The sequence below is a fragment of the Globicephala melas genome, chromosome 1 (genome assembly GCF_963455315.2).
Source record: "Globicephala melas chromosome 1, mGloMel1.2, whole genome shotgun sequence".
NCBI classification, from domain to species: domain Eukaryota; kingdom Metazoa; phylum Chordata; class Mammalia; order Artiodactyla; family Delphinidae; genus Globicephala; species Globicephala melas.
In genome coordinates this window covers 160066118-160137730 of record NC_083314.1, presented here as the reverse complement: position 1 = coordinate 160137730, position 71613 = coordinate 160066118, and the positions used below count along the sequence as shown (strand labels likewise).

The window sequence follows — 71613 nt, the reverse complement described above, 5'->3', positions numbered from 1 at the left end:
CAGCCAAAAAAGAAAAAAAAAAAAAAAACTTACCAAAAAAACAATATAAATAAATTTTAAGAACAAATATAATAAAATATTTGGAGCTAAATAATAATGAAAATGCAGTATCATTCAACTTAAATATTTTATAATTTACATTATGGTTTCCTCTATGACTCATAGGTTATTTAAGACTGAATTGTTTAAAATCCAAATATTTGGAGGATTTTCTATTTATCTGTTGTTCCAGTTTCCAGTATAATTTCACTGTGGTCAGAGAATCAGGTTAGGTCAATTTTTGAAAGTTGCTGAGACTTGTTTTCTGCTATATCATATTTTAAATGTTCTATTTCACCTAAAAAGAATGTTGTTGAATATTATGTTTTATTAATGTCAATTAGATGCAGTTGATTAATTGTGCCATTTAAACACTTTATATTCTTACTGAATTTTTGTCTATGTGTTGTATCAGTTTCTGAGAGAAATATGCTAAATCCCCAATCTGTAGATTTGTCTATTCTCCCTTTTAGTCCCATCAGCCCTTCCATTACATATTTTTGAGGATGTATTATTATTGGGTGCATATAAATTTAGATTTGCTATATATGTGTTTTGGATGGACTCTTTCATCACTAAGAAATGTCCCTTTTCTTCTCTATTAATACTTCTTGACTAAAAGTACACTTTGTCTGGTATTAATATAGCTGCACCAGCATTCTTTTAATTAATATTTATATAGTATATCTTTTCCATGTTTTCACTTTCAACCTGTCTGCATCTTTTTATATAAAGTGTATCTCATAAAATGCAAATTGTTGGGTTTTGCTTCTTATCTGATCAGACAAACATTGTCTCTTAATGTTATTGTTTGGTCATTTACACTTAATGTAATCACTGATATAGTTTGGCTTAAATCTACCATCTTGCTATTTGTTTTCTCTGTCTCATTATTTCTTTGTTCTTTTACATTGCTTACTTGCCTTTTTTAAATTAATCAGATATTTTTTATTTTATTTTTTTCACCTCTATCACCTTTTTATGTTATACATTCTTTTATAATTCTTTCAGTGTTTACCCTAGAGATTGCAGTATGCATCCTGAACTTATGATAGTCTACCCTAAATTAGTTTTTCTTATATTGTAGGCATATTAGTGATGAATGTCCTCAGCTTTTGTCTTTTTTGGGGGGATTTTTAAAAATTTTTATTTTAATTATTTATTTTTTATACAGTAGGTTCTTATTAGTTACCTATTTTATACATATTAGTGTATATATGTCAATCTCAATCTCCCAATTCATCCCACCACCCCCACAACCCCCACTTTCCCCCCTTGGTATCCATATATTTGTTCTTTACACCTGTATCTCTATTTCTGCCTTGCAAACTGGTTCACCTGTACCATTTTTCTAGATCCCACATATATGCATTAATATATGATATTTGTTTTTCACTTTCTGACTTACTTCACTCTGTATCACAGTCTCTAGGTCCATCCACATCTTTACAAATGACCCAATTTCGTTCCCTTTTATGGCTGAGTAATATTCCATTGTATATATGCACCACGTCTTCATCATCCATTTGTCTGTTGATGGGAATTTAGGTAGCTTCCATGACCTGGCTATTGTAAATAGTGCTGCAATGAACATTGGGGTGCATGTCATGCATAATTCTTTTTGAATTATGGTTTTCTCTGGGTATATGCCCAGTAGTGGGATTGCTGGGTCATATGGTAATTCTATTCTTAGTTTTTTAAGGAATCTCCATACTGTTCTCCATAGTGGCTCTATCAATTTACATTCCCACCAACAATGAAAGAGGATTCTCTTTTCTCCACACCCTCTCCAGCATTTGTTGTTTGTAGATATTCTGATGATGCCCACTCTAACCAGTGTGAGGTGATACCTCATTGTAGATTTGATTTGCATTTCTCTAATAATTAGTGACGTTGAGCAGCTTTTCATGTGCTTCTTGGCCATCTGTATGTCTTCTTTGGAGAGCTGTCCAGTTAGGTCTTCTGCCCATTTTTTGATTGGGTTGTTTGTTTTTTATAATATTGAGCTGCATGAGTTGTTTTTATATTTTGGAGATTAATCCTTTGTCCGTTGATTCATTTACAAATATATTCTCCCATTCTGAGGGCTGCCTTTTCATTTTGTTTATAGTTTCCTTTGCTCGGCAAAAGGTTTTAAGTTTCATTAGGTCCCATTTGTTTATTTTTGCTTTTATTTCCATTACTCTAGGAGATGGGTCAAAAAAAGTTCTTGCTGTGATTTATGTCAAAGAGTGTTCTTCCTGTTTTCCTCTAAGAGTTTTATAGTGTCTGGTCTTACATTTAGGTCATTAATCCATTTTGAGTTTATTTTTGTGTATGGTGTTAGGGAGTGTTCTAATTTCATTCTTTTATACGTAGCTGTCCAGCTTTCCCAGCACCACTTATTGAACAGACTGTCTTTTCTCCATTGTATATCCATGGCTCCTTTGTCATAGATTAGTTGACCATAGATGCGTGAGTTTATCTCTGGACTTTCTAACCTGTTCCATTGATCTATATTTCTGTTTCTGTGCCAGGACCATATTGTCTTGATTACTGTAGCTTTGTAGTATAGTCTGAAGTCAGGGAGTATGATTCCTCCAGCTCCGTATTTTTCCCTCAAGATTACTTTAGCTATTCGGGATCTTTTGTGTCTCCATACAAATTTTAAGACTTTTTGTTCTAGTTTTGTAAAAAATGCCATTGGTAATTTGATAGGGACTGCATTGAATCTGTAGATTGCTTTGGGTAGTATAGTCATTTTCACAATATTGAATCTTCCAGTTCAAGAACATGGTATATCTCTCCATCTGTTTTTGTCATCTTTGATTTCTTTCATCAGTGTCTTATAGTTTTCTGAGTACAGGTCTTTTACCTCTTTAGGTAGGCTTATTCCTAGGTATTTTATTCTTTTTGTTGCAGTGGTGAATGGGATTGTTTCCTTAATTTCTCTTTCTGATCTTTCATTGTTATTGTATAGGAATGCAAGAGATTTCTGTGCATTAATTTTGTATCCTGCAACTTTACCAAATTCATGGATGAGCTCTAGTAGTTTTCTGGTGGCCTCTTTAGGATTCTCTATGTATAGTATCATGTCATCTCCAAACAGTGACAATTTTACTTCTTCTATCCAATTTGGATTCCTTTTATTTCTTTTTCTTCTCTGATTGCCATGGCTAGGACTTCCAAAACTATGATGAATAATACTGGTGAGAGTGGACATCCTTGTCTTGTTCCTGATCTTAGTGGAAATGTTTTCAGTTTTTCACCATTGAGAATGATGTTTGCTGTGATTTTGTTGTATATGGCCTTTATCGTGTTGAGGTAGGTTCCCTCTATGCCCACTTTCTGGAGCGCTTTTATCATAAATGGGTGTTGAATTTTGTCAAAAGCTTTTTCTGCATCTATTGAGATGATCATATGGTTTTTATTCCTTAATTTGTTAATATGGTGTATCACATTGATTTGCATATATTGAAGAATCCTTGCATCCCTGGGATAAATCTCACTTGACCATGGTGTATGATCCTTTTAATGTGTTGCTGGATTGTGTTTGCTAGTATTTTGTTGAGGATTTTTGCATTTATATTCATCAGTGATATTGGTCTGCAATTTTCTTTTTTTGTAATATCTCTGTCTGGTTTTGGTATCAGGGTGATGGTGGCCTCATAGAATGAGTTTGGGAGTGTTTCTTCCTCTGCAATTTTTTGGAAGAGTTTGAGGAGGATGGGTGTTAGCTCTTCTCTAAATGTTTGATAGAATTCACTTGTGAAGCCATCTAGTCCTTGACTTTTGTTTGTTGGAAGATTTTTAATCACAGTTTCAATTTCATTATTTGCGAAAGATCTGTTCATATTTTCTATTTCTTCCTGGTTCAGTCTTGGAAGGTTATACGTTTCTAAGAATTTGTTCATTTCTTCCAGGTTGTCCATTTTATTGGCATAGAGTTGCTTGTAGTACTCTCTTATGATGCTTTGTATTTCTGTGGTGTCCATTGTAACTTCTCCTTTTTCATTTCTAATTTTATTGATTTGAGTCCTCTCCCTCTTTTTCTTGATGAGTCTGGCTAGAAGTTTATCAATTTTGTTTATCTTCTCAAAGAACCAGCTTTTAGTTTTATTGATCTTTGCTATTGTTTTCTTTGTTTCTATTTCATTTACTTCTGCTCTGATCTTTATGATTTCTTTCCTTCTACTAACTTTGGGTTTTGTTTGTTCTTCTTTCTCTAGTTCTTTTAGGTGTAAGGTTAGATTTTTTATTTCAGATTTTTCTTGTTTCTTGAGGTAGGATTGTATTGCTATAAACTTCTCTTAGAACTGCTTTTGCTGCATCCCATAGGATTTGGATTGTCATATTTTCATTGTCATTTGTCTCTAGGTATTTTATGATTTCCTCTTTGATTTCTTCAGTGATTTCTTGGTTATTTAGTAATGTATTATTTAACCTCAATGTGTTTGTGATTTTTATGTTTTTCCCCCTGTAATTGTTTTCTAATCTCATAGCATTGTGGTCAGAAAATATTCTTGATATGATTTCAATTTTCTTAAATTTACCGAGCTTTGATTTGTGACCCAAGATGTGATCTATCCTGGAGAATGTTCCATGTGCACTTGAGAAGAAAGTGTAATCTGCTGTTTTCGGATGGAATGTCCTATAAATATCAATTAAATCTCTCTGGACTATTGTGTCATTTAAAGCTTGTGTTTCCTTATTAATTTTCTGTCTGGATGATCTGTCCATTGGTGTAAGTGAGGTGTTGATGTTCCCCACTATTTACTGTCGATTTCCTCCTTTATAGCTGTTAGCAGTTGCCTTATGTATTGAGGTGCTCCTATGTTGGGTGCATATATATTTATAACTGTTATATCTTATTTTTGGATTGATCGCTTGATCATTATGTAGTGTCCTTTCTTGTCTCTTGTAACATTCTTTATTTTAAAGTCTATTTTATCTGATATGAATATTGCTACTCCAGCTTTCTTTTGATTTTGCTTTGCATGGGATATCTTTTTCCATCCTCTCACTTTCTGTCTGTGTGTGTCCCTAGGTCTGAAGTGGGTCTCTTGTAGACAGCATATGTATGGGTCTTGTTTTTGTATACATTCTGCGAGCCTGTGTCATTTGGTTGGAGAATTTATTCCATTCACATTTAAGGTAATTATTGATATGCATGTTCCTATTACTATTTTCTTAATTGTTTTGGGTTTGTTTTTGTAGGTCCTTTTCTTCTCTTGTATTTCCCACTTAGAGAAGTTCCTTTAGCATTTATTGTAGAGCTGGTTTGGTGGTGTCAAATTCTCCTAGCTTTTGCTTGTCTGTAAAACTTTTAATTTCTCCATCGAATCTGAATGAGATCCTTGCCAGATAGAGTAATCTTGGTTGTAGGTTCTTCCTTTTCATCACTTTAAATATATCGTGCCACTGCATGTTGGCTTGTAGACTTTCTGCTGAGATATCAGCTGTTAACCTTATGGGAGTTCCCTTGTATGTTATTTGTCGTTTTTTCCTGGTTGCTTTCAATAATTTTTCTTGGTCTTTAATTTCTGTCAACTTGATTACCATGTGTCTCAGTATGTTTCCCCTTGGGTTTATCCTGTCTGGGACTCTCTGTGTTTTCTGGACTTGGGTGGCTATTTCCTCTCCTGTGTTCAGGAAGTTTTTGACTATAATCTCTTCAAATATTGTCTCAGGTCCTTTCTCTCTCACTTCTCCTTCTGGGACCCCTATAATGTGAATGTTGGTTTGTTTAATGTTGTCCCAGAGGTCTCCTGGGCTGTCTTCATTTCTTTTCATTCTTTTTTTTTTTTATTCTGTTCCATGGCAGTGAATTCCACCATTCTGTCTTCCAGGTCACTTATCTGTTCTTCTGCCTCAGTTATTCTGTTGTTGATTCCTTCTAGTGTATTTTTCATTTCAGTTATTGTATTGTTCATCTCTCTTTGTTTGCTCTTTAATTCTTCTAGGTCTTTGTTAAACATTTCTTGCATCTTCTTGACCTTTGCCTCCATTCTTTTTCCGAGGTCCTGGATCATCTTCACTATCATTATTCTGAATTCTTTTTCTGGAAGGTTGCCTATCTCCACTTCATTTAGTTGTTTTTCTGGGGTTTTAACTCGTTCCTTCATCTGGTGCACAGTCCTCTGCCTTTTCATTTTGTCTCTCTTTTTGTGAATATGGTTTTCATTCCCCAGGCTGAAGAATTGTAGTTCTTCTTGCTTCTGCTGTCTGCCCTCTGGTGGATGAGGCTATCTAAGAGGCTTGTGCAAGCTTCCTGATGGGAGGGACTGGTGGTGGGTAGAGCTGGGTGTTGCTCTGGTGGGCAGAGCTCAGTAAAACTTTAATCTGCTTGTCTGCTGATGGGTGGGACTCGGTTCCCTCCCTGATGGTTGTTTGGCCTGAGGCTACCCAGCACTGGAGACTACCCGGCTCTTTGGTGGGGCTTATGGTGGACTCTGGGAGGGCTCATGCCAAGGAGTACTTCCCAGAACTTCTGCTGCCAGTGACCTTGTCCCCGCAGTGAGCCACAGCCACCCCCCGCCTCTGCAGGAGACCCTCCAACACTAGCAGGTAGGTCTGGTTCAGTCTCCTATGGGGGTCATTGCTCCTTCCCCTGGGTCCTGATGCACACTCTACTTTGTGTGTGCCCTCCAAGAGTGGAGTCTCTGTTTCCCCCAGTCCTGTCAAAGTCCTGCAATCAAATCCCACTAGGCTTCAAAGTCTGATTCTCTAGGAATTCCTCTTCCTGTTGCTGGACCCCCAGGTTGGGAAACCTGATGTGGGGCTCAGAACCTTCACTCCAGTGGGTGGACTTTTGTGGTATAAGTGTTCTCTAGTTTGTGAGACACCCACCCAGTGGTTATGGGATTTGATTTTATTGTGATTGCACCCCTCCTACCATCTCATTGTGGCTTCTCCTTTGTCTTTGGATGTGAGGTATCTTTTTTGGGGAGTTCCAGTGTCTTCTTGTCAATGATTGTTCAGCAGTTAGTTGTGATTCTGGTGCTCTCGCAAGAGGGAGTGAGCACACGTCCTTCTACTCCGCCATCTTGAACCAATCTTAGGAAAACTCCAAACTCCAGAACTCCACACTCAAGAAGCCCTCCTTTGGATGTGTTCAGTTTTTGTCTTTATTTCACTTTTATTTTTGAAGGATTGTTTTTTTTAGGTTGTCAGTTTTTTTTCCCCCAGCACTTTGAAGATATCATTCCATTGTCTTCTACCTTCCATATTTTCTTTGGAAAACTACATATTAATCTTATTATTGCTTCTTTAATTGTAATGTATCTTCTGTATGATTTTAAGATTTTCTACTGTCTTTGGATTCAAGTTCTTTGACTAGAATATGCCTATGACATTTTTGCTTGGTTGGTTTGGTTTGTTTGTTCTTATTTATCCTACTTGGGGTTCACTGAAGTTCTCAAATCTGTGCGTCAATGTATTTCATCAATTTTGAAAAATTTTTGGCTCTAATTTCTTCAGATATGCCCTCTACCCCCATCTTCTCTCTTCTCTCTGGCTCTCCATTACAAGCATATTGGAGTTTTGATTGATCTCATCATTTGTGTTCTTTTCTTAAATTTTTTTGTTCTTTATTCTCTTTGTATTTCTATTTAGATATTTTCTATTGACATTTCTTGAATTTTATAATCTATGTCCAATCTGCTGTTAAATCTATCCAATGATAAATCTATCTTAATTTCAGGCACTGTAATTTTCAGTCCTAGAATGTTTATTTGATTCCTTTTCTTTCTTTTTTTTCAAGTAAAGAAAGGAAACTCAAGTTTATTTTTCATTTTCTTGGTAAATAGTGATGCATGGGGGTTTTACACAAAAATGAGCTACAGGCTCAACTTGGAAGCCCCAGCTCCAACCAGTCATCTTCCATCAGTCCTCAACAGGAGGTAGTTCCAGAAGGAACTCTCCCTTCAAACAACATTCTCTGTACCATTTGCAATGGAAATCTGTGAGCACTTCTTTTAACAGAGGATATAAGCTATTGTCCCTGTTTGTTTAAGCCTGTCCCATCTCTTAATAACAGCAGCATTTTCAGAATTGTCAATCCACTCGGTTGGCCAGAGGAACCTGTTTTTTCAGCACATCCTCTTGTTTTAGTTAAAATTCATAATGCAGAAGATTAGTTATAACACAAAATCTCAAACATCTCCACTTCTGACATTGTACTACTAGTTTATTTCTGTTGTTACATTCCAGCTTCTCTGTTTTATTTTGAAAAATATATAGATGTAAATTCATTTTTACATGTCTAAATTTCCTATTCAATATTCAGAAGTAGATGTATAGTTTTGTGTCTGTCCTGAGTGTGTGACCAGTGCTTAGATGCCACATTTTATATTCCATTATATTGCACTTTATTCCTACAGCATTGTAAAAGCAAATCTACTCAAAGAAGTCCAAATTAAAAACAAAGTCTTCAAAATGAGCATTTAATCTTCAAATATTAGTTCCACCACAATAGTAAGAATTAGCACCACCACCCATTGACACCTTTTTATATCCAAGTATTATATGAGACACCTTACGGATACTGTCTCATCCTTTACATCTGGGTAAAACTGAGCATGTGAGGGGGCAGTACTTTGCCAAGGTCCTATATCTGGAACATGGTGGGGCTGGGATTTCATCCTAGGTCTCTCAAACTCCAGATCCCATGCTTTCCCCCTCTGTATCCCATGCTTCTGTCATGCCTTAATTTCCAAGAAAAATTTAACAATTCAAGCAAAATAACTTGAACTAACTGGAATATTAGATTTTTCATTTTCTTTCAAATCACAGTAATATATCATTTTTTTTCTCAGTTGACATTTTTACAAAGACAGTTTGCTCATACAAGTGACCCCTTCCCCATGAAAACTGCTGCTGTTTTTGAAGTTTCAAAGGTAACCTACCCCATCTCTGATTCTCTCTAATGCCCCAGGACAGAAGCCCTGGCAGGCTGCAACTAAAAAGGTTATTTGACCCCTCATTGTCTTAAGTGCCTGAGACCAATAAAGTATTTGATGACAGACTTTTCTTACGTTGTTGCCATCAGTGTTGAAATGCTAATGATTCTTTCTTCCCAGAAAAATTACTTTGGTAAAAATTTACCTTGTAACATTAATTACTCATGTTTATTGGTAGATTTGCTTCTAGCAAGAGCTCGATTAATTTGTTTTACTTTTTTTTTTTTTTTTTTGCGGTACGCGGGCCTGTCACTGTTGTGGCCTCTCCCGTTGCGGAGCACAGGCTCTGAACATGCAGGCTCAGCGGCCATGGCTCACAGGCCCAGCCACTCCGCGGCATGTGGGATCTTCCCGGACCAGGGCACGAACCCGTGTCCCCTGCATCGGCAGGCGGACTCTCAACCACTGCGCCACTAGGGAAGCCCTGTTTCACTTTTATATATAGTTTTTTGACTGGGTGAAATTATATGTGTGAATTCTGCTTATTAACTGTTATTCTGTTAATAAAAGAATCCCAAGTTTTGCCAATATTACCTTCTCTCTATTGTTCTCAAATCAATCACTTGATTCCTTTTTGGGAATTTCAATTCTCCATTGAAAATGTCTATTTTTAATTCATTTTGTCCATATTTTCCTCTATTTTCTTTAATCATTTTAATTAATTATAATTATTTAAAGTCCTTGTCTTGGGGACTTCCCTGGTGGCACAGTGGTTAAGAATCTACCTGCCAGTGCAGGGGACACAGGTTCAATCCCTGGTCCGGGAAGATCCCACATGCCACGGAGCAATTAAGCCCAGGCACCACAACTACTGAGTCTGCACTCTAGAGCCCACGAGCCACAACTACTGAGCCCATGTGCCACAACTACTGAAGCCCACGCACCTAGAGCCCATGTTATTCTACAAGAGAAGCCACCGCAATGAGAAGCCCGTGCACTGCAATGAAGAGTAGCCCCCACTCACTGCAACTACATAAAGCCTGCATGCAGCAACAAAGACCCAATGCAGCCAAAAATAAATTAATTAATTAAAAATAAATAAAGTCTTTGTCTTATACTCCAACATCTGGATCACTTATTGATCAGTTTTTATTGTCTGTCTGATGATCAGTCTCATTTTCCTACCTCTTTGCATGTCTAGTGACTTTTTATTGTGTGTCAGACATTGTTAAAGTCATGTAGAAGATCTGTATGATATCTCCTATGACAGAGCTGGGTGACAATTTCAGTATGATTCAGTCCACCTCCGACTCATTCTTGCTTTCAGGTTGGGCTTTCCTGGGCTTTTGACTAAGAGTCTAATTGCTCTCTGTCTCCCCAATCCTGAAAGACTCACTGGAGATTCGGTTCTGCCCTTTAGAGGCTCTGCACCTGGCACTTTAGCTTTTTTTCTTACCTCCTCTTTACTCCCACAGCTTCAAAGTCTAGAAATTTTCTTGAGGGGAATATCAGCTATGTTTTTGCATCAGGCCTCATTCCCCTAATTGGACTTTGTGTCCTAAGCATCTCAAGATTATGAGAGATTTCACTTGGCCTTTTGGAAGCCCTCAGCTTAGCTTCCCAGCCTTTCACACTCAGACTCACAACTACTGAGCCTGCCCTCTAGAACCCGTGAGAAAATGTCCTATGGTTACAAACAGCTGTGTTTTAGAGTCCCCAGTTTCTCACAACAGCCCCACTTAACTGCCAAAAGACATGTGGTTCCTTTTTCTACCAATATAAGGTCTCTGCATGGGTCAAGCTCAATACTCAACTCATGCACAGAATGAGCAAATGTTCCCAGGGAAGGAAACATCCAGTGACTATCAACTCAACTTAGAAGGGATACTCCCTGTCTGAATTCCAATTCTTCTAGTCATTGTTGCTTCCACAGCTCTTCAGTATCTTTAACATATGGTATTTATAATTTATTTGGCTTTTTCCAGTTATTGCAACCAGAGTACAGTATGTATTAGGGTGCTATACCCTATGCAAATCAGAATTCCAAAATACAAGTATGATTTGAATGAAGAACGAAAAAACAGCTTTCAGTTTTGAACATTGATTTAAAAGATTGCCAAGGGGCTTCCCTGGTGGTGCAGTGGTTGAGAGTCCGCCTGCCGATGCAGGGGACGTGGGTTCGTGCCCCGGTCCGGGAAGATCCCACATGCCGCGGAGCGGCTGGGCCCGTGAGCCATGGCCGCTGAGCCTGCACGTCCGGAGCCTGTGCTCCACAACGGGAGAGGCCACAACAGTGAGAGGCCCATGTACCGCAAAAAAAAAAGATTGCCAAGGATAAATCTATGGTCATGGTGCTAATGTGATTAACAAAGAAAGGTATACAAGGCAAAAGTTGGGCCAAAAATCCAGAAATATTCTTTGGCCATGTATTGTACATAGTTTGGATTTACTAAAAGACATAGTTTCAATTGTACTGATAGCAATGACATTTTTTGGAGTAATTCAAAGATTATATGCAATATTTTCTGGACATGCCCAAAGATAGAATATATTGATGAAACACATCAAATATGACCTCAGAACCACTCTCAGACACATGGTAGAAATCTCAACTAAATGCCATTAAATCAATTACATTTAATTTACTTAAGATATGATATGTACCAGAAAAGTTAAATGAAACAAATAAAATTCTCCACTAAAGAACAAACTATGTTCATTGGTGGAAAAATATATTAATTTTAAAGAGATATTAGTTAAAAAAAATGTTAGTAGAAGTTTATAGAAACATAAGAGTTAACTATTTCACTTTTATTTATTTATTTATTGGCTGCGTCGGGTCTTTGTTGCTGCGCGCAGGCTTTTTCTAGTTGGGGTGAGCAGGGACTACTCTTTGTTGCAGTGCCCAGGCTTCTCATTGCCATGGCTTCCCTTGTTGCAGAGCACGTGCTCTAAGCGCGCGGGCTTCAGTAGCTGTGGCGAGCGGGCTTCAGCCCGAGGCCTCCGTAGCTGTGGCTCACAGGCTCTAGAGCACAGACTCAGTAGCTGTGGCACACGGACTTAGTTGCTCTGCGGCATGTGGGATCTTCGTGGACCAGGGCTCGAACCCGTGTCCCCTGCATAAGCAGGCGGATTCTTAACCACTGTGCCACCAGGGAAGTCCCTGGACTGTTATTTTAAAATAACAGAAAATGACGACTCGTTGCTAAATTTGTTCAGATCTCTCTTCAATCAAGATTATACCTCAATCTATAGTACCCAAAAAGTCTGTATAAAAATTAGTTTTGAGATTTTATGTCTGTGAATCTTATTCATTGTCAGACATTTTCCTTTCATTGTTCTAATTGCCTCATATTTTATTGAAATCTCACTTCGGTTGTATATTTCACATGCAGTGTTTCTCAATTTCAAAAAAACATTTTCTGATATGTATAGATATATGTTTTAGTTTTAAAAGTGAAATAGGGGCTTCCCTGGTGGCGCAGTGGTTGGGAGTCCGCCTGCCAATGCAGGGGACACGGGTTCGAGCCCTGGTCCGCGAAGATCCCACATGCCACGGAGCAACTAAGCCCGAGCACCACAACTACTGAGCCTGCCCTCTAGAACCCGTGAGCCACAACTACTGAGCCCGAGTGCCACAACTACTGAAGCCCGCCTGCCTAGAGCCCGTGGTCTGCAACAAGAGAAGCCACCTCAATGAGAAGCCCGTGCACCGCAGCGAAGAGTAGCCCCCGCTCGCCGCAACTAAAGAAAGCCCGGGTGAAGCAACAAAGACCCAACCCAGCCATAAATAAATAAATAAATAAGTAAAATTAAATAAATAAAATAAAATAACAGTAAATTATTGAAATTTTTGAAAAAAAGAACTTAAGAATTTCTGTATGAGTATAGAAATGGCTTGAAGAAATGGTAAAAAATATTTATATTATGAATAATGGTGATTTATATGATGAAATTAAAATAATTAATATTTTCTGTAATAATAATTTATCATACACCACCCAAATACAATGTTTGAACATAATATGTAAAATTAGATTCTCTCACCTTTGATAATTTGCTAATTTTCAGTCTTGAAAACCACAACTTTAAATGTATTTTTCTATTCTGTCATTATGAAGGTATATTTTTCAAGGAAGATGAATGGAATGCATTTCATTTAAAAATGTGTTTGCTTAATTTATAACTTGTAAATATTTAGACATATAGTATCTGGGCCTCCTTCTGCACGCTCACCCAGAACCCCACCAATGCTAGGGGCCAGCGTGAGCCCAGCACCCCAACCACTAGTACATTTCAGAGCTAGCCTGGTGCTCACGGAAAATTAGGGGCAAAGAAGCATGACTTAACGACAGCACTAGGGCCAGATGGTGGGCATGTTCCATACCAGCAGAGGGAAAGGGCAGGCCTGGGAGAGCCCTGGAGTGACTGGTCTGGGGAGGAGGTCCCAGTCCCTGAAGCTGGAATGTAGTCCATGGAGCTGGTTTCAGGACCAGTGAAAGACAGCTGCAGCCACAGGGGTATCTGCAAAACCCAGAGGGAAAACACTATCCTCCTTCCAAGGCTAGAGGAGAAGGAAATAGATGTCAAGGCAAAGAATCAGCTGCAGAGAGAGCGCCTGGGGCCAGGGCCTGAATACAATAGAGAAATCAAGCTGAGGTGTGACAGGCTTCCTGCAGGGGCTGAGGGAACAGGCGAGGCTGGTCTGGAGAGGCGGACTCAGGAAAAGCAAGCAGGGTCACTGAGGAAGCACGGCTGGCTGAGGGGCCCTAGGCTGGCATGTGCAGAGCCGAGGACCTGGACCAGCCCTAGCCAAAGGCAGGAACGGGCTTGGGCTGGGTTCAGAGACCTGGACAGTAATTGAGCTGAAGGAGAGAGCGGGTTCCGGCAGGAAAGGAAGCGTTCTTCCTTCTGTGTCAGGAGCATCTTCTCTGCACCACGTTTGGACCCCACAGCTACAGGGTGTGGCCTGGGTGGGTAGGGGTGGGAATTGGGCGTTCCTGGCCCTACAAGAGGTAGCGGGGTCCAGGGCATACTGAAAACATACCCTAGACTCCCCCAGCTGCTGGGAACAGTTGGCAGATGAGTTTTCCCTGGATCCTGGAGAAAGAGGGTGTCCAGCATCTAATCAAGGACCAACCTGGGCTCGCTCTTCTCCATCCTGGACTGAGGGAGGGTCTTGGGTCAAATTCTTGAAAGTTTAGAATAAATAAGGCAAAAAGAATCCAAAAGGATTGACAGTACAAAGCCATCTGTTCTCTCTCATCCCTCAAGCTCTTTGCCTCTGGGTTCTCACCCCAGGTTCCTACTCTCCTGAATCACCAGGGAGAGGGGAGGGTGATTCCCAAATGCACTAACTCCAAACAGAGGCCTTCCTTCCACTGTGTCTGAGCTCCCAGAGGCAATCGACTCTCAAGTTCTTTTTCCTCAGGTCAGACACAGAAGACTAAGTTAGACATTTCCCAAAGGAAACTGACTACTAAGGGAAAAGTCACATCAAAAGCAAGATAGTACAAGACCACGGGGATGGATGATGCCACAGGGAATCATTTTTTTATTTGAACAGAATCAAATTTGGCCTCAGGAGATTCAGCTGGCTCTAGCGTGGACACGAGATCATTTCTCAGAGACCCAGCAACAAGCAATTCATTCCACCAGAGCAAGTGAATTCATGACGTGGGCCCAGGCTGCCTCCTGGCCTTGGCCTGGGATGATGGTCAGTGTTGCATGGAATGAGCCAACCTAATTCCCAAGGAAGGAGAGATGACAATTACCAATGTGTATTTGGGCTTTTGTTTAATTCCTCTAGCAAGCAAGACAGGCGTTTGGCTGGTATGAGGTCTCAGGTGATACCCTTTCCCTTCCCACTTCTGCCCCCACTGGCAGGTTTCAGATATGGAGGAGACCGAGAAAACTTCTAGGAAAAAGAAGTAAATTAACCATGCCCACAGTTGAAATGCAGACAGGAGTCCAGATTCAAGGAGGAGGCAGGTGACAATATCCAGTCCTAGTGAGGGTGTGATAAAACAGGGACTGTTACGAGCTGTTGATGGGTGTGTAATTGGTGCTGCATTTTTGGAGGCAATTTGGTGATTTAATTAAACCATTTCAGTGCACACACATGCTCCTTGACGCAGCGATTTCACTGCCAGGAATTTATTCTACAGATTTACAAGTATGCAAAGATTTGTGGACAGGGACACTCATTGCATTATTAGTTATCACAGTAAAGCAAATGCCCAAGGGGTGGGATAGGGAGGGTGGGAAGGAGACGAAAAGAGGGAGGAGAAATGGGAATATATGTATAGCTGATTCACTTTGTTATACTGCAGAAACTAATACACCATTGTAAAGCAATTATACTCCAATAAAGATGTTAAAAAAAATGCCCATCAACAGGGGGATCAATTGAGTGAAATCAATACTCTGCATCTATTAAAAAGAATGAGGTAGATCTATACGTGCTGATATAAAAAGAAGTACAGATACATTAAATGAGGAAAAGTGCAGAAGAGCCTTGTAACACTATCCCATTTGTGGATTTTTGAAGGAAATTGACTATACCTATATCTGTACTGTAATAGAAAATCTCTGGAAAGATACACAAGAAACTGTGAATGGTGGTTACCACCGGGAGAAGCTTTATTTTTGATTTTGCATTTTTCTCTACTGCTTTGAATTTCTTTTCATGAGCATTATTTTTAAAATGTAAAAGAAAACAGTTAAAGAAGGAATAAGGGAACAATGAAAGGTAATGTATCAAAAATTAAAGAAATTTCTCAAACTTACCATTAGAAGGCAAATTCAGCAATAGGACCTGAGGTCAGTAAGACATGGTAGCTGACTGGTGAACCCTTCCTGACCCATCTGACTTGGCAACATGAACATGCTGCCCTCACTCATTAAGCTTGAGATCCAAGCAGCCTTGTTATGGGGCCCCCTATAACATGGCCGAGGAGAGGGAGTGGTTCCATTCCCCCACTTGAAGCCAACTGCTAAGTCATCAAGGCACGAGGAGGGAAAGCACTGGTGGCCAGAACCATTGCCAGGGATTTGCACCCAGTGACAGAGTCCCGGCTAAGCTGAAGCAGAAGGCAGCAAGTCTGACGGATCCCTGTCCCAGCTAATGGCAGGATGGATCTCCAGCTTGGTTATCACCAAGTCTTGGCACAGGACTCTTGGGACAGTGGAGGTGATGGCAGAGTCGTGGGTAACCAGCAACTGCAGACGGACGCAATCATCAGGACTGCTTCAAGAATGCATCTGGGGGCTTCCCTGGTGGCGCAGTGGTTGGGAGTCTGCCTGCCGATGCAGGGGACACGGGTTCGTGCCCCGGTCCGGGAGGATCCCACGAGTCGCGGGGCGGCTGGGCCTGTGAGCCATGGCCGCTGAGCCTGCGCGTCCGGAGCCTGTGCTCCGCAACGGGAGAGGCCACAACAGTGAGAGGCCCGCATACCGCAAAAAAACCAAAAACAAACAAACAAAAAGAATGCATCTGGTAATACAAGCTTGGAGAATCCCAGAAACACTTGAGGAAAATCTACCGGAGACTAGAATGTCTGAGTGAGTCCTTGAGCATTTTAAGCTAATGATATTCAGGTTTCATGCATTCATCTGACATACTGAGGTCTTACTACATGCAAGGCACAGTAGCAAACAGTAAATATGACAAACATGGAATTTATTAAGTTGAATTGGATGAAAATAAAACTGCCACTATTCAACCCTTTTGGGTCTACAAAAATGGCACTCTCTTATGGATCGACATAAATACAGAGAAAAAGAACAACAGAAAAAAAAAAAAAAAGAACCAGTTAATTGCTTGATTGCAAGTGTGGAAAGAGCTATAAAGGAGCAACCATCTAACTCAGTCTAGGGAATGGTGTATGTGGTGCTGGTCAACAAAGGCTTCCCTACAGCTACGTTTGAGGAAGTGAGAATGGAAAGGAATTAACTTAGCAAAGGAGACGGAGGGACATCATTCCTGGCAGTCAGCTGCAAAGGCTTTGAAGAGGAGGAAACTGGTCTGTTCCAGGGACTGATAAGGTGACTCAACCCACGGAGACGGGCAGATGTGGTAGAGGAGAAGAGGGAAAATGAGGATGAGAGGATGCTGAGAGAGAAGCAGGAGGCAGTTAGCCCTTGTAGGCCCTGTTTAGGACTTTGGGGTTTATCCCCAGAGATTTTGAAAGCAATGGCATATTATCTGTATCCAAACACTGGCAAAGTCTAGGAAACATTCGGGTCAATAAAGAATGTTCTTTCCCCTTTTGACAGAGCCCGGAGGTCTACAACTACAGGCGGCTAGTATGTGGCTGCGTCAGGACTGGAGTCTAGGTCCTTGCAAAGAGCTTTCACCACCCAGGACGCCACTGGGAGGGTGGCAGGGGTGAAGCAGGCAGCAGGCCAGGGGACTCTCTAGGAGGAGGCTGTGGAGGCCGAGGAGACCGAGTGTGACCCGGACCTCCCTACCCCCGGGAGGCAGCTCAGAGCCCAGCAGTCCTGGCAGAAGCTGCGCACAGAGAAGCAGTAGATGAGCGGGTCCAGGCAGCTGTTGAGACTCAGCAGCGCCAGGCTGAGGGTGTGCAGGACGTCAAGCGTGGAGGTGGCCTGGCACCCTCTGTCGTCGCGGCCCACGGTGTCCTCCTGCCCGGCCACCCAGGGCGCCAGCAGCAGGTGGTAGGGCGCCAGGCAGAGGGCAAAGACCAACAGGTGCCCGAGCACCATTGTCCTGGCCGCGCGCCGGTTTGGACCGTCTGGGGCAAGGGCCGGGCTCGGGCCCGAGGGCGCCGCGAGCACGCGCGCCAAGCTCACATAGGCCGCAAGCACCAGCAGGAAGGCGGCGGGGAAGGCGGCCACGGTGTCGTAGGCCAGGTCCACACTGGCGCTGCCCGGCCTGGGGCGCAGCGCATGCGGGGCGGCCAGCGAGGGTGCGGCACAGGCCTGGCCGGCCAGCCGGGCAGCAGCACACGTGGCGCGGGCGGGGCCCCAGCGGCGCAGGGCTGGGCGGCCGCACCGAGTCGCAGCGGCACACGCTGGTGAGCGCCGCGAAGGCCAAGGCCGCGTAGGTGGACACGCAGTAGGTGGTCCCGGCCGCGCGGCAGGCAGCCTCCAGGAAGGGCCAGTGGGTCGGGCCCAGGTAGTAGGTGAGCCGCAGCGGCAGTGTAAGCATGAAGAGCACGTCGGCCATGGCCAGGTTGAGCAGGTGGAGACGCAGGGCCTGGTCCAGGCGCCTGCCGCGGCGGACGAACACTGCCAGGGCCGCCACGTTGGCCGGCAGCCCCAGGCCCGGCGCCAAGGCGTAGGCTGTGGGCACCACAATGAAGCCAGCAGGGTCGCCCCAGGGGCTGCGGCCGCCAGCACCAACACCCAGGTCCCCAGCGCTGCTGTTCATCTCGGACCTTGGGCTAGCAAGAGGAAGAGAGGTCACCATGGAGGTTAGCCATACAAGAGCCCTCCATCCCGCCTTCCCCCACCCGACCCCCGTCCTCTTTTCCTCAGTCGGTGGTGGTGGGAAGCCCGGCGAGGGGCTGAGTCCTGAGCACAGCCAGCACCAGCTGGGGATGGAGAGGAGGGGATGGGCTCCAGAGTTATCTGAAGTAGAATGAGCTTGGTGACAAGATGTAGAAAATGAGGAAGAGACAGGAATCCCAGGTAGTTTGGAAATTTCCAACCTTGGCGACTGGGAGGGTGAAGGTGTCCCTCACAGATGGTGTACGGTTCTGACTTGTGGTGCCCAGGTATGTGCATTAATAAGCCTAAGCAAGGCTGAGCCAACAGGGAGTTATGGAGAAACCAGGCTGGAATATAGGGTCCTTCCTAGAAAAAGCCCACGCCTCCCTGCTCCAGTGCCATCCAGATCAGTAGGGGGGAGAGTGAGGCGTGGATGGAGTTATGGACTTAGGATGCAGTGACCCAGAGGCAGGCCCATGCACAGTGACCTTGGACTTACCTTGGTGAAGGTCCTCTCCTGGGGCTTGCCTGGAGCACCCTGGGCAGAGCTGAAAAGGTTTCACGTCTCACAGGCCTTCCAGTCTTGTTTCCTTCCCCCTTGCCTTTTGACCACAAAGAAGTCCTGGGTCTGATTTAAAACTTTGGACAGCAAAGCAAAAAGAGCACAGGCCCGGGAATCAGGCAGATCCTAGATACACACATTTATCTGCCATTATGACCTCGGGCACATTACTCAGCTTCACTGAGCCTGTCTTCTCTGCTGTAAAATGGAGATTAAAATACCTGCCTCACAGTGGTGTTGGGGGGATTATGAGAAAACATAAGTAAAACTCTGAGCACTGGCTGACACTGGGGAGATACGCTCCCTTCCCCTCTAGTAAGCACAGAGATAAATGTGTACACTCACACAGGCACACACACAGCGTTAGAGACACGGGCACCCCAGTCAAACACAACAGCACAAACACATCTGGGCATATTCCCCCTCTCCCCAAGGGGGATAAGTGCACAAGCCAATGTCCTGTTCCTATTTGTGGCACATAGTCACACTCCTAGGGTGTTCCAAAACATGGTTCCTCCAATACCAAAATTTGTACTTCTTACCTTTGAATCTCTCAGGCTCCAGTCCTTTCTGGGACCCTGAGTGAGTGTATTCCCTTCTGCCCCTCGCACTCAGCTCGACCCACCATGGCTCTGGCCCTAACCATCCCACCCTGAACCTCTCCCCGCCTTCCCACCAGATCACTCCTCTCTTACCTCTTGCTGCTCTGGCTGCTGCAGATCTCTTTGGGTTCCTGGGGGCCTGGGTTTAAGGAGCTGAGACAGATGAGAATCCACTGCCACCCACATATCCTAGGCCCTCCCATCAACTGACTAATCCCAAGACACGACATGAAGAATGGGCTCAACAGCTGGAAGGGCTGGAGTCCACCTGTGGCAGCTGTGAGCAGGGTTTGTGGGGTGCAGCCAGGGCCCCAAGGGAAGGGAATGTCATTGCAAGGCAAGGGGGCACAGGGAGGGAGATAGCAAAGTATAAGGAAGGCCTCGCAGCTGAATGTCATTGTGCCGACCTGACCAAGGCTTAGGCTGTGGTTTGGGGGGCCCGTTTCCTAAGGCCTGGCTTCTCCTTGGGGTGAGGCAGCACAGCTAAAGCTAAAGATACTCCTGCTGCTGTCAATCCCAACTGCTCCTCCATACCAGCTGGCCAGCCTACTCTTCCAGCACCCTGCCTTTCCTGAAGCTGCTAGGTGGGCCCTACAGCCAAGCTTGAAGGGCCCTGTAGCTGCTAAATCAGCTTACAGGCCAAGCCTCGGTAAATAGGAGCCTTCAATCTAATACCAGCTGTGTGAGGTTTTACTCAAAGTCCTGGTTGGAGACAAGCTGGCTATGGAATCCTGGAAGGGGTGGAGATGGTAAGAGGCCAAGATCCCAGGGTTTCCAGGCTCTACTTTCAAGGGCTTCAAAATTTTCATGCAGAAGGGCAATTCTGGGAAGCAATGGAGATTTAATTACATTGAACCGATCATCCCATCTACCTTCAAGTTGAAGAGCAGGGGTGCCACACCTGCCCACTTCCAACTTTGGCAACTGGTGCAGTGGAAAGTGTGGGTTCTGGAGTCGACCAGGTCTTAATTCTAGTCTCAGGTCTGACACATAGGCACTTAAGCTTTCTGAATCCATTTTCTCATCTGTAGAACTGCTATTTAATAACAAACGCTATATAATAATAGCATTTACTGAGCACTTATTAGGTACCAGGCACTACTGTAAACACTTTAACTCACTAAATCTTCACAGCAACTCTATGAAAATATTTGCCATTATTATCCATATTTGCAAATACGTTAATAAGTGGCACTATCTACTCTCTCCCTTCTTCTTTGCTGACCACTTGACCAGTGTGGGTAAATCTTAACTTGTCTAAGTCCAACTTGGAAATTCCATTCTCCTTGCCAGTGACTGGTCTAAGAATGGAAATGTGACATAATTCTGTACAGTGGGATGCAAGGGGAAACCTAGGGTCTTCTAAGAGAGCTTTCCTCTTTCTTTTCACCTTTGGATATTATGTGCAAATGTGTTGTCTGGAGCTGCTTCAGCTATTTTGTAACCCTGAGGGCAGAAGTCAATAAATTGAAAGCAGCACAACTACTGAGCCTGCGCTCTAGATCCCACGAGCCACAACTACGGAGCCTGTGAGCCACAACTACTGAAGCCCAGGCGCCCAGAGCCCGTGCTCCACAACAAGAGAAGCCACCACGATAAGAAGTCCGCACACCGCAACAAAGAGTAGCCCCCACTCGCTGCAACTAGAGAAAGCCCATGCACAGCAACGAAGACCCAATGCAGAGAAAAATAAATAAATTTATTTTTTTTTTAAAAAGAAACTGAAGCTATGTTATCTCTGGACCTCTTATGTGACAGAAAGTTTCCTTATTGTTTTGACACACTGTACATGTAGTATACATATACTACTACATATATATGTATTAATATACATATATATGTATACACACACACATATGTACACACACACACACCCCTAACTATAGAGAGATTGCATCACTGTGCTTTCAGACACAAGAAGACCTAACTAAGAGTGCCAGCTTACCTGAGGTTCCCAGCTCATCAGTGTCAGAGCAGAAATTACCCTTCTATAGTAAAGATGAAATGGAGTAATATACATAGACTTCTCTCACTCCTGTGGGCTCCCCAAAGCCATTCCCTAACCCCCAAAGCAATTTGTAGGCTGGTGGCTAGAGTATTTGCATAAATAAATGATTTCTTTTTCTTCACTATTTTCCCTTATGGAGGTACATCACTTCCCAAAAGAACCCCACTGAGGTGAAGATGGTTGGTGATGTGATAGTAGGTACCCTAACATGGTCACTTGCCCTCGAGAATTGTCTCTCACACACACCCTTCTGACTCCCTAGGACCTCTGGGATTCATCACAGGTTCTGGCACTGCTTTAACGTGCAGCATGCCTTAGAGTTGGCTGTCCCCTGCCTCCATCTAGGTGCCAAGGAGCACTTCCCTGGCAGTTTCAGGTCCTGTAAAATGACTTAATGCCCATCTCTGTTAGCTTTACAACTCTCAAGTGCACAAGATAAAAAGGAATGGGAGGGGGCTTCCCTGGTGGCGCAGTGGTTGAGAGTCCGCCTGCCAATGCAGGGGACACAGGTCCTAGCCCTGGTCTGGGAGGATCCCACATGCCACAGAGCTACTGGGCCCATAAGCCACAACTGCTGAGCCTGCGCATCTGGAGCCTGTGCGCCGCAACAAGAGAGGCCGCGACAGTGAGAGGCCCGCGCACCGTGATGAAGGGTGGCCCCCGCTTGCCGCAACTGGAGAAAGCCCTTGCGCAGAAACGAGGACCCAACACAGCCAAAAATAAATTAATTAATTAAAAAAAGGAATGGGAGGGACATCCCTGGTGGTACAGTGGTTAAGAATCTGCCTGCCAATGCAGCGGACACTGGTTCAATTCCTGGTCCAGAAGATCCCACATGCTGCGGAGCAACTAAGCCCGTGAGACACAACTACGGAGCCCCCATGCCACAACTACTGAAGCCCACGCGCCCTAGAGCCCGCGCACTCTAGGGCCCACATGCCGCAACTACTAAGCCTGTGTGCTCCAACTACTGAAGCCCGTGCGCCTAGAGCCCGTGCTCCGCAACGAGAAGCCACCGCAATGAGAAGCCCATGCACCACAACAAAGAGTAGCTTCCGCTCACCACAACTAGAGAAAGACCACGTGCAGCAACAAAGACCCAACGCAGCCAAAAACAAATAAAATTTAAAAGAAAAAAAAAGAATGGGGAGTACCTCACGTGGCTCAGCAGGCAGAAGCAGGTATACTCAGTACTCTGCCGTACTCGATGTGTAAATTCTGAGCATATAATAAAAACCTTAAAAACGTGCATGCCTTTTGAATCAGCACCCTCACTTCTAGGGAAAGAAAATAAATATGCAGAGATGATTAACTGTGAGGTTTACAATAGTTAAAAAATTGGGAATAATCCAAATGTTTCTCATTGGGGGCTTGTATAGATACATTACAGTACATCCTTACAATGGAATACTATGCACCCATTAACATCAATGAGGTAAAACAGACAGAGAATGGTATTACAGTGTATTAGGTTTAAAAAGCAGATAATAAAGTAGTATATATGGTCTCATTTTCATTTAAAAACATCTGTATAAAGGCACAGAAAAAACTGGGAGGTACAGTTATACAAAGGAATTGAAAGTAGTTATTTGGGGGCATTAAAAGTTTGGGTGATTTAAATTTATTTTCTATTTTCATATGACATGAGGAATGCTAGAATATGTAACATGTACCCCTCAAAAAAGAGCAGTAAATGTCCAAGAGACAAAGCAGGGCCAGGTAGACCAGATGTCTACTTCAACGCTGGCCAACCTTGGGTGTACTGGTAACAAGGTGACATTCTGTGTTCCACCATGTTCCTGCTTTGGCAGTGACATGGCATGAGGAGGCAAGACAGACTCTACTCCCAGGATTCCTTGAATGCACTTGGAGACTTCCTCCTAGGGTGTCTGAACATCTTTTTAGTTTGGACTAAGAGCTAGCAGATATCCAGCAGCAGCAGGAGCCCCAGGCAGACGATGGCTGGGATGCAGGTGTTCAGTGATTCTTTCAGAGACACCAAAGTGAAGATAGCCCCTGGAATGGAAAATGAGGTCCCTGAGGCTCCCTGGGAATGCTCAGGAGATCCAGGAGCTCAGGGCCCTCCAGCCAAGCTGACCCACTCTACCTTAAGCCCTCTCTTGAACACTGCCCCCCACCAACACAAACACCCTAAACTAGCTGCACTCATCTCTCTGACCTCCCAGAGAAAGCAGAACCAGAAATCAAAAGTTTCTTGAACTAACGTAGACCCTCTCAGATGGCAAGAAATAGCAACAATCCAACCAAACAGGGCAAGGTGAGTAGGTGGGCATTTTGGAACAGATTCTCCCTGATCCTTCTCCTTTCTCAATCCTAGTGGAGGGAAGAAGGCCCAGGGATTGGTGGTGGAGGTAGTGGGAAAGATCTGAAAATGAAGGAAGCTGTGGAAATGGAAAGAAAGCCTGGAAGAAGGGTGGTAGTGGCAGCAGCAATGGTGACACAAGGCCAGGGGACATAGAAGAGCCTGAAGATGTCTGGCCTTTGAAGCAGCAGCTGTCTTTGTACATCAGCAGTTCCTGTGGGCAGAGCCACTAAGAGGAGGCCCTCTAGGAATGCCTGCCACAGGGAAATCCTCTGCCTTTCTGGCCAGGGGGCCCAGCTTCCTTGCTCTCTGTTTCCACCTGCCAGACACATGAGTCCAGTGGCGGCTGCTACTCCAACCCCTCATCTCAGGGTAGGGGTAATGAGAAAGGGGTAGGGGCTTTTAGGTTACAATATATCCTTATAATGGAAATACCATGCAGCCAATAGAATTGATGACATAGAAGGTATATCTGACATAGAAGAGGGTTATAGTATATTAAGTTTAAAAAGCACCTAGCCTAGTCTGAAGACCATGGAAACTGCAATAGAGCAGGAAATGCTTCTGGTTCCAGAGGAAAAGAGTGGCAAAAGTAACGAGAACAGCCAGACTTTTTGCTATCACCCTCGCCTAGAAGTCCCCATTTCACCAGCCCAGTTGCACCCCCCTTACCCATCATGAGCAGTGTCAAAAGCAAGTTGCTGATCTCTTGCAGCATCGGTGGGCCCAGGACCAGCAGCAACCCAGCTAGCAGTTCCAGCCAGCCCACAGCCACTTGGTAGCTCATGGGATCTGGCTGGTAGCCGAACACCTTCAGTGGAAACACCTCAGCGAACTGCACGAACAGGGCTTTCTAGGGGCGGCAGGGAATGCCTGTCAGCCAGAGTCACCAAGGATCCACTGCCCAGATGCTCCACAGAGGCATTCTGTGCCAGTGCCCTCAACGCCCCCAGCAAAGGAGATACTACTCTAGGCCAGGTCCAGGGCTAAGGTCAGCCAGCCTGGAAAGGAGACGGCCTCCCTGGGGGGCTGAGCTTTGGAATCAGAAAACAGGCTTTACGCTCCAAGAAGGGTGGGATGGTGGTACAGAGATGGACTGATTTTCTCACCAGATTACAACCCAGCCCCAAATTCCGGGAAGAGGAAGCTAGGCTTGGGCTTTCTCATCTAGTGCCAAGGCCTTGGGAACTCCGGCGCTTCTCTTTCTGTTTGGCCTGGTTTCTCTTCAGGCTACTATGCAGGGAATATTTGGTGAGGAGGAAGGGAATGGAAGGGGAGATTCTTGTTCATTAAACAGATTCTACTCAATATCATATGCTGGGACCTGGCTCTCATTGCAGTAGACAGAAAGGGAGTTGAGGGGGTCAAAGTGAGTGACTCAGCTCGCTCGCTAAGTCAAGCTCTGTCCTGGGCCACATGACAACTTCACCTGGACCCTTAGGTTGGCTACCTTTGCTGGCTCTCCCACCTCAGCTCTACCTCCCCTACTCAGTGCTCTAAGGAAGAAACTCTAAGCTGTCCGGTTCTGAGGATGTACTTCCCCAAACAACCCCCCACCCTAAGCCAGGCCTGGAAGAAGGAAACTGGCAGAGATCTAGAAGTCTGGCTTATCTGAGGGACTGGGCAGATTGGTGGGCAGAAGGACATGACAGCTTTTCGGAGAGTCTGGAACTAGACAGGAAGTCGAAGGGCGACTTCTAGGCCTCCCTCTCAGGCTCTGGGAAGGGCTCTCTGGATTCTAAGTTAGGAGAGTATCTAAAGTTTGGGTCCTGCTTCTTGACTAGTTGTGTAACCTTTAGCAGATACACTTCACCTTCAGGGCAGGTTTCCTACTCTGATAAGCAGGGATTAATAACTCCCCGCCTCATGAACACCCCCAAGAACTCAAGCAAAGGAAGGAGGGCGCAAAGGGAGCTCGGTCCCTCTCTCCCCCCAAGGGTCCCAGAGTATTCCTCATCGGCTCCAGATTTGCCTGGGGCCAAAAATGCCCGAATGGAAGGGAATGTGACCGTCCCCTTCCAGGGAAAATCCAGAGAACTCGGAGGAACTCCCCAGGCAGGGGCCCACGCCTAAGTAGCTGTCCAGGTGCTCCCCCCAGCTCTAGCGCCGTCTGGCCCGAAGACAGGCGGGTCCGCGGGGCGCGGGCGGGCACGGAGAGGCGGGGGCCGGCCGGGCACCTGGGTAACGGCCGGGGTCGCAGCCCCCGCCGCCCTGCGGCCAGTCCCCCGCCCAACCGTCCGCCGCCCACCCCGCGCCGCTCACCATCTGCTCTGACACCGGAGCCGAGATCTGCTCCGAGAGCTTGGCCGCCCCCGTGAGCGCGAAGAAGCCGCCCAACAGGACGCGCAGAGCTGCGAGCGGGAGCGCCATGGCCGCGCAGGCCTCCGCGACGCGCCCGCCTCAGGGTAGGCCCCGCCGAAAACCCGCCCCCTGCCGCCCGTCCGTTTCCTCCCTCCCGGGGCGGCCGGAAGACCTGCGCCAGAGCCGCCGCTCCTCGCCCCTAAGGGGGTTGCCGCCCTCTTTTGGGCCAGCACCAAAAGGCTGAGGCAGGAGACGGCGCTTGGGCAGGGCAGCCCCATCTCACAGATGGGGATACTGAGGCCCACTTGCTCTTAACTAAACGGGCCCCTCCGAATTCAGGGAAAGTCTCCCAGCTAGTATGGACAGAGTAGAATCAAACATCGGTATATGGACGTGACGTGCAGAAGAGCTCTGTTACGGTCAAAAGACGTTGCGCGGCGGGGGGTAGGGAGGTAGGGGAGGAGGGAGTCGCTCCTGCCCTTGCCACACTAGCTTGGCGATCCGAGCTGTCACCTAACCTCTTTGGGCCTCAGTGGCGTCTGCATCTGTAAATGGGGATAATGCCGTTATCAGTTCCGAGCCTAGAGCAGGCCTAGCAGAACGCCTGGCACATGTAAGAACTCAGAATTATTTGTACATTAGTAAATTTATGAAATTATTAAGAATAAATCAATAACTAGTAATTTTAAAATAAGTTGTTCTTTTCTATCATTGCCTGAAATGTATTTTCCCTCTAATATCTCTCAGCTGAAGTTAAAATGGGAAAGGTGTTTGAAAATTCAGGTTCTTACAGCCATGGGTAGAGAGGCTTTCACTGAACAAAACCCTACAGGCCACTCCTGGCCCATCTGCTTTTACCTGGAAATCTATCTAGACCTGGATGAGAAAACTGACAAATTCAGAAAGCGCTCTGGTTTTACTCCCTTCCCCTCCCTCAGCTAACAATGTTTGTTTACATTTTTTAATAAAAATTTTTAAGGCAGCTTTCATGACACATGAAAATTATATGAAATTCATGTTTCAGTGTTCATAAATAAGTTCATAAACTGTGGTTTATTGAACCACACTTTGCGTATTGTCTACTGCTTTTGTGCTGCAACAGCAGAATTGAGTAGTTCCCACCTTACAGCCTGCGAAGCCTAAAATGTTCATTACCCAGCCTTTTATGAAAAAGGTTTGCCAAGCCCTGGTCTAGAGAGCCAGAGAGGCCCCTAACAGGGGTCTCAAACTCTCCTGCTGCTTCCACTTTCTGATAGCCGAGCTGCTTGTGATCTTTGTTTTCTACCTACCCACAACCTGCTGGGTAGGTAGCCGGCAGGCTGAAGACTGAAATGTCCTATGTGCTTCTAAAGACCAAGCAGTTTCAACATCCAGGTGTGCTAGCTATTACATTATAAACTGGGCCTTTCATTACCTACATCTTTGTCACTAATCCAAATTATCTGATCAGTTAATAAAATAGCTAAGTTCTCTACCTTGGACTATTATATATAATTATGTATAAATGCATAATTATTAAATTCCTCAATGAAAAGAGAGAAATTATTAAAACACTTATTTAATCACCGAGAACACACAGCCACATTAGGAATTTATATTTTAGGATACTTATCTCATACAAAATTTAACACAAAAGTATAGACTTTGATAATAAGCAATATGCACATTACTATTCTTTCTCCTTTACTAATTTTTCTATCCTCGGAATTAAAGATGTGACTGCAAGTCGTAGGGCAGGGCCAGAAACCAACAGATTTCTTTGTTTTGACTCAGTCAAAGCTGAAAATGTAGCATCACATAAATAAATAGTTGAAAAAGGCAATAAAAATTTCAGTGCCTTTTCATGGAGTTCTGGGTAACTTGCCTTTGCATTTATCCAAAACTGAGTTACAGACATTGATTTAAATACTGATTGTAATCCTAAATCTGACGATAACCGTGCTAGTTTTTCTTCTTCGAAGTCCGTGAGATTACTATTTTGGTGATTCATAAAAGGATTAATTATCCACAAATTTCCTGAACACAAGTCTTCTTCTGGTGGGTAACAGTCATTGAGCATTTGAGAAAGTCCTTCCAGGTGCTCAAAAATAATGCTTGCAATACTGCTCATATTTAAGCCTGATGAGTTTGAGAATTCAGAAAATGAAGGGAACATGTCATAATCATTCTCTTCCATGCGCTTCAACCACATTTTTAACTTTTTCTTAAGTATATCGATTTTATTATACAAATTGAAGAGAGTAGTCATAGATCCTTGGAGACTTAAATTTAGTTCATTTATAAGTGAAAAAATATCTGATAAGTAGGCCAGCTTTGCAACCCATTCCTCATCAAAAAAATATTTGGCCAAATCTGAATGGTTTTGATTTAAAAATATTTCAATTTCATGTCGTAATTCAAATAATCTTGTTAAAATTCTCCCTCTTGATATCCAACGTACTTCAGCATGAAGTGGTAAATTCACGTGCTCAGACCCCATCTCTTCACACAAAATTGTTAACATTCGTGAATTCAACGCATTGCTCTTTATAAAACTTAAAATTTGTGCTGACTGCATAAGAATTTCATGTAAGCACGGAGACAACTTTTCTGCTGCTAAATGTTCACGGTGAATAAAACAATGTGTAAATGCCACTGTATTCATGGCAACTTCTTGAATTTTTGCCCTTAAACCAGAACACCTACCAGTCATGCTTGCAGCCCCATCTGTACAGAGACCAACACAATGCTTCCAGTTCAGAGATTTACTATCAATATATTTATTTATTAGTTCAAATATTTCAAAACCAGTCATCTGAGAAGGCATTTCAATGCAACATAATAATTCTTCTTTTATATCACTACAACCATAATCAATGAAACGAATATAGCACAAAAGAAGGGTTGTATTTGAGATTTCTAATGACTCATCTATCTGAAGGGCAAACCACTTTGATTCTCTGACTTTCTGAATCAGCTGATCTTCAATGTCTGCAGATAGTTCATCAATCCTGTGTCCAATTGTACTATTAGAAAGAGGAATGGTTTTCATTTTGTCTCCAGCACTGGAACCCAAAACTTCTGAACACATTTCTGCTAAATATGGTTTAATTATTTCTTCAGCAATGGAAAATGGCTTTTTGCTGGCAGCAATTTGGAAAGCAATTAAATAAGAAGCTTTCACAAGTGACTTTTCAACTAGTAAACACTTTTTTAAAGCACTGTTTTGACATTCCATTTCAAGAGATTTTTGTTCAAAAAAATCTACTGGTTTGTTTTCTAATTCTGAATGCTTTGTCTTCAAATGATGAGAAAGATTTGCTGGCTTCATGTTTTCACTGGATAAAATTTCTCCACAGATGACACACTGTGGTCTTGGTGAGCTTTCTTTTGATCCCGGACAGATAATAAAACCAACTTTTAAATATTCCACATCATAAGTCTGGAAAAAACCTATTCTTTTTTTCTTTGCAGGTGGAGAATCAAGTTCCGCATCATTTTTCTCATTAGGCATAGATAAATCTGAATGAAATATTTGAATCACTGTTATTTTCAAGAACAAATAAGCAATGTTCTTTATGTTTTTCCCCCATGTTTAAAATTTATATTTTGTTACTATTCATATTTGTCAAAAGCATACACTAATTAAGGTTTAAACACAAACCATAATACTTCCATGATGCCATTAAAAACTGAATTTCTTGGGACTTCCCTAGTGCTCCAGTGGGTAAGACTCCACACTCCCAATGCAGGGGGCCAGAGTTCGATCCCTGGTCAGGGAACTAGATCCCGCATGCATGCCGCAACTAAGAGTCCACATGAGGCAACTAAGAAGGCTGCAGGCAACAACTAAAAGTCCACATGCCGCAACTAAGAAGCCCGCATGCCGCAACTAAAAGATCCCGCATACTGCAACGAAGACTAAGACCCGGTGCAGCCTAAATAAATATTTTTAAAAAACAAAAAAACAAAAAACTGAATTTCTCTTTGCCCAAAGCTTGGTCACTGACTGTAGTAAAACTGTAGGCAGTGGTATGTGTCCTAGCAGTGCCATGTATTCAGTAGATTAGTGGAATTAGGGCTGATGTCCATAGAATACACCAAGTTAAGAGTAAACTATTTTAGGGACTTCCCTGGTGGCTCAGTGGTTAAGAATCCGCCTGCCAATGCAGGGGACATGGGTTTAAGCCCTGGTCCGGGAGGATCCCACATGCTGCGGAGCAACTAAGCCCATGCGTCATAACTACTGAGCCTGCGCTCTAGAGCCCCCAAGCCACAACTACTAAGCCTGCGTGCCACAACTACTTAAGCCCGCGCACCTAGAGCCCGTGCTCCACAACAAGAGAAGCCACCGCAATGAGAAGCCCACGCACCACAATGAAGAGTAGCCCGCACTCACCGCAACTAGAGAAAGCCTGTGTGCAGCAACGAAGACCCAACGCAGCCAAAAATTAATTAACACCAAAAAAAAAGAATATACTATTTTACTTTTTAAAAGATGGGGAAAAAAACTGAGAGGAGAAAAAAATTTGGCAAAAAGTTAACATTTGGTGAATCTAGATGAAGGGTATATTCATTATGTATATTCATCTAAGGGTGTTCATTGTGCTGTATTTTCAATCTTTCTGAATTTTGAATTTTTCAAAATTAAAGTTGAGGGGAAGGGGGTTAATTATTAGTTTTAATACCCAGTGTCAGTGAAGGTGTAGAGAAATGGATGCTCTCAAACATTGCTGATTGGAGCATAAATTCATATAACTTTTCAGGAGGGCAATTTTGCAATACATATCAAAATCTAAGCCTTAAAATTCTATGAGAGCTTTTGAATCAGTAATTCCACTACTTAGGATTTATCCTAAGGACATAATTAGACAAGTGGAGAAAGATCCATTTATACAGCTTAACTCAATACTGTTTATAATATTAAAAAACTAGAAGCAATCTAATGTCAACCTTAGGAGGATGGATATACATTATATACATCCATACGTTATATATACTGGAATCTATGCATCCATTAAGAATCTCAACGTATATTTAAATTTACGTTGATGTGGAATGATGTTTTCGTGCAATGTCAAGTGAAAAAGTAGTTTACAACAGTATACAGAAAACATCCTAATACTTAATCTAGAAATTCAAAAATGTATAAGCACACACATACCCACATATACAGCTGTCCACAGATCCCTTACTACCTTCCCCATGTGAATGTGTATTTAATATAAATTCATGTAAACAAAGAGTGTATCATTTTTACAGGAATATAAAACAATCAAATTTACTGAGGAAGGAAAAGAGAATTCTCCTTGACTCCTACCAAAAGAAAGGCATCCTACATAAAAACTCATGGTTAGCTGTTGACAGACTAAGCTTTTACTTTCATCTTTTGGCTGCGCCGCACAGCACATGTGGGATCTCAGTTCCCCAACCAGGGAACGAACCCGCACCCCTCGCACTAGAAGCGCAGAGTCTTAACCACTGGACCACCAGGGAAGTCCCCCGACTAAGCTTTTAAATATATTCTATGAAGTAAAAGTAGCATTAAAAACAAAAATCAAAAAATGTTTTGGGCAGAGTAGCCTATAAAAGTAACTGAAAACATAAGGGTAGTGGGATTAAAAGCAGTTAACATGGATTGGGGCAAGAGTGTACAATATTTTCAAGTATGAATTCAAATAATTTTCCTAATCACCAATACCTCAGACATATAATTATACTCTTAGTAAGTCAATTCAGTATTTAAAAAAAGAACCAAGGTTAAATCACTAATACTTTTAACTAAATTCATATCTTAGTAATTATAATAGCCTGTCTATACATTTGAAAAGCAGTGCACATGTACAGAAGATGCTTGTCCACTCTACACATAATGCTTTGCGTGCATATGGATTCAATTCAGTAGTTATTAGTGTTAATGACAATAAATACAAAAGGAATCAATTAGATGTTCAAAGTATGTGATCCAAGAATTGTTTTCACATTTAAGAAATTGTCAATGACTTTCTTTTCCTTTCTTAAAAAATCAAAAACAAGCACACAAAACAGAAAACAAACTTACTACATGTGGAAAGCACAACAACACATACCTGTCTGACATTCCTTGTGTTGTGTATGTGGTTTGCAAGAGGTGGCCTTGGTCTGTGTGACGGGTTTGCACAATAATGCTTTGTTCTTTAAAAGCTTCAAAGACTGGGAAGACAGAAGTTTCATGGCATCTGTCTGTGTACTTCCCTAGTTAAAAAAATCCAGAAACCAGAGAGATTTTTTTTAGTACCTTCTCACTGACTACTATTGCTATCAGTTGAAAGGTGACATATATCAAGAGAAATATAATTCTCTAAAAGAGTGGTACAAGAAAGTTGCTTTGGAAAATATATACTAATTCCTAATTCTTCAATCAGTATCAGTACCATTTATTGATTTAAAAAAATACTCTGCCAATAATAAGTACAATCAAAACAAAGAAAACAATCTGATTAGGACAATTGGCTATTCAGAAAACTTAGATCCAACTTCAGACCATATGCAAAAAAATATTCCACATCGATTAAAGACCTCAACGTGAAAAAAATAAAACTTTAAAATCAATGGAGAATTTTCAAATAACCAGAACTCAGAGGAAGTATTCTTAAATAAAACACAAAAGAGTTAAAAATATAGTAGAAAAGGTTGATACAACTGACCACCTTGAAGTTTTAAGCTTTTGCAAACAAAGGTCTTAAAGGGTGAAGGATAAACAACAGAGTGGGAGAATGTATTTAAAACATGTTCTTTCATTCAGTAAACATTTACTGAACGTTTACGACAAGCCAGGCACTGTCCTTAGACCTGGGCATACAGCAGAAGACAAGACAAAGTCCTGCTCTTATGGGCCTTACCTTCTAGAGGGAGACACAGAATATAAACAAGTAAAACAAATACATAATGTATAATTCCAGGTAGTAATAACTGCTATGAAAGAAATAAAGCAGGATAAGAGAATGGAGAGTGACAGCGTGGAGCAGAGGTAATTCTGGAGTAAACATTTGAGCAAAGACCTTATGAATATTCAAAAAAGCATGTCATGCAATGCCTGAGGTCAGAGGATTCCAGGCAGAGGGACTGAGATGCAAAAGACCTGAAGTGGGAAAGAGCGTGACATGCTTAAGGAACATCAACAAGAACAAGGCTGAAATAAAGTTAAGCCAGGGCTAAAATGATACATTTGGAAAGGTCGGCAGAAGCCAACTTGTATAGGACCTGGAAGGTCTTAGTAAAAAAAACAACAGAAAATTAGGATTGTACTTCAAGCATGATGGGAAACCACCGAACGGTACACAGTAGCCTCCCTCATCTGCAGTTTTGCTTTCCTTCGTTTCAGTTACCCATGGTCAACTGCAGTCTGAAAATATTAAATGGAAAACTCCAGAAATCAACAATTCATAAGTTTTAAATTGTACACCATTCTGAGTAGCACTATGGAATCTCTTGCTGTCCCATTCTGTCCTGCCCAGGAAGTTAACCATCCCTTTGTCCAGCGTATCCTGCCCATTAGTCATTTAGCAGCCATCCTGGTTGTCAGCTTGATTGCCGTGGTGTCACAGCGCTTCTAGTCAAGTAACCCTTATTTTATTTCATAATGGCCCCAAAGTGCAAGAGCAGTGATGCTGGCAATTCAGATATGCCGAAGAAAAGCCCTAAAGTGTGTCCTTCAAGCGCAAAGGGAAAAGCTTAACACTTCATCACAACACCTACGTTTTTCACCTCACTTCATCACCTCATATCACCACCACAAAGGTGAATACAGTACAATAAGGTATTTTGAAACAGAGATCACATTCATATAACTTTTATTATAGTATACTGTTATAATTGTTCCATTTTGTTATTGTTAATCTCTTACTGTGCCTACTTTATAAATTAAACTTTATCATAGATATGTATGTATAGGAAAAACATAGTGTATATATAGGGTTCGGTACTGCCCATGGTTTCAGGCATCCACTGGGGGTCTTGGAACGTATCCCCCACGGATAAGGGAGTACTACTGTTATTTAAATTTACTTTTTAAATAGGTGATAGAAGCAGTAATTTTGAATGACGTAACAATTCAAAAGGTATAAAAGTGTATACATGAAAAGTAAGTTTTCCACACCTGTCTGCCATCTATCCAGACTCAGTCTTGAACACAGTGTTCCCAGTTTCGTATACATCCTTCTAGAGATGGGCTATGTAATTAAATAAGTTGCTTCTGACTACACATGGTAGCATATTATTAGCAAGGCTCAGCACCTTGCTTTGCCACTTAGCGAACTATCTTGGAGGTATTTTCATAAAACTTTATACAAAGCTGCCTAGTAACAGCTTTATACACTGAATGTACTATATGTAATTTGAAGAGTCCCTGCTGCTAAACATTTAAATGTTACAAATCTTTTGCTATTATAAACAATGCTACAATAAATATCCTTACATACAAATTGATTCTTCATGTGCCAGTATATCTGTAGACCAAGGTCTTTCTCTTTTCCTGCAAAAGCTTTCTTGTTTCCATTGGGTCCATGGCTTGGGAGAGGGCTCCAGCGTGGTTAAAAAGCTGCCTAGTGGCTGCAGGAAGAGGCTCAGACAGAAGCCCTGACACCGGAGGATAACAGAGGGGCCCCTCAAAGGCAGCTGGGCTGGAGGCTCCTAGCCCTTCTTGAGTTGAGGGTGGCCCCCTCAAAGATATACTCGCCCAGCCCAGCCTAACACCAGCCAGTGTGTCAGGTGGTGGCCCATCTTCTTTATGAGTTTCATCTCCTCATCTATGAAGTGATTCTCCAGGACGTCACAGAGATGGGGGTCTGCACAGGCAGAACCAGGGTATGAAGATCCAAAAGGGCCTGGTTCAGGCTCTTCTCCACAACCATGGTGGCTTCCATGGCATCCAGGGTTTTACCCCACTCATCTTGGGACAGTTTCTGCACACCCTGGAAGAGGATACAGCCACTGCGCTGGTTTTGCATCTTCAGGAGACTCGGAAGAAGTGGCCCACACTCTCCAGAGCCACATGACCACGGTGGAAATGGATGCTCAGAGAGTGGTACGTGTAGGAGGCCAGCAGAGGCAGGCTGACCAGGCGATTGACGGAGGCCTCCACCTTGGTGGAATAATTCTGACCAGTCTGGGAGTTCTTGGTTGACTGGCAGTAAGGACGATGAATGTGCAAAATATACCTGAAAGATAAATTCTTAAAATTGGAGTTCCTGGGTAAAACGGTATTTATGTTTTAAATTTTAATAGGTTTTACTAAATTGCCCTCTGTAGCAGTTTTACCAACTGCCACTGGCAATATGTAAAAATGCCTTAACAGTGTAATTCATCATTTTTATCTTTGCCATCTGATAAAACTGTAGTTCTAAATGGCATTTCTCTAATCTTGAAGTTGAATTATGTTTGCATGTGTTTAAGAACTATTATTTCCTGGTCTGTAAACTGATGGATCATACTTTTGCCCATGTTCCTAATGGGTGTTGGGTCTTCTTACTGACTCACAGACACTCTCTACATATGGAAAAAAATAGCCTTTTATGGCATAAATTGCAACTTGTTTTTTTCTGTGTCTTTGCCTTTGAAATGTAGTTGAATTTTCCTTACAAATCTTTTATGGCTTTTGGGTTCTGTGACATATTTAGACAGACTTTCCCCACTTCTGCACTAAAATTCTTTCCTATACTTTTTCCTAGTACTTTCATTATTTTTTAAAACTTAAAACTTTTCTCCATCTAGACATCATTTTGGTTTAAGAGGTAGAAATCCAACTGTATTTTCTTCCATATGTCTACTCAGTTGTCACAACACTATTTACTGAATAATCTAGATCTCTCCTACTGATCTGAACTGCCACCTAGATTGTTTCTAAATTCGCATATATATATATATATATATTTTTAGGTCTATTTCTAGACTTCTTTTCTATTGAGCTGTCTATCCATGGCTTCTTGTTGTTTCAACTACGTAGCCTTATAAAGTCTGTTGTATAACTGATTCACTTTGCTGTACACCTGAAACTAACACAACCTTATAAATCAACTATACGCCAATAAAAATTTTAAAAACATTTTTTTAAATTTGTAGTTATCCTATAGTTTTGGGAACTAGATCTTCCCCTTCTCTATTCTTCTTTTTTCAGAATTTCACTGAAGGTTTTTAAAGCACTGGAATGACAATCTGATTTGCGTTTTAAGATGATCATTCTGGCAATAGTGTGGAGAAAAAAACTGCAAAGGGCAAAAATGGAAGGAGGAAGACAAGTAGGAGGTCACTGCAATGCAGAAGAAAGGTGATGGTGGCTCAGACTAAGAAGACAGCAACAGGAGTGATAAGAAGGAACACTGGAGAGGAAGTGTGGGGGAAATAAAACAGCTCTGCTTTATTTGAGATGGCTATTCACAATCTAAGAGTAAATGTCAAGCAAGCAGTTGGATGGATACGTGAATCTAGAGCTCAGAGGTCAAGGCAAGAGAAATAAATCTGGTAATCAGCCACCATCTAGGTGGTTTAAAACCACAGGACTATAATGAGTCCCCTACAAAGAAATGTAGATTGACAAAAGGAACAAATGATTGACCTAGAAGTTGAAGAAGGTATTTCAAGGAATGAAGGAGAGATCAACTGTATCAAATGTTACTGAAAGGATGAGTAGAGTAAGAACTGAAAATTGACCACTGGATTTGGCAAAATAAACACTGATGGAGATCTTGACAAGAATAGTTTCAGTGGAGTGGTGCAGACAAAAGCCTGACTAGAGTGAGCTAAGGGAAGATAACAGATAAGGAAATGGTGGCAGCAAGTAGAGGCCACACTTAGAGGAGTTTTTCCAAAATGGAGAGCAGAGAAATGGGACAGTAGCTGAAAGGTCATGGTGTTAAAGAAGGATTTTTTTCAGGTAGGAAAGATTACTGCATGTTTTTGTGTTGGTAAAAATTGTAAGTAGAAAGGAAGGCAAATCCAGAATATATAAAGAAACCCAGGACTTCCCTGGTGCAGTGGTTAAGAATCTGCCTGCCAATGCACGGGACATGGGTTCAAGCCCTGGTCCAGGAAGATCCCACATGCCGCAGAGCAACTAAGCCCATGCACCACAACTACTGAGCCCACAAGCCAGAACTACTGAGCCCTGCGTGCAGCAATGAAAACCCAATGCAGCAAAAACTAAATAAATAAAAATAAACATATTAAAAAAAAGAAATCCATAAGAAAAAGACAAACACAAATATGGGGAAAAATTAAAAACAGGAAATTCAAAGAAAATTCAAATGTTCAAAAACAGAAATATAAGCAAACACACTAGTAATCAGTGACATGTAAAATAAAACAAGATATTACTAAACAGACTGGCAAAAGAAAGTTTAAATCTGACAACATAAAATAACAATAAGGCTGTGGGAAATAAGTACAAAAATAAACTGCTGGTGGGAATGAAAACTGGAACAGCCACTCTATAGGGCAATTTGAAAACTAAAAATGCAAATGCACTTTGTCGCCAAAATTCCATAATTCCATGTCTACACTAGACAAACACCTGCACACGTGCACAAGGAGACACAGAATGTCCACTGTAGCAGATATTTTTGATAGTGAAGCAATCTAATGTTTATCAATAGGCAACAGATAAATAAAATATGGTCCCTATATACAATATTATACAGCAGCAATGGGAATGTAACAAATCTATTAAATATCACATGGATATTTTAAAAAATAACATTATTTTCCATGGATGTGTATATATGAATGTGAAAGATTAAAAATGGTCTGAAAGGACACACACCAAACTCAGAACAGTAGTTGCATCTAGGGTTGTGAAAAAGGACTGAAGGTAGTGATTCATTTTTTAAAAAGGAGAAAAAAGGGAGGGTAGAAGAAAAAACAAAAAAACTGTGAGCTAATAAGCCAAATCTATCAATGGTTAATTCTGGATGGAGGGAATACAGTAGAACAGGGAGTTGGCAAAATACGGTTCATGGGCCCACCACCTGGGTTTGTAAATAAAGTTTTACTGTTCCAGTGTTTTACTCACTCATGTATTGCTATGGCTACTTCTGCACTACAATGGCAGAGGTGAGGAGTTGTAACAGAGACTGTATGCCCTGCAAAGTCTAAATATTTACTCTCTAGACCTTTATAGAAAAAGTTTGCTGACATTTGCAGTATATTCTCTTCTTTGCACTTCCCTGTATCTCACCTTTCCCCCAAATTTAAGACCACTTAAATAACCTGAAGACATTCAGACCAAAGTCCCAGAGAAACAAAGAAAAAATTCTAAAACTGTCAGGTTTTTTTAATCATAAAAATACTACATTATTTATTATTATACTTTTTATAGACTAAACTGAAAATATTAATCAGAACTATTCTGTAACATAGTTTAAATGATTGGTGAATTACAGAAATACTCCATATAGGGAAAACATATGTAGGGCAGTCACATTTAATATGAGGGATGTGTTCCTGAAAATCCTGAACAATTCAAAACCAACATAATTCAAGACTAATTGTCCCACACATATAAAGTAGAGGAGGGATGCATTATCAGAGTCATAAGCCTATAACCAATATAGAATATTTTTATAATACATATTAATAATACTTATTAATATAAGGTACATTAACAACGATTCATTATACAGTTAGGCAGTTAATAACAAAATTATTAATTCTACAACATGGTGATCTATTAATAATGTAATTTTAAGATATAATTTAATGTACAATACATAGCATACATATAGACACAAAATTAACTTACTGATAGTTCATTAACTAATGTAGTATACTGCCTGAAAATAATTAAGTAGAGTTATCACCATCTTCCAACAACACTAATAATGGGAGAGTTAAGAGATATCGAACTAAGTAGGATAAACTATCTCTCCACATTACGGCGAAAGCTGGTCTGATTCCCTGGAAGACTTTTGCTAAAGAATGAATCTAATGAATCTAACGTGGTTTGTTTTTTTTTTCTCATTTTTTCTTTTTTCACTGAGGATTTCTTGATATGCAGACACACTGTCCGTCTTTCGCCTTGCCACTGTGGAACCGCAATCCACATTTGGATCATCTTCAAATATAGCAACTGGTTGCTGAAATATGGTCAAAAGTCTATGCCAGTCACTTCACTGCTAGTTGATGTGTTAAAGGCCCAGGCTAATTGCTGGGGCCCTCTTCCTTTGTTTTTCTAATTCTAGCAAGTCTTCCTTTATTAATCCCTGGGCAACAACCCAAGCAAAATTTCAACATTCCTTTCAACAACCTTGCACAAATTTACCTTCTTTACCATTTTCATAGCTTTTTTTTTTTTAATTAATTCATTTAGTTTTGGCCATGTTGGGTCCTCGTTGCTGCGCGCGGGCTTTCTCTAGTTGTGGCGAGCAGGGGCTACTTTGTTGCGGTGCGCAGGCTTCTCATTGCAGTGGCTACTCTTGTTGCGGAGCACCGGCTATAGGCGAGAGGGCTTCAGTAGTTGTGGCTCATGGGCTCTAGAGTGCAGGCTCAGCAGTTGTGGCTCACAGGCTTAGTTGCTCCACGGCATGTGGGATCTTCCCAGACCAGGGATTGAACAAATGTCCCCCGCACTGGCAGGCGGATTCTTAACCACTGCACCACCAGGGAAGTCCCTTATAGCTTCTTTATTAGCAGATGTTATGGTGTCTTCCAAGTTAAAGCCTCTTTAAATTCTGGTAAAGCTGAAATGTTTTGATAGCTTCAGTGTTAGCAGATATAGCTGGCCTGCTCATTTTTGTATTCTTAAAACCTTGGTGGGCTTTAAAATTGGAAAGCCAGCCATGACTTGCAGTAAACCTTTTTGTCTCAGTGTCGCCTCCTTTCAAATCATCAAAAATACTTCATGCCGTAGCACAGATGATAGCTTGGCCTTAGGGACGCATTATGGCAGCACTGATTTTGCAGCTGTGTTGCCAGGATTTCTTCCATTTATTCCATTATCCTTGCCTGGTTACAAGATAATTTTGTGAACTAAAGAATGTACCTGCTTTAATACTGCTTTGGGGTTTTTTGAGCATTATCTCTAATACTCTGCAGGGTGCACTCTCCTAAATTAACAGCATGAGATATCATAGCAATGGTCTGGCCTTCTTCACAAAGTTTTATCACATCTAACTTCTGCTCCAAATTTAGAATTTGGGGCACATTTTTTAGTATAGCAACACCACTTAATGAACATGAATGACGCTGTTATATGATATCAATATTTAAAAAAAGATTTGAATTGTATCAAGAGCAAATGTTAAGAGAGCAACACAACAGTCACTGAAAACATTAACTCAAGATCTGACACATTAGGTTCGTGTGATACTGATAAAGGATGATAGGAATTTTGTTTTCCTGCTAAAGGGATGCTGACATAGGACAACAATGAGATAGTCTGCAATTCTTTCAGCCTGCCAGATTTGAAATTATATATTTCTTTAAATTTTTTTTTAAATCTTGGGAAGTTTCACAATAAAGTGGGAATTTAAATATATTTTTATTTTGCACTATTTTCAGCCTCACATAATTCAAAGATGCATAAAACAACAATATACTGAACTTTTTCAAGAGACCTTCTAGTCTAAAAGAAAAATACTTGAATGTAGTAAAAGAGAAAAATAAGCAACCAGACGGAATTAACAAGTATTTAAAGAAACTCAGGAACCAGAACACAAACAATAAAATCAGGAATGCATTCTTATTAATGATCTAACTTTAAGATTCAAAAACAAAAATCAGTGTATAATATATTACTCTACTTTTTAAGAAGACTAAGCAGCAAATAGACATGAACTCAGACATATATTAGAAGGCTATATCCAAAATGAAACTAAACCCAAGGGGCATTAATCAGGAAAATATTTAATAAAACTTACATCTTCAATGATCTTTGCTGCCTCTTTAGTATTAACTGCACCTGTTATAAATTAAAACATACATTATCCCTAGAATATACAGAAGTAAACACTAAAACCAAGAGGTTACTTTCCTCTTGCTAAGGTGGTCTACAGCCTAGTCCAGAATTTCTCAAAAAGTGGTACAAGGAAATTTGGCATCAATACTACCTGGGGTGCTTAGTAAAGGTAGGGATTCCTGGGCCCAATCCCATCCTACTGTATTAGAATCTCCGAAGGTAAAGGCAGTGATATTAAAATCAATTGGGAGATTGGGACTGACATATATACACTAATATGTATAAAATGGATAACTAATAAGAACCTGCTGTATAAAAAAATAAATAAAATAAAATTCAAAAAAAGGGCTTCCCTGGTGGCACAGTGGTTGAGAGTCCGCCTGCCAATGCAGGGGACGTGGGTTCGTGCCCCGGTCTGGGAAGATCCCATATGCCGCAGAGTGGCTGAGCCCGTGAGCCATGGCCGCTGAGCCTGCGCTCCACAACGGGAGAGGCCACAACAGTGAGAGGCCCGCGTACCGCACAAAAAAAAAAAAAAAAAAAAAAAAAAAATCAAAAAAAAGAGATAAATAAATAAAATCAATTGGGTTCTTAAAAAAATAAACTATACATGCCACTTCCTTCCCTATACATGCCACCCTGCTTGCTACCCACTTCCCTCAGAGACAGAGGGGCATGTTTCCTCATATAAACATATATGTAAACATTACCAATAAGAGCTATTTACCCTAGACAACACTCACCTCTACAGTCTACCCAAATGCCTTTACATCAAGTCATACCTTTTAAAACAACATTCTCTGTGAGCTGGGCAGGAGATATTTTTGCCAATGACACCACATTGGTTATAACTGGTATTGTATTTGTCCTTGCAGAAGGGAGCTCCACTGAAGCAGTTTGTGCCTTAGAAATATTTACTGATTAAAATAGACAAAAAGGTAAGACCTAGTATAAACAAAAGGATCACACACACACATTAAAAAAACCCTGTTTAACAGCTAAGTTTCAAGGTACAATGCAAATATCTAACTCTGTATAATGTTGGGTTGGGTGATTCTGTTCAGATTAGTGTTCATTAGGACTTAAAGGGTACCTGATTCTCTAAAATTATAAACTTCAACTGATACTTAATAGGTGAAAATACAGGTATCAGCTTCAGGATTAACCGGACTTTTCCGTTAGTGAATACTAAAATTCCTACACCTAAGCTTGATTCAAATAAAAATTTAACATGCGAATTTTTATAAGTAAGTTGGTGATGTAGCTGTCCATCCACATAAAAACAGTGACTTTGTTAACCCACATTATACAATGAAAATTCTACCACCACCCTAACTGGTCTTACGGAATGAATGATAACACAAAAGATTAGTGCAAGGCATATGTGATTAAGGTGATGATTAATAAGATTGCAAAGGCAGACAAAGGCCAGACTTTAATGTCAAAGCACATGAATTCTGTCAATTCAGCAGCATGCCAGGCTTTGAGGAGAGAACATAACATCAGATGTTTTTAGTCTAACTCAGAGAAGTGCTACTTCAGAGAGCTACTTTCAGAACATGCCACATATCTATTCATCTGGATATTCTGACCACATTAGCTGTCCTACTTGCAAAATTATTTTATTCTTAGCCAGGAAAAACTTCGCTACCTGTGAAGAACTGGTCTACTTTATTTTTTCTGATATAATTAATGTGTTGTTCTTTTTTCCTTGGCTACAAGCAAGCTCTGGATCAAATCTGACACCAGTCACAACAACCATATTAACATACTTATATCCTCTTCCTTTGTTTGCCCTCATGTTCTGTTTTTATTTCTGGTTTATTAACTGAATAGCATATATCCCTTAGTGTAAGTTATTTATGTACAGATAATTCAATCAAAAGCAATCAAATCTAATTTTCCTACAAAATCAGTGCTTATATGTTTACTGATTCCTTGGTGTGTTTGATTTTGATAGCAAAAGGCATCAGGATTAATTTTCCCTCAAGAGCAATCTTTAAGAATTCTTACAGGAAAATTTAAGGAAATTCAGGCTATTTGACTCCAGTGAAATTTGTTTTATTATATTATTTACAACTGTGTGTGCTGATAGTAACTTAGGACTGACATAAAGACCCCCTTAGCCAAGTTTAACTTTACCTTTATTTTGTGACAGAGGGTCATTCATAATTTGCTGACGATGACAAAACTCCATGACACAAAATAGGTTACAGAAATGTTTGATGTTTCCTCGCCATTTTATGGACTCACTTAGCTTACCCTGTCGTTTACAACCATCACACTTGGCCATCTGAGAAAGAAATGTAAAACAGGATAGGCTTAAAACTGTAAAATAATGAAAATATAACAATAATCATAAAATCGGAGGAACTATGAAAACAGGATACATGAGTCAGTTGAGATCACAAAATGTAAGGTTCCTACCTTAAGACACTGTACTTAAAAATATATACACTATTTGTTTCGTATAGATGCCCTCAATTGAGAGGATATAAAAGTTATCTCCTGTTTTCAAAATTACTGATGAAGGAATCTAAAGATAGGCTTTTTTTTTTTAACGTTAAGAGGTAGCCTACTGCAGTATAAAGAATATGGGCTTTGGAGTCATAAAGATTTTGACTCATTCAACAAATATCTAACTAGATATCCTTCGTCTTGAGCATTGAGATAGGTCTTGGTCATATAATTATGAAAAAGACCCCCAAAGAAAGTTATATGTTAGGAAGATTGACAAGTAAACAGGTGATTTCACTGGAATGTTACAGGTGCTGTCCATCACCTACCAGCTTCTTCAGGGGCACATTACTTAACCTCCCTGGACCTTACTTTTTTTCCTTATTTATAAACAGGTAATACTATACCTACCTCTTAGGATTGTGGTGAGGAGTAAATGAAATAACACTTATGAAGCACTGGACATGTATTAGTGGTTCAATTAATTATAGCTTTCGTTGTTAGCCTTTCAAAAAAAAATTTTTTTAAGAAGGCAGGTGAGGGTTAAGGAGGTCAGAGTCATTTGACCTATGAAGTGAGAACAAGGTCTGACTTCAAATTTCTCAGAGTAACTTTCTGAATGAGAGAGCAACTTAAGGCAACATAACTATGTAAAGTTCTAACTAAAAAAAACCCAAAGTTATAAATAAGGTCCGTGTGCCTTATAAGAAAGCAAAAATTAAAGGAACATATCTTCAAACAACAACAAAGTCTCCCGAAATTCTATACTCTTTTTTTTTAATTCTTTTATTTATTTATTTTAATTCTATACTCTTTACCCCAAAGATTTCATGTTTATATTCAATTGAATTTTGCTTTAGGAGCCCATAATTTATTTACCCAATTCTAAACACCCAATTTTTCTTCACATAATCTGAATATATTTCAAATAGAAAATAATTTGTATGAACTTCAGAAAGCCAAAGAGATATATTACATTTACCTGATAAAACAGAACAGTAAATTTGGTCATGCAGTCTTCACAACAAAACTCTTCTAACTTGCCCTCCAATCGATTTTCTACCAAATTAGGGGATGTCTGTGAACAATAACTGCACATCTTACAGTAGTTTCCCCATCGTTCTCCAAAGTCACGGGCAGAGAGGAATTTGCAAACTGAGAACCAGAGGGATAAAAGCAAGAAACATCAAGTTTATATAAACTTGAAGACAGTAAAGTGAGTTTCTACAGTCTTAGATAGCAACTTTAAGCTAATTTCTAAATACTTGACACAATTATTTGCCTCTAGGTTAAAAGACAGTCTTATCTATATTCACAAAACAATGTATCACTTTTGAAACATATACTCTAAATATTAGGTCGTCTATATTCAGAAACATCAGAGGTATTGGGTTGGCCAAAAAGTGTCTTCAGTTTTTAAGTAAAAATAAAAGACACATTTTTCATTTTCACCAAGAACTTCATTGAACAATGTATTCACCCTTTTGTTCCACTACCTTCTGATATTTTTCAGGCAACTTCACAATTCCATCTTCACAAAACTTTTTTATCTTTTTGAGCAAAGAACTGTTCAGGTGCCTTTTACTGTCTTCCAGGAAAATGAAATTTTTCCCATTAAAAGAATTTTGTAAAGACCAAAATAAAAGGAAATCCGAAGGTGCAATGTCTGGTGAATACAGTGGATGAATCAAAACTTCCCAGCCAAGTTGTAACAGTTTTTGCCAGGTCATCAAAGAAACATGCGGTCTTGCGTTATCCTGATGGAAGGTTATGCGTTTTCTGTTGACTAATTCTAGACACTTTTCATCAAGTGCTGCTTTCAGTTGGTCTAACTGGAAGCAGTACTTGTTGGAATTAATCGTTTGGTTTTCCAGAAGGAGCTCATAATAGAGGGCTCCCTTCCAATGTCACCATATACACAACATCACCTTCTTTGGATGAAGACTGGTCTTTGGTGTGGCTGGTGGTGGTTCGTTTTGCTTGTCCCACAGTCTCTTCCATTCCACATTACTGTACAGTATCCACTTTTCATCGCCCGTCACAATTTGTTTTAAAAATGGAACACTGGGACTTCCCTAGTGGTGCAGTGGTTAAGAATCTGCCTGCCAATGCAGGGGACACAGGTTCGAGCCCTGGTCCGGGAAGATCCCACATATCACGGAGCAACTAAGCCTATGTGTCACAACTACTGAACCTGCTCTCTAGAGCCCATGAGCCACAACTACTGAAGCCCACGTGCCTAGAGCCCGTGCTCCGCAGCAAAGACAAGCCAGTGCAATGAGAAGCCTACGTACCACAACGAAGAGTAGCCCCTGCTCACCACAACTAGAGAAAGCCCGCGCACAGCAACAAAGACCCAACGCAGACAAAAATAAGTAAATAAATAAATTTATTTAAAAAAAAAGAGAAAAAAGCCAAGTTCAAAAAAACAAAACAAGGGCTTCCCTGGTGGCACAGTGGTTGAGAGTCCGCCTGCCGATGCAGGGGACACACATTCGTGTCCCGGTCCGGGAAGATCCCACATGCCGTGGAGCGGCTGGGCCCGTGAGCCATGGCTGCTGAGCCTGTGTGTCCGGAGCCTGTGCTCCACAACAGGAGAGGCCACAACAGTGAGAGGCCCGCGTACCGCAAAACACAAACAAACAAACAAACAAAAATAAGAACGTCTTCCTTACGTTTAAGTAGAGAATTGCATGCGGAAATACAGTCAAGGTTTTTTTCGCTTAACTTATGTGGAACCCAAACATCAAAGCAATTAACGTAAGCAACGTGGTGCAAATGATTTTCAATGCTTGATTTGGATATTTTGAGTATGTCAGCTGTCTCCCGCGTGGTATAATGCTGATTGTTCTCAATGTCTCAATTTGATCACTATCAACTTCAACTGGTCTACCCAACCGTGGAGCATCGTCCAGAGAGAAATCTCCAGCACGAAACTTCGCAAACCACTTTTGACACATTCGATCAGTCACAGCACCTTCTCCATACACTGCGCAAATCTTCTTTTTGTGTTTCAGTTGCATTTTTACTTCCTTGAAATAATAAAGCATAATATGCCAAAAATGCTTTTTTCTTCCATCTTCAATATTAAAATAGTTACATAAAAATTCACCAATTTTTTTATTTTTTTAATTTTTGCCCGTGTCGGATCTTAGTTGTGGCACACAGAATCTTCGTTGAGGCATGCGAGATCTTCTCGTTGCAGCACGCAGACTTCTCTCCAGTTGTGGCATGCGGGTTTTCTCTTCTCTAGTTGTGGCACGCAGGCTCCAGGGCACGTGGGCTCTGTAGTTTGCGGCACACAGCCTCTCTAGTTGAGGTGCGCAAGCTCAGTAGTTGTGGCGCATGGGCTTAGTTGCCCCGCGGCACGTGGAACCTTAGTTCCCTGATCAGGAATCAAACCTGTGCCCCCTGCGTTGAAAGGTGGATTCTTTACTACTAGACTACCAGGGAAGTCCCCCAAAATTCACCAATTTTGATAAGTCTTTTTTTAAATGCACGCTGATATGACAGCTGTCACATACAATCTAACAAAATTGTTTCGAATGAAGTTAAAGAAAACTAAGTGCTACAAGAGCCATCATACAGAAAAAAACGAAGCAACCTTTTGGCCAACCCAATATAAAAGTTTCTTAAGCCAAGAAGCAGTAATTGCCTAAGTACCCTCTTTATGAATGGGTGCAAAAACAAAAAGATCTCTGAAGTCATAGCTAAACTTACAAAGAGATTTTCTATATACGAATACCATTGACCTAATTATATTTTGAAAGTTTTTCTTTATTGAGATTATTATAACATTTAAAAGGATAGAATTTAAAGTGAATTAAGTATAAACTCAATAAAAAAGCTTCAAATTATACTTCATAAAAGAAATTACTTGAAAATTAATTGTGGATTAACAGCTCAACTCATCATGAATTACTTCATAACAACCATATGCTCTGCGGCCAAAACTGAGCTTTTTTCTTTACCTTCACTACAGAATGGCTTATCAACCCCTGAGAATCGTACAGTCTCCTTTATAATTTTCTGCAGTTTACAGTAGTCACACATTGCCATAACTTTATTTCTCTTTTTGTATTCATCAGAGCAAATCTTGCCACAAAACAGAAACATTTTACCCTGCAGAGGAAGAACAGTCATTAATATCTAATTAAATTAAACAGTTGCTTTATTGTTAAGAAATCCTTTTCTTTCTCATTTCAAAGCAAACCAAGGGACTGTCAAAGATGAAAAGACAAAAATACTTCTTTAGATAAACTCATATTCAATCCCTTCCACGATCTCTCTTTACCTTGTAGAAAAGAAGTTCTGGTTTTGTGGCAAACAGATGGTTACAGTGCTGACACTTGAGTTTAACAACTGTATGGGTTAAAGCAACTTGCTGGGACTGAGCAGAAGGAGGCTGGAGATTGGCTGCGGCAGAGCCACTGACGGAGCTGGGGGAAACGGCAGAGGTGTTACCTCCTCCTGCTGACACTGCTGACCCAGAGGGTGGACTTACAACCACTTGGCCCTGAGACAAGGGCACTGCTGAAGAGTTTGTTCCTTTTGGCTTGTTAAATACATTCTGAATGAATACAAATAAGGCAAAGATTTTATCAACTGAGAAATAAGGTAACTTGATCAATTTCATTTTCTCATTTTAATAAATTAATTCCCCCCAAACGTTTCTTGAAAATTTTATTGAGTAGTTCACAGAAAGAGTTGAAATGGCATACTTCCAGAATAGGACTGAGAAATGCAACATTAAAAGATTGAGGACTAAAATTCAGGCTTTCCAGACAAAGATCTCTAGTACATGACTAATTAATAAATTAAAGCAGCCCTCTCCTTTCCCCCAAGATACCCCTTCACCTGCACTCCCATTACCAACCAGCCTCTCATGGCTATTAAGAGCACAGTGGCCACCAGTAGTCTCTTTCTCCCTGTGCCAGGGATACTACATCAGGCATCTTCCCACCCAGGAGGATGGGAAACTCTACCCTTTCCCTGTGTATCAGAGAGAAGAGAATGGGACAAGTACGTGGAAGCTTCCATATCCACACCAGGACTCATTATGTATCTGGCCCAGGATGAAACGAAGGGACACATGAGCACATCACCATGCCACCTATCCAAACCATAGCCTAGCTTCCATTCTTTTGAAAGGGAGAGAGCCAAGGGAGAAAGTGGGAGAGAAAGGTAGTTTAGGTGAGCACTCTGAATTAAGAAGGACTGAGGGTCAAATCTTGGGCTCAGACATTTTGCAGAAATGACCTCTTGGATCACAGCTGAATAGAATTTTTTTCTTTCTAACTTAATAAGCATGGTCCTTCAGCAGTTAACATTTGCCATAGACCAACGCCTAAGAGAACTGCAAGGGTAAAGTACTACCTTAGCTCATACCTGGAAAGCCACCACACAACTGGAGCTGCAGAAGCTGTATATAGTTCCATTGGACATGGCTAGGTGATACTGAGGGACTGCTGAGGTTTTGCAACTATGACACAAAACCTGGACACCTTGGTAGCAAAAAATAAAAACCAATGAGTAAGTTACACAGATGAACAAATGATCCAAAAATGTATTAGGAGAGTAAAAAAACCAAATATGCAGTAATATGCAAAACAAAAAAGAAGGAACTTTACAATAATATGTAAAGCTAACCTCAATTAAGTCCCACTTACGCAAAAATTAACTTGGAACTTATACGTGTTTTTTCTCTCTTTTCACATATGAAATTACAAAATAAATACTTCAATCAAGAGAATCACTGAAAAACTTTGTCACTTAAAAATCAGCTCTTGGGCTTCCCTGGTGGCGCAGTGGTCGAGAGTCCACCTGCCGATGCAGGAAACGCAGGTTCGTGCCCCGGTCCAGGAAGATCCCACATGCCGCAAAGCGGCTGGGCCCGTGAGCCATGGCCACTGAACCTGTGTGTCTGGAGCCTGTGCTCTGCAACGGGAGAGGCCACAACAGTGAGAGGCCTGCGTATCGCAAAAAAAAAAAAAAAAATCAGCTCTTTGTGGGACTTCCCTGGTGGTCCAGTGGTTAAGAATCCACCTTCCAATGCAGGGAATATGGGTTTGGTCCCTGGTGGGGAAACTAAGATCCCACATGCCATGGGGCAACTAAGCCCATGCGCCACAACTATTCAGCTCGTGTGCCACAACTAGAGAGAAGCCTGCGCACCACCACAAAATATCTCACATGCTGCAACTAAGACCCAACGCAGCCTAAAATAAATTAATTAATTACTTAAAAAAAATACTGCATGGATCCTTCAAAGAAAATAAAAATAAAAATCAGCTCTTTGAAACTAAAATGACCTTGGGTCTTTATTTAACCACATAGATCAGTTTAGTTTGTAACGAAGTGAAAGAAAAGCAGTCACATTCTTCTTTAACAGTTACGAAATCTATAAATTTATCAAACTTAAACATTACCTGAAGAAATAACTGTCTTAACTCTGTAAGCAGATAAGCAATTAATAGAGCAGAAAAGCTCTGTTTTTCCTGAGTCGTTCGTAGTCTCAATCATTTCAGCTGAGGGCCTCAACGATTTCCCCAAGGCATATGGAGGAGTTTGGGCTGAATTCTATTAAAATAAAATAAGATTTAGATACCTAGTACAAGCACACGTATATATATATGGTTTAAGGAAAGAAAAATAAAATCTACCTACAACCAAAGGCTTTGGCTAAAATATTTGAGCATGACAATGATAGCAGCTACACTAAGTACAGACTTTCCTAAAAGTTGGGATGTAGGAAAAATAAGTTCTTTCAGACAATAATACAGGCATACCTCATTTTATTGTGCTTCACTTTATTATGCTTTGCAGATACTGCATTTTTTACAAATTGAAGATCTGTGGCAACCCTGTGTCTATCAGTGCCATTTTTCCAACAGCATTTGCTCACTGTGTCACATTTTGGTAATTCCCACAATATTTCAAAATTTTTCATTATTACTGTATATTTTATGGTGATCTGTAATCAGTGAGCTTTGATGTTACCACTGTAACTATTTTGGGGCACCATAAACCACGCCCATTTAAGACTAGCTAAATTGATAAACGTTGTGTGTGTTCTGACTGCTCCACTGACCAGCTATTTCCCATCTCTCTCCCTCTCCTCAGGCCCCCTATTCCCTGAGACACAACAATATTGAAATTAGGCCAGTTAATAACCCTACAATGGTCTCTAGGTAGTCAAGTGAAAGGAACAGTTACACGTTTCTCACTTCAAATCAAAAGCTAGAAATGATTAAACTTAGTGAGGAAGGCATGTGGAAAGCTAAGAGAGGCCTAAGGCTAGTCCTCTTGTGCCAGTTAGCCAAGTTGTAAATGCAAAGGAGAAGCTCTTGAAGGAAATTAAAAGTGCTACTCCAGTGAAGACACAAATGATAAGAAAGCAAAACAGTCTTACTGCTGATATGAATAAAGTTTTAGTGTCTGGACAGAAGATCAAACCAGCCACAATATTCCCTTAAGCCAAAGCCTAATCCAAAGCAAGGCCCTACCTCTCTTCAATTCTATGAAGGCTGAGACAGGTGAGGAAGCTGCAGAAGAAAAGTCTGAAGGTGGCAGAGGTTGGTTCATGAGTTTTAAGGAAAGAAGCCATCTCTAAAATATCAAAATACAATGTGAAGCAGCAAGTGCTGACGCGGAAGCTACAAGTTATTCAGAAGATCTAGCTAAGATAATTAATGAAGGTGGCTACATTAAACAACAGATTTTCAATGCAGATGAAATAGCCTTCCATTGGAAGAAGATTCCATCTAGGACTTTCATGCTAGAGAGAAGTCAATGCCTGGCTTCAAAGCTTCAAGGACAGGCCAACTCTCTTGTTAGGGGCTACTGCACCTGGTGACTTTAAGTTGAAGCCAATGCTCATTTATTATTCTAAAAATCCTAGGGCCCTTAAGAATTATGCTAAATCTACTCTGCCTGTGTTCTATAAATGGAAAAACAATGCCTAGATAACAGCACATCTGCTGACAACACGGTTTACTGAATATTTTAAGCCCACTGTTGAGACCTACTCCTCAGAAGAAAAGATTCCTTTCAAAATATTATTGCTCATTGACAATGCATCTGGTCACCCAGGAGCTCTGGGTGTACAATGTATTAATGTTGTTTTCACACCTGCTAACAAATCATCCATTCTGCAGCCCATGGATCAAAGAGTAATTTTGACTTTCAAGTCTTATTATTTAAGAAATACATTTCGTAACGCTATTGCTGCCATAGATTGTGATTCTTCTGATAGAGCTGGACAAAGTAAATTAAAAGCCTTCTGGAAAAGATTCACCATTCTAGATGACATTAAAAGCATAAGTGATTCATGGGAAGAGGTCAAAATATCTACATTAACAGGAGTTTAGAAGAAGTTGACTCCAACTATCATGGATTACTTTGAGGGGTTTAAGACGTCAGTGAATAAAGTAACTGCAGATTGGTGGAAATAGCAAAAGGACAAGAATTAGAGGTGAAGCCCGAAAGATGTGACTCAATTTCCACAATCTCAGGACAAAACTTTAATGAACAAGGAGTTGCTTCTTACGGCTGAGCAAAAACAAGTGGTGTCTTGAGATGGAATCTACTCCTGGTGAAGATGACTGTTGAAATGACAACAAAGGATTTAGAATATTACATAAATTTAGTTGATAAAGCAGCAACAGGGTTTGACAGGATTGATTCCCATTCTGAAAGAAGTTCTACTGAGGGTCAAATGCTATCAAACAGCTCTGCATACCACAGAGAAATCGTTTATGAAAGGAAGAGTCAATCCATGCAGCAAACTTAATTGTCTTATTTTAAGAAACTGCCACAGCCACCCCAGTAATCACCTTCAGTAATCACCACCCTGAGCAGTCGGCAGTCATCAACATCGAGGCAAGACCCTCCACCAGCAAAAAGATTACAACTCGCTGAAGGCTCAGAGGAATGTTAGCATTTTTAAGCAATAAAGTATTTTTAAATTAAGGTATGCACATTGTTTTTCTAAGACATAATGTTATCGCACACTTCACAGACTACAGTATAGTGTAAACGTAACTGTTATATGCACTGGGAAACCAAAAATTTGTGTGTCACTTTATTGCATTATTTGCTTTATTGTGGTGGTCTGTAACTGAACATGCAGTATCTCTGAGGTATGTCTATAAATGCCCTCTCTTTCTAAAGGTGAAGAAAAGACATAATCTATCTAAGTTAGTTATCTAGTAAGCTGCTTTCCTAGCTACAGAAACTGGATGAACTCAATCACATGTCTCTAAAACTCTTAACTGATGAAATGTCTATAAACACTATTTTAGAATTATTTAAGGATTAGCTCTTTACTTTTTGAAAGGACCCACATAGACCTGAAACATACCTCTTTCAACCAAGAATATATATCAATTATATATATAATATGTATATATATAAATTATATTCGTGTGTATGTGTATATAAGAATTGATACATATAATCTTGCTTTATCGCAGTGGTCTAGAACCAAACCCACAATATTTCTGAGGTATGCCTGTAAAATGTAAACTGAAAAATATTAGTAACTACTCATCTATATTAGCAACAACAAAACACATTAAAAGTAATAACTAATTAGTCATAACATACTTCTCTCATCACAAATAATCAGAGAGGACCAAGTAATCCATGAACCGAAGGACCACCCTCAGGACAGACCTGGACATCAATCTAGGATAGAGTCTACCACCTTGAAGGTTACTTAACTAGGAAGACTCTTTATCAGGAGATAGAAAAGATGTTTAATGTATATTAGGAGATTCTACAGAACTACCTGTAGTTCAAGCTGAGTTTCATAATAAAATTTGCCTGTAAGGTTATTCATGTTTTAAGAAACAACAACAATAATAATGCTACCATTTATATAAATTACCAATGTTATTACTTACTGAGTGCTTACCATGAGCAGGCCCCACACTAAGCAATTTACATACACTGTACCATAAAATCCTTTCAATAACATAGTGAGATACTTTAAAAAAATTATATATATATTTTTAATTTAAACAAACTTTAAATTAACAAATAAACAATAAAGTAGGAGACTAAACTTACTTCATCTGGCTCCTAAGTCCAAGCTCCTAACTGCTACCCTGTCACTGACACAATATAAGGTCTTTTAGTAATGAATTAAATAGGGAAGTAAAAGGTAGGAAAATATAAATTGCAAAGTTACAATACATAATCTTCCTGGTAAAAGACGAACATCATTCATGCAGTTGATAGGGTATAATACCAGTAACAAAATCAGGAATGGAAATGATTTTTGGAATACATATATATATGTATATATATATACACACACACATATATATAAAACATGGATTTTATTCTTGTGAAAGTAGTAGCCAGACTGCAAAAAGTGGCTAAGTTTCTAGAAAAGAGATACTTTCCAAAGATGAACATCTATTACTCAAATAGATGCTCAAAGGAATTAAAAATAAACCAAACATCCTAACTGAAAAAAACTTTTAATTATCATTTATACCTGTTTAAAAAATAACTTTTTAAAGACCCCATATTATTCAGCAATAATTAAACTGACACAAATTAATATATTTAGTAACGAAACTAATAAATAAAAATTAGCTAAAATTTTAAAAAGGCAGTTGGAAAATAGAAAAAAGAAAACAAAAAAGCTACAGTATTCTAATAAGGCAATGTTGCCAGAATAATTACAATTCATTCCAAAACACATTTAAAATATATATTTTCTAAAAGGAAAAAGATGTTTTATATTTGCTGATTGTATCATCTTTTAACTCTTGGTCATAGTTTATTCACAATAATATGGGGTTTTCTTCACTATCAATATGTCACAGAATATTTCAGACTCATAGCAAATCATGAAATTATATTTGTGAATTCTTGGCCATGAAGGAAACCCTAAAAAATGACCTAGTTCACCTATATCATCTCACTGTCAAATCAACCCTTACAGCATCAGAATCTATCCCATTTTTCAGGAGGGGAAATCACACACCAAGATCAACTGATGGGAAGAGCTCACTCTTTTACGCTGCACTTCATCCCTGTGCAGCCATCTCAGGAGGGGTAAGCCCAACTGTACACAACAGACTGATATTCATACCTGTTTATATGCTGTGATACTTGTTGAACTAAAAACCTTCTGGGACTGGCAAGGACCAGAGCTACTATAGCAATAGCTTCCACAGTTCTCACAACAGTTCATGGTAAGGTTGTTGGTAGAATGAAATTTTGAAAAACAGGCATCACTACAAAGACCATGTACCACATTTTGATATTTAACTTCAAATCGAATCTAGGAAATAAAAACACATACAGATACAAAATAAGCAAAGCCAGTTAAAAACATCTAATCTGTGAAGAGAATCCCAATAAAGGTGAAATTCAACTTACATCAGCATTCTTCTGACACATACTGCACCTAGTTGAAATGCTATTGGTATATATGGTAACAACAGGTTTTTTCTTTAGCTCATAAGAAGAAAGGCATGATTGGCTGCAGAAATCCTTGCTAGGAGAGGAATTTTCAAATCGGGTTGTGATCACATCCTTTGGATTTAAAATGTCTCTAAAAATAAATAACAAAGGCAAAATGAAATGTGTTCTTCGTAATTGTAATTTCTTCCTCTTTGTGAGCTAAAATAACTACATTTACTAAGGGCAGCTATTGTATAGTAGTAAATGGGTAGCCCTGGAAAAGGCATCTGGGAAACTGGGTTTGATGATTAGTTCTATTACTTATCATCTGAGTGACAATGAGTGAGGCAATTACTGTCTCAATTTCCTCATGTATAAAACGGAGTTTATAATACTGAATTCATAGATGTGTTGAAGGAGAGCTACATTTAAAATATATCTAGCCAGATGCTCATGAAAAAAACATTGAGGCTTCCAGCTCCAACCAACTTTCATCCACTGGAGCCAACAGAACAAGTGGCCATCCCACAACTCCAGACCACAAAACACTTGTCCTCTTACTACCCAGTAGCTGCCAAGAGTAGAAACATGAATGAAATAAGGAATGAAAAAACTTTTTATTTAAATGTAAGATTTGGGAAACAGATGAACTACCAAAGATTAGCATTAAAAATTAGCATGGTATATAAATCTTCACTATAACTGAAGAGACCAAAGAAACAAATGACAGACAAAAGCACTATTAAGGCTTGGTATCAGAGGACAGATGGAAACAAGAATGAAACAAAAAGGATACAAATAACTGAGTTGTTCTATGAGACTTGTAGAGTTATTCTGTAAGAGCTAATTGTTACAATAAGCACTGCCAGTAAAAACAGAGACTAAGTTATTGCCATTCTTCTGACAAGTATAAAAACTGAAGGAAATAGTCATTAATTAGAAACACTAGTTTCTAATTAATGACCACACAGTAAAGAAAATTAATGGCAATAATATTATGTACTACAATAATGTACTGGGTAATTTCTATGTGCCACACACTGGTCTCTTTACTCAAATTATCCAATTTAATTATCAAAAAACTCTGTAAGGTAAGTATTATTAGGACACCAAATCAGAAAGGTTAAATAATGACTTGCCAAAGTCATTCAGCTGGTAAGCAGTGAAGCCAGAATACAAATCGAGGCAGTCTGATTCTACAGTCCATGGACTTCATCATTCCACTATTCTGCCTTCCATCCTGTACCTTTATTATACAGAACTCCATGGTAAACTACAAAAGAATAACAACAGCAACAGGGACTCCCCTGGTGGTCCAGTGGTTAAGACTCCCTGCTCCCAATGCAGGGGGCTCAGGTTTGATCCCTGGTCAGGGAACTAAGATCCCGCATGCTAAGATCCTGCATGCCGCACCACACAGCCAAAATAAAAAAAAATTAAAAATATAAAAAAACAGCAATAGAGCACTACTTTAATGTTCTAAAACTCACCTAGCCTTACTAATATGACAGTGAATCTTGGAAACCAAGTGGATATGCCTACATGCAGATGAAGTATTAATTTTGAAAAGTAATTTTTCTACTAAAATGAAAGCAATTAAGAATTTTATTTAATAATGTAAATCTGCCAGTGCTATATATATATAAGTAAACCAATGAGAATGACTTTTTAATGAAAATCTGTGCACATAAATATAAATGCATTCTAAACTTTATACATCCAAATATATGTTGCATCTTAACATTCACCTTAGAGAAACCATACCTCTCCCAACAACATGGCTCAAACATTTTTTCTAATTTCTCTTTTAGTTTATAAGAACACTAAGCACAACTTTTTAATTTTATAGTCAGAGACCATGTTTAACAGTATGACTCAGTTTAATCATCTACACTAGTCAGCTGGTAAGACATCAAGTAACTTTTGGCAATGTGCAAAAATCAAACCCCAGCTTGAAAGATAGATTTATCACCTAATTTAGTCTAAAGGAATGTTTCACAGCCTCTGAAGGCAATGCAAAATCAAGAGACAAAAAAAAATTTTGAATAACAACAGCATTGTGGTAAAAAGCCAATGACAAGAGTCTCTACTTTTAAGAGAATATGTATTTGGATGTATAGGCGGTGTTATGGCGGTGTTATGGCGGTGTATAGGCGGTTAAATTCTTTAAAATTTAATTAATTTCCTTTTGATATTTGATATGTTGAGATTGAATATCTAAAAACAAAAAACTAAATTTACTCTTCCAGATCAGTTTCATGAGAATGACATAAAAGAGTTAAAGTAAGGTATTAGAGGGGCATTTTGGAACAAAACTAAATTTGAATATTTAAGTAAAATGTTTTAAAATGCCTCTTTCCTTTTAGTCGGGGATTTCCATTTTAACAGGATCTACTTTTAGATACCTAAGGCCAACACACCAAGCAGATAAAGAAACTATCATGTATCGCCAAAGACAAAATAGAGACCTATAAATTATGTTAAATATACATAATACCAAATTTATTATTAAAAATAATAGGATCCCACTTATTAAGCATTTGCTATGTGCTAGGTCCTGTGCCAACACTGTCTCATTAAAACCTGAGGAAGTAGATATTATTTACCAATGAAGAAACTAAGGCTTAGAAAGGTTAAATATCTGACCCAAGGTCATATAGCTGGTAAGTGATAGAGCTACAATCTAAAACCAAGCTCTTAACTTTCCTTGCTCTACATTAGTGACTACTGACAACACACTGTATTCCTAGAATTGCACTACCACACAAATAGGTAAAACGTGCCAAATTCTTCAAACTTACTGAGGCAGAGAAAGAAGTTTATATAACTTCATTGCTATTTCTTCCTCTCTCTGCATCTATGCATTATTATAAAGTAACAATGACCCCCAACAAAAGCTCACAAGGACTTTTCAGGAATAAATGCATTATTTTTGTGGCCATTTACCTTCTAAAGAATTAAATAACTTTCATATACTATTATACGGGTGATATTATTTCATTCTATACTTCAATAACATTCAAGATAACAATTTTGAGTATTGTTGTCTACAATTACAGTAGACGTACAATATAGGAGTGGTCCTATAGTTTCTCACAAATAATTTATTTCTTTCTAATTGAAAGAGATAGGAAAACTGGTCTAAACAATACTTTTTTACATCAAGTCACTTATTTAACTTTACAAAACTTTAGAATTTGCAAACTTCTCAATTAGCTAAAAAGTATTTCCAGGGAAATGAGCTAAAGAGATTTAAAATAGCAATAGCATATTTGAACTAAAAACACTTAAAAAGTAAGGGATATAATTAAGAATTTCATACTTTGAGCAGTTTGCACAGGTTTTCTTGGGAGGAGGTGGTAGGCAGACAGGTGAAGAATATCCGATGATGCACCTTGTGGAGCAAAAGAGCTGAGTAGATCCTGTCTTATGAAATGCAGTTTGCCCCTTATAAAGCATTTTTTTGCAACCAGAACAAAAAACCTGAATAGCTACGGCTGGAACTGAAGGAAGCGATATATTTGGGCCAGATGATGCAAGAGAGAGCTGAAAGCCTGGGGTCAACTGTTGGGCTATAAAAACAAAATAAGAAAAAACAAACAACAACAACAACAAAAACTGTTTTCACATCAACATGAACATATACACATTCTCTATTTTTTAGGACAAATTCCCTCAGTCTTGAAATCCAATATTGAGGCAATAACCACTCTAAAACAGGCAGCTTCAAACTTTTGAACCATGACACATAGTTAGAACTACATTTCACATTATAACCCAAGAGACACACACATACATCTGTATGTGCATGTGTGTGTATATGTATATAAAATTTAATAACTGAAACAGCAGTTTCATGAAATAATATGCTTCCTTACTATATGCACCACACTCTGATATACAGTTGACCCTTAAACAACTCAGAGGTTAGGGGTGCCGACCCCACGCAGTCAAAAATCTGTGTCCTGCTATCTCTGTCTCAAAAACAAAAGAATTGATAAATGACTCATCCAAGGGCAGGAAGCTGAAACAGTCTGGATAGAATCAGGACTCAAACCCTAGTTCTTCTGATTCCACATATTGTGATCTCCAATAGAACATAAAAATGTCCCCACACTTAGTTAATTTACAGATCTGTAGAATAAAAATACAGGTACTATATTTATTGAAAAAAATCACCTGTAAGTGGAACTGCGTAGTTCAAACCCATGTTGTTCAAGGACCAACTGTAATTATATTCCACTTTTTAAAATACTGGTCAAGACCAGCTAGCCAGTTTGAAAAGCACTGCTTTGTCTAAAGGAAGAAAAAGACTTACATGAGGTACTTTCCCTCAATTCTACTGGTCAGAATATAACAAATACTGATTCTAACTAACTTACAGTTCTGTTTCTTACCAAGAGGACTGTCACTGACTGAAAAGACAGCACTAATTTTCAGTTCACTTTCTTGAGTTTTCGGCTTTGAAGCATGTACATATTCCTTAAAGAAAAAAAGAAGAGACAGAGAAATGAATACAGTGTTAGTACTGAGGAAACTAGAAATTCAAACAAAAAAATAACTGTCATATTCATCTCTTCTACATTATAGTCGTAATCGCCTTCAAATACCTCAAAAGTCAAAATTTACAAGTTATTAGACTAGATTTAATCTTTTTCTTTCTTTTTTTTTTGGCTGCATTGGGTCTTCGTTGCTGCGCGCAGGCTTTTTCTAGTTGCGGCGAGCATGGGCTACTCTTCGTTGCGGTGGGCAGGCTTCTCATTGAGATGGCTTCTCTTGTTGCAGAGCACAGGCTCTAGGTGCACAGGCTTCAGTAGTTGTAGCACACAGGCTCAGTAGTTGTGGCTCGCGGGCTGTAGAGCACAGGCTCAGCAGTTGTGGCGCACAGGCTTAGTTGCTCCGCAGCATGTGGGATCTTCCCGGACCAGGGCTCGAACCCGTGTGGCCTGCACTGGCAGGCGGATTCTTAACCACTGCGCCACCAGGGAAGCCCTCAAAGTTTTTTGGGTTTTTTTTTTTGCGGTACGCAGGCCTCTCACTGTTGTGGCCTCTCCCATTGCAGAGCACAGGCTCCGGATGTGCAGGCTCAGCGGCCATGGCTCACGGGCCTAGCCGCTCTGCGGCATGTGGGATCTTCCCAGACCGGGGCACAAACCCATGTCCCCTGCATCGGCAGGTGGACTCTCAACCACTGCGCCACCAGGGAAGCCCGCCCTCAAAGTTTTTTGAAACAATGGTGATAATAAATGGTAGTTGTATTTTTAATCTCCCTGTACTTAGCAAAATAAATGACAAATGTATCGGTTCCCAAAGTTACTTTGGAATTTCTTTGGAATATTAAATGCCAAAGATTAAGAACCACTGCATTAATTTACCACTTCCCATGATGTACGTTATGGCACCAAACAAACTGCTGCCTATAAGGTAAGAATTATTGAACCTTCTTTATGGATGAGGAAAGTGAGGCTTAGAGATGTTCATCAACTTGTCCAAGGTCAGAAAGATACTAAGTGCACAGATGGGAATCAAACCCAGGTCTCTCTGTTTCAAAATCCATGCTGTCTCCCTCCTAAATGTACAAATACAATATAACATAATTACTATAATGAATTCAAACTCTGGTCCCCAATGGAAATTAAGTTCCCCTGTTGTAGCTTCTCCCATCTCCTTTCACTCACAGCACTTGTCATAATACATCATATCATATTTATTTGGGTGATAATCTGTTTAATGTCTAACACCCCTCCTCCTCCCCCACACATACACTAGACCAAAAGGACCATGTCCACTAGGGACAGGGACCATATCTGTTTTTCCACCTCTGTACATTCAACACCCAGCACAGTCAACATAACAAAGAAGACTATGGGTTCCGGGAGCAGACAGAAACAGGTGTGGTCCTGGTTCTTTTTTTTTTTTTTTTTGCAGTGGGGTGGCCGGGCACCAACACAACTTGATACATTTGACTGTATAGGACAATGGTTACAGAACACAAAGATTCAGAAAGACCCACTGCTTGGGCCCAACAAAAGACAATATTCGCCCTCTGAATTCATAGTCCTCGGGGCTGCAAGGAGGACAGGCTTTTTCCTACATGCCTCTGGTAGAAGGTCCATGACAGTACTCAGTAGAGCCACATCTGAGCCTAGCTGTATGCAGTGGGTGGATAAGACAGGACAGCCTCATTTCAATTACTTGGGTGCGACCCTGAAGACACAGATGTGGATGGCTGAGTTGTTGTAGATCTGGGTCAGCAGCGCTCACGTGTAAGTCTCTGGTTCCAGTTCAACGACAAGCTCCACAGTGGAGGTACTGGCACCACCTGCCGGGACCTGAAGCTGCCAGCCTGAAGCTGTAGGGCAATGTTCATGGTGCAGTTGATGGCCAGTGCATGTAGATCTCAGTGCATGAGTTCTGACCCCATGCCCGTCCGTCCAGCAGTTTCTGGCAGTGGGCCAGCTGGGCCTTAACGTCAGTCTTCATGTTGACAGAAATGTCATTGGGCTTCCGGTGCAGGCAGTGGGGAAGCCGCTTCCACAGGGTGTACTAAACCGGGTCCAGCTCAGCCTCGATGGCCCCGCGGGGTTCTCGATTTTCAGCCATGCTGTGTGCCTCCCTCCGGTCCACAGTGTCCTCCACGCGCATGTGGCCCACTCCCCTGCCAGGCCACTCAAGCATTGCGCCAACCAGCCAGAATACAGAATGCTGCCCATGACCCCAAGGCCCCAAGAAGGGGAGAAAAGGAAAGGGGTATGCCGCAGGAATGCCAGAACACTAGCGATCCCGGTTCTTAAACAAGTTATTTAATCTTTCTCAGTTTCAACTTCCTTATCTATAAAGATAATATTATCTAACCCACTGGACTAGATTTATGGGGGATAAATGATTTAATACAAATAAAGTGTGTAGTGTGATGCCTTGCAGTTAGCCAGAAGTTAAACATGATTTAAGAACAAAAATGCTAGCTCTTACTCTTTTCATAATTATGACATTGAATAAATATTTGTTGAATGAATGAATCTAAGTTAGTTCAATTCAAAGTGGGCATTCAAGTTCATTCAATTCAAATGTTCTTAAACATTATACTCAAATAACAGTATTTACTTATTGGCACTTGCAAAAAGAAGAGGAAGTTAAAGTACCTATATACACCTCCTTCAACTTACCAAAAAGAACACTTAAGACTCAATAAAAAATTGTCTTACCATCAATTCAATCTCTAGTATTTTTCTAATATGCCTGTTACATTTCCCTAGTCAGTTTCTTTTACTTCATAAAGTAACTGTTCCACACCTCCATCACTCATAAGTCCCAACCCCACATTCTTCCTGCTCAGTAATGCTTCTATTTCACTAAGAAAATAGAAGCAGCTAAGTAAGAATTCCTGCAACATTCTGATTCCCGCCCCCCACCACCATGCCTACAAATTGATCAGCAAACTGTCCTTGAACCTTACAGGAAAAGGCAACCTTCTCAGTCGTGACTAAAACAGCGCTTATGTTCAGGATCTCTTTCCCTCTCCCTTCTTACAGCACTTCATACTGATGTTGTGTATCCTCAGCCTCTCTCTATCTTGTCAACTAAAAGCAGCATGAACTGTAAAGAGGCAAAAAGGTAGTTTATTTAGGTTCTTAGAATTGTAATTCAGGGATCACAGATTCTGGAAGAACCCAGAATAGTGTCCCAGTGGAGGAAAATGGGTGGAGGTTTTTATGGGGAAAAGGAGGAAGCTCACACAGGCTTACACAAGCTGTTTACCAAGAACTTGGATTGGACGATAAAACTGTTCTGTTCATACGATTGGGTTATCAAGCACGTTTCATCCATTACTAGGGAAAGGTATGGTTTCCTTAGTCCAGAAAGAGTCCAGTTCTCAGCATTGTTCTTTCCTTTTGGCAACTCAGCAACTATTCAGCAGTTTTATGTTAGAGAGTTCAGCAAAAGTTCAGCATGGGCAGCAAATGTGGAGATCCTCAAGACAGTCTCAGTCATTCTTGCCTTTGTTCCTTTCACAACCTCCATATAGGTTTCTTCCCTTCGGCTTACAAGGAACCTATTCCCTAAGGAACTACTGCCCTCTCTTCTCTCTCCCTTTACAACCGAACTTAGAGAAAAAGTATTCCATTCTTTCTCTACTTCCTCACTTTGATTCCCTCCTGAACACAATGCAATCAGGCTACTGCTTCAACTGAAGGTGTTTTAAGATAACCGATCATCTCACTATTGTGTAATTCAACAAACAATTTTAGGTTTTATCTTACTTGGCTTCTCAGATACATCTGACACTGCCAATGATTCCACTGGTTGTCTTCCGATTATGTTATTACTTCAATTCATCATTACTATTTCTTAGTATCCTTCATTGATCTTATATTCACCCCTGAAGTCAATGGTTCCAAATTCAGTGGCATCAGAAGCCCCTAAAAGTCTTATTAAGACATAGAGTGTTGGGTTTCAGCCTCAGAATTTCTGATTCAGCAGGTCTGGAGCAGGGCCCAAGAATATACGTTTTTAACAAGTTCCCAGGTAATGATGAGGCTGCTGCTTGAGGGACTACTTTGAAGCCATTTTGAAGCACTAAATTAATCTAGTTCCCAGCTTTCTATCCTGAGCTCTACTCTCTTTTCTCTACTTTTGTTCCCTGAACAATCTCATCCACCTTCATGACTTCAACTATCACCTATATAGGGTCATCAGATATAGCAAATAAAAATATAAAATGACCAGTTAAATTTGAATTTCAAATAAACAACAAATAATTCTTTAGTATAAGTAAGTCCCAAACATTGCATGTAACATACTTATATGAAAAAATATTCATTGTTCATTTGGTAGTCAAATTTAACTGAGCATTCTACATTTTTATCTGGCAACACAATACCTACAGGTAGATAACTCTCTAATCTCTAAATACCACATCCATATGGGCAAATGCCTCCCAGTGCAAATTACCACTTGAATGTCCCACGAGCCCCTTAACACAACAGATTCCAACACTTATTACTTCCCCCCAAATCCTGTTCCTAGCCCCTCAGTAAATGGTACTGTCACAAACTCAACTTACTGAAGCCAGAAACCTCTTGAGTATTCCTGGATCCTCCTTGACCCTCATACTTCATTTGCTATCTCTAAGTTGGATCAATTCTACCTGAACATCTAAAATCTATTCTCTTCTCCCACTTTACTAGTGAAATACTCAACCACTAAACACACCACATTCTCTCACCCCTCCATGACTTGGCACATGCTCTTCTCTGTCTGAAGCTCTTCATCAATTGCTATTAACTCAAGCGCTACCCATCCTGTGAAGCCTTCCTCTCCTCCCTAGACAGACATAAGGGATCCTTTCCCTGTGCTCCCAATGCACCTTACACAATATTTAAAATTACAGTAATTACATAATACTGTGATTTTATATCTGTATAGAAGTGGCACAAAGCAACAGAAAGAATATATGCTTGAAGCCAGTCAAAACTAAGTTCCTATTCTAGTTCTGATGCTTCCTTTGAGTTTGTAAGTTACTTAACCTGTCCTTCCCTCAGTTCCCTCCTTTGTAAAATGGGGTAAGGATACTTCCCTCCTATGTTTGTAGAGTTTAAATGAGAATAGGTAAGACATACGTAGCATACCTTCTGGCAGGGAGAAGTCACCCAGCAAATAATTACCTCTCCCATTTCCATACCTTTATTCCCCCTTACTATCAATTCTCTTGAGAGCAGAGGCCTTATCTTTTCATCTTTGTAGCTCCTCTGAAAGCAAAATAACTAACAAAGCTTAGCATCCTAGTTAAGGGTTTGGGCTCTTGAACCAGACTGCCTGGGTTCAAATGCTAACTCACCCATTTACTAGTTGTGTTACATTTAGTTTAGCAAGTTACCATCTGTGTCTCTGTTTCCTTGTATGTAAAGTGGGAATAATAACATACTTAACTCGTAGGGTTGTAAGCGTCACATGTAAACTGCTTACAATGGTGTTCAACAAGTGCTTTAGGTTATATAAACAGGAATAAAAGTCACTGAACGACTGAATGAGAGCTCAACTATAGCTTTAATATCCAGAACAGACCCTTAGTATATCATAAAATACTCAACTTTTCAATTTTTTGTCTATTTTCCAATATTCAAATATGACATGAAAAATTGCACATACTATTTGTTCAATTGGCTTTTCCACCATAGGTCACACTCTCAATCATGAAAAAGTATAGCCTATTCACCTTGAAGCATTAATATAAACCAAAAGGAACTAAGTAGGTCCCTATCCACTTAAATTTACAATGTAAGCTGTTAACGGGATTTTCATTATCACAATTTTTATACAGAAAGAATACTCAATTAACTCACAGTACAATATTTCTTAAATTTTTATACTACAGGCAAGGTACGATGAAAGAAATATTGGATCTGGAATTTTAAAAAACTGGTTTTGTATCCCAGCTTTGCCATGAGACCTTGGTGAAGTCACTTATTCCTTCAGGCTCAGTTTCCTCATCTGTGAAACACAGCCTCTTTTATTTTGATTATTGAGCATGTGCCAGTCATTGTGCAAGGAACTGAGATCAAATAAGACGAGACCCAGGAAACCAAATTCATTGACCTCCAGATGCCATAATAAATGTAAAAGCACTACATGATTTAAAAAAAAAGACAGAGAAAGAATGGCTAATTCTACCTGAGTGACAGTTAAACTATATCTTAAAAGAGGAGGAACTTTTTGCCAAGCTAAAGTATCCAGTTTAGGATACACAGGCAGAAGAAATGGCATGTGCAAAGGCAAGGAAATAAAAATCAACAGAATATACCTTCCTGTGAAATGCAAATAGTTTGCAGGAGCATAGATTAGAAAAGGTGGGAAGCACTACTGGGCATATATCCTGAGAAGACCATAATTCAAAAAGAGTCATGTACCACAATGTTCATTGCAGCTCTATTTACAATAGCCAGGACATGGAAGCAACCTAAGTGTCCATCAACAGATGAATGGATAAAGAAGATGTGGCACATATATACAATGGAATATTACTCAGCCATAAAAAGAAACGAAATTGAGTTATTTGTAGTGAGGTGGATGGACCTAGAGTCCGTCATACAGAGTGAAGTCAGAAAGAGAAAAACAAATACCGTATGCTAACACATATATATGGAATCTTAAAAAAAAAAAAAAAAAGGTTCTGAAGAACCTAGGGGTAGGACAGGAATAAAGACACAGACATAGAGAATGGACTTGAGGACATGGGGAGGGGGAAGGGTAAGCTGGGATGAAGTGAGAGAGTGGCATTGACATATACACATTACCAAATGTAAAACAGATAGCTAACGGGAAGCAGCCACATAGCACAGGGAGATCAGCTCGGTGCTTTGTGTTCACCTAGAGGGGTGGGTTAGGGAGGGTGGGAGGGAGATGCAAGAGGGAGGAGCTATGGGGATATATGTTTATGTATAGCTGATTCACTTTGTTATACAGCAGAAACTAACACACCACTGTAAAGCAATTATACTCCAATAAAGATGTTAAAAAAAAAAGAAAGAAAAAAAAGGTGGGAAGGATGAGTGACGACACTGAAGAGGAAAACAAAGGCCTAAACATGGATAGTTCGGATGCCACACTAAAAAGTTTATGTTTTATCCCTCATGAGGAGACAGGGTCTTTAAAGAGAGCAGTGTCATCAGATCTATAAAGAGCACCATAGTGCTCTTTCCCTGTTGCTGGGGAATTGCATGGGAGGTAGAGGCCCCGGTGCATTCAAGATTCGGCTCCACCCATAACCCATTGCTGTGGCCATAACCCACCGCCTTGGTGGAGGAAAGCATTTCCACTGGAGGTGTAATGGACATTAATACTGCTTTACAAGAGATGCTGAAGACCACCCTCATCCAGGACAGCCTAGCATGTGGGATTCCAAAGCTGCCAAAGCCTTAGACAAGTGCCAATCCCATCTCTGTGTGCTTGCATCCAATTCTGATGAGCTTATGTCAAGTTGGTAAAGGCCCTTGTGCTGAATGACAAATCAACCTAATTAAGGTTGATGGTAACAAGAAACTAGGGGAATGGGTAGGCCTCTGTAAAACTGACAGACAGGAAAATCCCTGTAAAGCGGATGGTTGCAGTTGTGTGGTGGTTAAGCAAAGAGTCTCAGGCCAAGGATGTCATTAAGGAGTACTTCTAATAGAAGAAATGATCAAATTAAAAACTTGGCTCTTGTTCCTCAAAAAAAAAAAAAAAAAATCACTATACAGAGTTTTGGTGAGATATGTGACTGAAGACATGACGATGAATAGGAAACTGTTATAAAAGTCCAGATGAGAAATAATAAAACAGGGAGGAAAGGGCAAGGTAAAAAAAAATATTCTTAAAAGGCAGAACCCACAAAACTTGACAAACAAATGGTTACTTCTGGCAAAAAAAGAGAAAGAATTTACCATCTGGAGGGAAAATAAGTGTCATGGATACCACCATCCCCCACCCCACATCCTGTAGACACTACCTCAGAACCCTTCGCAGCACAGCATTTTAGGAAGGCGTGGAGTGGATGAACAAAACAACATCTACTTGACATCCCTGTTCTGGAATGACACTGCCTTTGAGATAATAAGAGAAATAGAGTATTATCACTATGACTTATTTTATTATTTATATTTTCAATATTATTGATTTGCTTATGCAATGAAGCCAATAACTAGAGTATAAAGCAAAAGAACTGTCCATGAAGGAAAAAAAAATCATTTTTTGCCAAAACAACTAACTGGTCTCTCCACACTAATCTCCACAGATTTCCAATCTGGGTCCCTAAAAGGTAGCCATATGATCTTTCCAAACATGTTTATCTTATTCTCCCAAGTAAAACCCTACAATGGCTTCCCAAAGCTCTCAGGAGAAGACCAAAATTCGTAACAAGGTCCACAAGGTTCTGCATAATCTGGCCCCAAACTACTTACACTGCCTCATCCTAGAAGTAGGATAGCATAGGCTCTGAAGTCTGATACCTGGGTTTGAATCCAATCTTTGCTATTTATGAGCTGTGATCTGTGGTAAACTGCTTGACCTCTTTGTACCTGGTTTCCTCATCTCTAAAATGGGGATAATAATATGGTTGTGAGAATGGTGCCTGGCACAGTCTAAGTACATATAAGTGTTAATAGTAATGTTAATATTTATAAGATCATGTTATTATGATATAATATACTCTACATATTGACATATTAATATCACTATTAGTATTGTTATTATGATCATCATTATCATCGTCATCACCATTTTTGCACCTCTTCTGTTCCAGGCCCACTGGTCCTGCAGTCCTTCAAAAGAACCAAGCATCTTCCCAAATCAGAGCTTTCCTGTATGGAGATTACTCTACCTGGAACACTCTCCTCCATGCCTTCACCTAGTCAATTCATTCTTCATAATGCGGCTGACAAATCCTTCTCTAGCCCCCTGCCCCCGATCAAAACTAGGTCAGATTCCCCATTTCAGGCTTTTCTTCCACAGCACTTGTCTTAGTTTGTAATTATATATATCATGTGATCAATTACTTGTGTAATGTCTATCTCCTCTACTAACCTGCAAGCTCTATGAAGGAAGGGACTAAACTGATTTTGCTCACTCCTGGATCCCCAGAGCCTGGCATAGAGTAGACCACAAATACTTACAGAATAAATGGAAACTACTATCAGATACAAGAGAACTTTTTAAAAAGGTACCAATGGAAAAAGGGTAATACACATTACTTTCTTCCCACAAAAAGAAATATAATAGAGTTACCAAGATATTTTTTCATTCAAAGAGCAGAATAGGTGATTTACTCATCTAATGGGGAAAAAATCAGTTTGGGTTACCTTACAAGTCAGAAACTAACTAAAAATTTGAATTCACCAGGTAGAAAGGAAGACATTTTTTAAAATTTAAAATAAATATGAAATGCTTACTTGAGCATTGTCAGGTTCTTCTTTAATTTTGTCCAGAAGCCCCCGCTGCGGTGCCATTGCTTTGCCACATTCACCATCCAAAGGTTCTTTCATTCTAATTTTTTAGGTAAAGGAATTCCCCGGTCTAAAACTAATAGATTTCTTCTTGGTGATGGATAGCTGGATTCCTAAAACACAACATAAAGGATTGGTACTCAGGCTTTTTTTTTTTTTTCATGTTTATCTATATCAAAAGCTTTGTTTTGAGCACAAGGTTTTAGGGCTAAGCATTTGGAAAAAAAACAACTCTTCTGGGGCCATGACTCTTCTCCTTTCTTCCTGCCTTCTGCTTCTTTGGTAGCTGCCTTCACATAAAGTCTTACAGCAATAGCTCCCGCTTCCCTGATAGCTTTAAAGACAAATACTCTGGTCTTTTATATGTTGAAAGTTACTGAGGTAATTAGACTGGCAGACCAACACGTGAGAGAACGTTACCAAGCTCTTAGAAGGACGGACTCAGAAGTACTGTTTCTGAGTCCATGAGAATTAGTACTTGGAGGCCCACCTCAGCTTATATTTCTCAAAATGGGGCACACCAAACTCCCCACCCCCACCTCTAACTCAGCCTTCACTAGAGGCCTCCATAAGGGCCCCAACTCTCGGCTTAAAGATAGATAAGAGCGCAAGTTGCCACCACAAATGAACAGGTATGCCCTTACTTAAAGTGGACCACCTGCAGGGTCTCACGAAGGCCATGCCCAGGAATGAGCCCCTCTGAGATCCGCTTCCCAATCTCCTTCTTGTAAACAAGATTAGTCATTCAGCGAACTTCCCTTCCCCTAAACAGGACGTAGTACACCTAAAGCAAAAAGGAAACTCTCCAAAGTTGTCTTTACCCAAACAGGCAAGCCAGACATGGAAATGGGCAACTGGCTTAATAACCAGTGCGAGGGATGAGAATTTAGGACTACCTGCCACAGTTACAACAATCTATGGGCTCTCGTGTCGTAATCGCTCCCAAAATCTCGTCCCCACCAATAATTCCCACGCCTGTCACAGGGTACAAACGCTGCAACGTTGTATCTTTTGGAGAGAACGCGACCCGCAAATGCCTGTCAGCGTGTCCCTGCAGCGAAACCGCAACGCCCGACTGCGCTGCTTCCGCCCAGCGCCCGCCTCGTCACGTGGCGCGGCCGCCGCCCCGCCCCACGCGGCCCCTCCCGCTGCTACCGGCCGCGCTCACCTTCTGGTGGCTTCCCTGCTCCCGGGGAGCACCGACCGGGGAAGGAGGAGTAGAACCCAAGGCCCCCACCCTGGGACGAAGATTATTTTCTCTTACGCGAATTTTTCCGCTTAATCCATCGCAACGCAACACCCGGACAACTGCGCGTGCGCAACCCTGGTCTCCGCCCCCTTTCCCATTATGCTCCAGACCTGAGCTGAGTGGATTTCCCAGCATTCCTCTTTCCTCAGTTATGGTTGACTTCTTAAAGAGACCAAAACCCAATGGTGAGAAGATAGAGGAAGAGGTTGGGAAGAAACTAAGGGGCGTAAGATGACGCTGTTAAGTGCCCTGCACCATTCTTTATTGCCCATGTCTGGAAAGGTGACCTGCCAAGAGAACATGAATAAATAATAGCTGATATTTATTAAGCCAAGTGTTTGGTAAACACTTGATATGAATCTTTCCACTTAATGCTCACCACAACTCCAAGAGGTACAATTTTTGTCTGGGAGCTGTAAATGAAGACATCAACTTGTTCAAAGTCAAGATTTGATGTGTTTTCACTCAACATTGTTTTGGAGATACATCTATGATCTGTGAGGCTGTCGTTTATTTGTTTTGACTGTTGTATAGTATTCCACTTTATGAATGCGCTGCAGTTTAACTGTCTACTTCTGATGGACATTTGAGTTATTTCCAATGTTCGGCCATTAGGAATAATAGTGCTGTGAACATTCCTGCCTCTTGTGACACATATGCTAGGTTTATACCTAGCAGTGAAATTGCTTGTTGTGTATATATGAAACTTAAGTGGATAATTTCAAACAACTTTAGAAAGTGGTTGTTTCAGTTTGTACTTCCACCAGCCATTTATAAGAATTCCATTTGCCCCACATCCTTGCCAGTAATTACTACTGTACATCTTTTTAATTTTAGCCATTCTGGTGGGGGTATAGTGGTATCTCGTTGTGATTTTACTTTGGATTTCCCAGATTTCTAATGAGGTTGAACCCATTTTCATGTTTTTTGATATATGGATAGCCTATTTTATGAAGTGCCTGCTCAAGTCTCTTACTCATTTTTGTATTGGACTGTCTGCCATTTTCTTATGGATATAAATTCTGGTGTCCTTTGATGAACATAAAAGACCTTTATGCTTAGTGTTTCTTGTGTCCTGTCAAGAAGTATTTTCCTACCAAAGGTTCTGATTGACTTATGGAATTGTTATTACTTTGTCTTTCTCATTTAGATCTACAATCCATCTAAAATTGTATCTTCTGTATGCTGTGAAGTAAGTCAGGTTTCATTTTTCCATGTGAATGTTAAACTGATTAAGTGCTATTGTTTAAAAGTCTGTGCTTTCCCCCACTGTTCTTTATCATCACCTGTATATATATAAGTTGTCATAAATGCGGGTTTGTTTGAAGACTAGGTAATCTATTCCTTTTGTCTCTTTTTGTGGAAATATCACACTGTCTTTATTTCTGTAGTAGCTTTATAATAAAACTTGATATCTGGTAGAAAAAGTCCTTTGTCC

At 40.5% G+C, this 71613-nt stretch overlaps 3 protein-coding genes and 2 pseudogenes across 9 annotated transcripts; 1 reads left to right on the top strand and 4 right to left on the bottom strand.

Annotated features, from left to right (window-relative positions):
• Positions 1 to 15276: 15276 nt before the first annotated feature.
• LOC115860351 (P2Y purinoceptor 4-like) lies at positions 15277 to 19004 on the bottom strand. Of its 2 annotated transcripts, XM_030869987.2 has the most exons (2): positions 18871 to 19004; positions 15277 to 18325 (listed from the first exon to the last, which is right to left on the bottom strand). In XM_030869987.2, exon 2 carries the CDS (start codon positions 18310 to 18312, stop codon positions 17512 to 17514), a length of 801 nt encoding a protein of 266 aa, XP_030725847.2. In that variant the 5' UTR covers positions 18313 to 18325; positions 18871 to 19004; the 3' UTR covers positions 15277 to 17511. The 2 variants fall into 2 exon arrangements, with proteins under 2 accessions (XP_030725847.2, XP_060164049.1); XM_060308066.1 differs by lacking the exon at positions 18871 to 19004 and having other exon boundaries at positions 15277 to 18374.
• A 4417-nt stretch (positions 19005 to 23421) lies between these two features.
• TMEM35B (transmembrane protein 35B) lies at positions 23422 to 26271 on the bottom strand. Its single transcript, XM_030869977.2, has 3 exons — positions 26129 to 26271; positions 24539 to 24719; positions 23422 to 23559 (listed from the first exon to the last, which is right to left on the bottom strand). Exons 1-3 carry the CDS (start codon positions 26234 to 26236, stop codon positions 23462 to 23464), a joined length of 387 nt encoding a protein of 128 aa, XP_030725837.1. The 5' UTR covers positions 26237 to 26271; the 3' UTR covers positions 23422 to 23461.
• A 1455-nt stretch (positions 26272 to 27726) lies between these two features.
• On the bottom strand, positions 27727 to 70246 carry ZMYM6 (zinc finger MYM-type containing 6). 6 transcript variants are annotated; one of them, XM_030869930.2, is made up of 16 exons: positions 70095 to 70246; positions 68873 to 69039; positions 59348 to 59432; positions 58273 to 58522; positions 54927 to 55101; positions 54637 to 54828; positions 49958 to 50108; positions 48918 to 49033; positions 47824 to 48099; positions 47501 to 47651; positions 44512 to 44684; positions 43215 to 43365; positions 41855 to 41989; positions 41035 to 41075; positions 32236 to 32380; positions 27727 to 29668 (listed from the first exon to the last, which is right to left on the bottom strand). In XM_030869930.2, the coding sequence occupies exons 2-16, from the start codon at positions 68963 to 68965 to the stop codon at positions 27837 to 27839; spliced, it is 3966 nt and encodes a 1321-aa protein (XP_030725790.1). In that variant the 5' UTR covers positions 68966 to 69039; positions 70095 to 70246; the 3' UTR covers positions 27727 to 27836. The 6 variants fall into 6 exon arrangements, 5 of the variants coding, with proteins under 5 accessions (XP_030725790.1, XP_030725784.1, XP_030725791.1 ...); XM_030869924.2 differs by lacking the exon at positions 70095 to 70246 and adding an exon at positions 69823 to 70016; XM_030869931.3 differs by lacking the exon at positions 70095 to 70246 and adding an exon at positions 69571 to 69796.
• Positions 61142 to 61553, bottom strand: LOC132593901 (ribonuclease P protein subunit p20-like; annotated as a pseudogene).
• LOC115866788 (small ribosomal subunit protein eS12-like) lies at positions 66735 to 67116 on the top strand (annotated as a pseudogene).
• Positions 70247 to 71613: the final 1367 nt, after the last annotated feature.

Excerpts from the sequence above, each read along its gene's own strand:
- ZMYM6 (XM_030869930.2), bottom strand. The coding sequence starts at position 68,965 with ATGAAAGAACCTTTGGATGGTGAATGTGGCAAAGCAATGGCACCGCAG. Across the intron at positions 54,829-54,926 it reads TGTGTCAGAAGAATGCTGAT|ATTCGATTTGAAGTTAAATA; the intron begins GTAAGTTGAATT and ends TTTATTTCCTAG. Across the intron at positions 47,652-47,823 it reads CAGAACTTCTTTTCTACAAG|GGTAAAATGTTTCTGTTTTG; the intron begins GTAAAGAGAGAT and ends CTTCCTCTGCAG.
- LOC115860351 (XM_060308066.1), bottom strand. The coding sequence starts at position 18,351 with ATGGTGACCTCTCTTCCTCTTGCTAGCCCAAGGTCCGAGATGAACAGC.
- TMEM35B (XM_030869977.2), bottom strand. The coding sequence starts at position 26,236 with ATGGCGCTCCCGCTCGCAGCTCTGCGCGTCCTGTTGGGCGGCTTCTTC. Across the intron at positions 24,720-26,128 it reads CTCCGGTGTCAGAGCAGATG|AAAGCCCTGTTCGTGCAGTT; the intron begins GTGAGCGGCGCG and ends TGCCGCCCCTAG. Across the intron at positions 23,560-24,538 it reads TTTGACACTGCTCATGATGG|GGGCTATCTTCACTTTGGTG; the intron begins GTAAGGGGGGTG and ends TTTCCATTCCAG.